This window comes from Thamnophis sirtalis, unplaced genomic scaffold (genome assembly GCF_051295495.1).
Source record: "Thamnophis sirtalis isolate CommonGarterSnake01/CBP01778 unplaced genomic scaffold, rThaSir2_p1.2 scaffold_9, whole genome shotgun sequence".
NCBI classification, from domain to species: Eukaryota; Metazoa; Chordata; class Lepidosauria; order Squamata; family Natricidae; genus Thamnophis; species Thamnophis sirtalis.
The window spans coordinates 60,452,193-60,524,281 of record NW_028261389.1 but is presented as its reverse complement, the minus strand read 5'-3'; the positions used below and the strand labels follow the sequence as shown (position 1 = coordinate 60,524,281).

At 37.4% G+C, this 72,089-nt stretch overlaps 1 protein-coding gene across 2 annotated transcripts; it reads left to right on the top strand.

Annotated features, from left to right (window-relative positions):
• The first annotated feature begins 18,448 nt into the window (after nt 1-18,448).
• On the top strand, nt 18,449-67,132 carry POT1 (protection of telomeres 1). Of its 2 annotated transcripts, none has more exons than XM_087723685.1 (19): nt 18,449-18,704; nt 21,319-21,391; nt 21,913-22,004; nt 27,185-27,289; nt 28,482-28,520; nt 30,658-30,772; nt 36,236-36,366; nt 38,830-39,120; nt 40,230-40,385; nt 44,777-44,934; nt 45,859-45,941; nt 47,749-47,790; nt 48,867-49,023; nt 50,780-50,985; nt 54,197-54,332; nt 56,272-56,366; nt 57,356-57,447; nt 58,446-58,551; nt 66,939-67,132. In XM_087723685.1, the coding sequence occupies exons 1-19, from the start codon at nt 18,582-18,584 to the stop codon at nt 67,046-67,048; spliced, it is 2,310 nt and encodes a 769-aa protein (XP_087579811.1). In that variant the 5' UTR covers nt 18,449-18,581; the 3' UTR covers nt 67,049-67,132. The 2 variants fall into 2 exon arrangements, with proteins under 2 accessions (XP_087579811.1, XP_087579812.1); XM_087723686.1 differs by lacking the exon at nt 18,449-18,704 and adding an exon at nt 18,745-18,832.
• The last annotated feature ends 4,957 nt before the right edge of the window (nt 67,133-72,089 follow it).

Below are 72,089 nucleotides of genomic sequence, written 5' to 3'. Positions count from 1 at the left end.
CAGAGCTGGCTGGAGAATTCTGGGTGTTGAAGTCCACAAGTCTTAAAGTTGCCAAGTTTGGGAACCACTGTTCTAGGCAAATGCTGTGCAGTCAGAAGATGAAGTCATTTTCTTTTTAAAAAATCAACTTTATTACATTTCTATAAGATATAAAATACAAAAAAGCCAAAACAAAAACAGGAGAGGATAAATAAGGGAAACAAGTTAAAAAGTATCAGGAAAAAACAAAGGAGGGAAGGGCTTCAGGCTTTCTTCAGTTTGGGCTCAAAGGCAGAGATGAGTCATAATGCTGACTGCCTTTAGGCTAAACCTTAATTTGTACCTTTGTTGATTATTTATCTGTTAAAATTCTCATTGTCAATTTCCTCAAAGGATATCAACATTTATGGAGCTTCCTTCAGTTTTAGTTAGTCAGGATTTACGGGGTAGTTTGTGACTTTTTTCCTTGGCAAATGTTTTAAAAAGAGATAAATCTGTAAATTTTCAACCCTCTCTGAAATCCCACAAAGCTGCAGGAGAGCAATTATATTTTTCTTTTGCCCTTCATTAACATACCTTTTTTAATATCATAGCCTTGAGTCATGTTCTTGTCCATGGTATTAACCTGCTTGGCATAACAGAGGTTTGTTCCATAAAAGCAATTAAGATAGTTAATTATAATCTCTATCCAAAACCAAAATAAACTTCAGGCACAAGGTAAAAACATATTATGTTCTATTGATCTCAAAAGGAGAGTTAAGGCCATATTTAGTGGTGCCTGAATTTCTTAAATTTGACTGGATTTCTGTGTTCTTCCACATTAGAACTATCATCACCAGGACTCTTTTTTAGGATTTTTTTTGGGGGGAGGGGAGGAGGATAAACCCTGATATTAAAACTGATACTTAGCTAAGATCTTAGTTATGAAAAGAATATAAACATGGTTTATAGTGATTCTATACCAAACAGGAAAACAAACTAAGTATATCCTTTAGGAGGTTGAAATTAGAAGGCACTATTAATGTATTGCCTTTTCCTCCTGGAATGCTCTTACTAAAAAAAATCCCATGTCACTAGTATCTTTCATAATAATTGATGCACCACTAGATTGCATAGGTATTTTAATAATTACATATGTGGCACTATTTTGATCTTCATTATCTTGGAGACAGTAGAGCTACATTTTAATCCAGAATCTGTAAAGAGATAAAGAATTCATTTCTTTTAAACTGTTTTGATTGAATTTCTAGAATATGCATCATCCTGGAATATTTGTGCAATTGGGAATTGTTTGAATAGATTTTTCCTTCCTTCCTTCCTTCCTTCCTTCCTTCCTTCCTTCCTTCCTTCCTTCCTTCCTTCCTTCCTTCCTTCCTTCTTTCTGCTATGACTCCAGTTTCAGAATACAGGCTATTTTATTTTAGTGAAGAGTTTGAACATTGTTGTCACTGTTGAAACAGCTGAAGCTTTAGTATAAAAAGATATACATAAATATCTTCATAAGAAAAAATTACAATATAATGCAGTTATTATACCCAAAGATAGATGTACACAAATTCTGGGCCATTGTTCATTTTAGCATAAGGCTATTGGGAAGACAAGATAAGATTAATTGAATCATTTGCAAGTTGACAATAGGATGACACAGCTAAACTAATTAGGCAAATACCGAACAGCAACTAGGAGATAATTAGCAAGAGTATTAATTTAGCAAAGGAGAGATCTCATTTAAACAAAGACATTGATACTGTTGTAGTATATACTGTAGCTGGACACATTTCTTCAGGTTTTAAATGAATAATTCCTTACATTGCCAATGGACTTGATCCCAGATCTAATGGACATTCTAACACATCCAAAATGCATTTGGCATGTTCATCCAACCAACATTAAGCATCTTCAGATTCCACTGATTCAATTAAAGATGTTGAAACACATGTCCAATTCCTGTTAAATTAAATAGGATTTGACAGTTTTTAACTGGATGATATATACAGGTAGGTTTTTTAGGTAGAACTTTGCATGTGCTATGGATGTATAAACCAAAAGGCTTTCGCAAACTGGCTCTATAGCAATAGCAATAGCAGTAGACTTATATACCGCTTCATAGGCCTTTCAGGCCTCTCTAAGCGGTTTACAGAGAGTCAGCATATTGCCCCCAACAATCTGGGTCCTCATTTTACCCACCTCGGAAGGATGGAAGGCTGAGTCAACCCTGAGCCGGTGAGATTTGAACCGCTGACCTGCTGATCTAGCAGTAGCCTGCAGTGCTGCATTTAACCACTGCGCCACCTTGGCTCATATATTCCATGCATATAATACATTCATCAAAAGTAGGGTGCCTGAAATACACAAAGAAAATTAAGACATAATAAACCAAAATGCAAGTTTGATTATCCACAACCTGTGTCCAAAATTTAATATAATCTTTGCAATTTCATATGTAGAGTGATGTTCAACAGTTACTCCAGTAGTTGTCCTACAAATATTGTCATACCGATTTATAGAGGGGTCATTCTGAAAAAATTGCCACTGATAATATTCACCTGTAATTTTAATCTGATCTCACTAGTTTACTTCCACTACTAGTTACTGTACATTCACACATATTGGCTAAGTTTGCTAAGCTAAAAATTTATTATTTATGGTTCAGTATGTTGTAGGTTCACACCCATTCTTTTAGAATCTTGTTAAACCATCATGTCATAATCAGATCCTACCATGTAATATAGCCAATGTATTATCAACTTGGATTATGCTATATATTTGCGTTGGTTTGCCTAGATGTACGGTATGTAAGACTGCTCAACTTTAAACCAAATCAACTGTAACAATCATTGATTGGTTTTATTAGTGTATCATATTTGAGGTTAACTTCTTAATGTATGCTCTATTTGCAAATAACATTGCTTTCAAAAAGAACAAATGACAATATCTTTAATTGTGAATTAAACACTTTAAAGTGAATTTCCCACAGCCCTGCCTTTGTACCTTCGAGAGGAATATCATATGAGTTAGCTGCAGCAAATAGAATACTAAATCTTGTGGCACCTTAAAGACTAACCAGTTTATAATTGCAAATGCTTTCATGGATCACAATGCACTATACCTGAAGATGTGTGCGCTGATCCACAAAAGCTCACACTGGTAATTTGGTTAAAAGCCCATATATTTTTTTTAGTTGGTCCTTTAAGGAATTAAGCATGAATTATATGTATAAATCATCTGCAATGAATATTTTCCTATCAGGTACATTTAAATCCACTTTCAGCAGCGAAAATACAGGTGAAGGTAGGTTTAAAAAAATATATCAAAGCTACGTATTTTCAAGGACTTTCTATGTCTAATAAAGTTCATTACTAGCTTGCGAATATCAAATATGTCTATTTCTCATTACTACTAAGGAAAAACAGTATAAAATAGTATTTATGTCAGGGTTCCAAATAGCATCCTCAATCCAATAAGAGTCCGATGCTAGGGATTCCTCAAAGTTCCAATTTATTAGAAGAGCCATGTTGGCACATCTGGGAAAACACAAATCTGAAAGCTTCCAGGTTTTCCCCACCCAATTGAAAGTTCAAGACCCTTCCCCAGCACCCACCAGTCCATCACATGGTCCAATCAGTCAGTGTCACATAGACAGATTCCTCCCATTTACATTTGTCCAGGTGCAGGTTCAAGATTACCTTGACTTTCTGAGAAGGAATATTATTTTGACTGCATATCTCCCATGCTCCATACAATCCCTCCCTCCCAGTTTCCCATAGTAGAATATGTTTGAATATGAGGCAGGCTTGAGGTCTTATACAAAGATGGCTTCCAAGCCTGACAATTTATTTACTTAGCAAATAAATATTCTTCATTCCCAACAGCTCTGGTTAGCTTAATGTCAGTGAGTGTTTGAGACAGTGTATAGAGCAAACAGTGTATGCAAACTTAAAAAATGAGCAGCATAAAACGTTTAAAAATTCTAGAAAGGTATGGGTAAAAGTAGAAAGTTTAAACTGGATTTTAGGAACACCATAATTTTTATTGTTGTAAGCCACCTAGGTGAGATAGACAGAAAATAAATTTAACAAATAAACCAATTTTATCATTTCAGCATATTTAATGAACATTCCTCATGGAATACATCTTAAAATGATTAAACATTTTCCTGCAACTATTGCCCTCATTCTTAAATATTAACTTTTGGCTTTCGTAAAATACTCTCAATCAAACAGATCATGTCAATTTTAAGAGAACATGATCTTTATCAAAATGAAATTGAATGTATCACTAATCAGATTGAGGCAAAATAGATATATCTCTAAGACAAACATATGGAAAACAGAACAACTCCTGATGCTAGCAATTCTTTACTGTAATATATAGATTTGCAAATATTATACCTTAGGTGCTTATTTGGCAAGATTTTGATTTTTATTAAACATTAGTAAATACATACTGAGTATATACTATAAAAAACACCAGGCAGAAACAAATATATCTCTCAAATTTGTACATTTCCATTTGGAAGGTATTCTTTTCCTCTTCTTGGAACTTAAGGTTTCTCCTGGAGAAAGTAGGATAAACTCTAAATTTTGTATAATTTAATATACATTTTAATATTATTTTTATAAAAAATAAAAATGATTATTCATATACTTTTTACTTTCTGACACATTTATAAAAAATGTTCAGTTATTCAGTCAAAGCAAAAGCCATTAAAAGTTCTAGATTTTCTTTAATGTTTCATAGTGATGAGAAATCAGCATAATCTTTTAACTGTTGTTGATTCAGGGCTATTATGCTTTCAGGAGGAACATATGGTCTTGAATCCATACCCTGACACTGAGAGGCATGGTTCACTCATTACATTAAATTTCGCTTTCATTAATCTAATTTATTGCATAAGCCACAATTGGCTCTTTAAATGTCTAGTGAAACCATAAAATATAGTGAAGGATATAAGCAGATGCGAAAATACAAAGTATTTCCAAGAAAGCTCTTATTCTCATTCTGCATTTTGGAGCATCTTTAAAGAAGTCTCTCCCCCCCACCCCCAACTCACATTGTAGTCATATGGCTCTAGGAAAAGTCTACATGATGATTTTAATCATGTGACTGCAGAGATGCTGAACATGGCCAGAATTTTATGGTCATAAGAACCACTGGTTCAGCATCATCATAACTTTGAACCATAATGGTCCTTGGCCATTACCTGACGACTACCTGTATGCCAATCTGCAGTTAAAAGAAATCAGAGAAGCTGTTATGTACCAATCAGTAATGGGATTCAAAATTTTTTACTACTGTTCTATGGCCATGGCTTTGTGGACATGGCATGGCTTTGTGGGTGTGGCAGGGGAAGGTTACTGCAAAATCTCCATTCCCTCCCCCCCCCCCCCCCAACCTGCTTTCCAGCTCGGTTCTTCTGTTCAGGGCAACAAAAGATCAGCTGGGAGACTGGGAAGCAGCAGGGGCAGGGCCAGCCTATTTGCCGGTTCTCAAAACTACTCAAAATTTCCACTACTGGTTCTCCAGAACCTGTTAGAACTGACTAAATACCACCTCTGGTACCAATGTAGTAATAATTGTATGTGTGTGCATGCAAGATGGATAGCTAGATAATATTTATATTGGCAAACAATGAGTGCACAGCACAGATCTTGTTAATAATGAAAGAAGCTTAAAATAGTGCAATGAGAGAGCACTATGTTTTTATAAACACACCATATTTTATCCACACCATCTAGATGAACATATTTTATCGATTGAACCTTTCAGAATGTGGCTATTCTGCTTCATATAATTACTGAATAATACAGGGTTTGTTTAAACATACCATCTATTATACAAGATCGCAAACTAAGATGTAGTGGATTGTTATGTGATTGATTGATTTAAATGAATACATGCTACCCAATCCTATCCTTATTTGCTGAGAAATAAATCTTACTAAATTCAATGGCACAGGTTTCAGTGTGGAGACCTACTTCTTTAAATACCATCTCTTTAGGCTCTTTTCCCATTTTCTCCAGGCTTCAGTGACTGCAGTGCTGTTTTACATAATCCATCTGACAAGCCCCAATTTCGATTTAATGTCTAAAATATTTAAGTAGCCAAACCGCGGGACGTTTATTTCAATGTTAATGCTACACAACTTGCTTGTTGCTTGTTTTTCTTACCTTCCTTTTGGTCCATTTTTGCATCAGTTTGAGATTTTTGATAAAGTCTTTGGGAAAGCATAATGAATATTGTGAATATTTGAATGCAAGTTTGCATTTTACTGTATAATTATATCACAAATCTTTTTTTTTGCTAAGATACAAATGATTATGCACTTATTCCCACAATACATGTATCTTTAAGGCTTTGAGAAGAAAACTAGTATTGCAAAATGTTGAAAAAGAACTTTGTTTCACTATATATAGTTAGCTGCGAAATTAAAAAAATTGGTAAATTACAAAATTTTACTATGCCACATCGTTAAGTATTTTTAACATTGAAGTATTTTATATGATTTTTGTCTTCAATAAAAGGAAGCTTTACAATTTTATAATTCTGTGCTTCTATGTCATACCCATTCATCTTAAAAACACAGTTAGTTCTTGATTTTAATAGCAAAACGAGTCTAGCACATCTCCTATTATTGTTCCCAGTAAACTAAACTTGTAATAATTTAAGTGTAAAAAGTCCCATATTCCAGATTATAAAAAAAATCCACAGGATCCTTAATATAATTTCCATCATGCAAAAAATTGCTTCTAGAGGATATCCAATACTTAATTCAAATAATCTAATCCCCCCAAATATAGTAAATACTTTCCTCTATACCACAAATAACATAGTCCTAGAACAATTCTTTCAATTTTGAATAAATAATTCCAATGTAATTATGCACGAGGAATTTGAGCTTAAAAAAATGGAGAAAGTCCATGGTCCTATAAATTTGACCATCTATGTTCTAGATCCACGTTAACACCTTCCAGTGGGTTTATATGGTGGTAAATGGATCTTAGAAAAAGAGGATTATACCCCTCCTGACAAGTCAATGGATCAAGCAGAACTGGGCCATTTTACATTTATATATCTAGTCTCCATCTGAAGGCAAGAGAAAGCAGTCAAATTGTAGTTTCAAAGTATTGTAGAAATAAGAAATAATCTGGACATACTTCAGTTGAGTTTTAAGCTGGGACATAGTACCAAGATGGCATTAGTTATGTTTTCTGGTGGCCTATGTGGAATCTCAGTGGTAGAGGTGCATTCCTTCTGACCCTCTATGATCTTTCACAACCATCTGCCATGATATGTTTGTTTCTGGACCAGCTCAGGTGATTTGACTTCTCTCAGTTCCAGTGGTTTTGGTGGGAGCAAAATGTTTGCTTATTTTTTATAGGTGTACACTGCCGAGAGTCATAAATTGTGAGGGGGAAGCTTTATAAATTTCAAAAACAAACACATTAAAATTATTATTTTCAGCTTGTAGCTCATGTCACCACTGATTATGAAGTCCATTCTGTTATCCAGTCAGGATAGATGACATGACTTGTTACATATTTCTGAACTAATTCTATAACACTTCATACATTTGTTCGAGGCAAACATATGGTCTATTTTCCAACAAGTCCAAACTCTGGTAAGTATTCTACGTCAATTGCTTTATAAAAAAACTTTGAGTCTGAGTGATGCTTATGGATGAGTAATGAGTAGTTAGCTAAAATGAAAAACAGATTTTATTATCCAGGTGTCTATACATAAATGTGTGCACCTGTTTTTTTGATATGTGTCACTCGAGATCATAGAACAAACTGACATTCATATCAAAGCAGAAATTATTTTCCTCTTCTCCAAGGGGAAAAAAAGCTGTTCTAGTTTTCATTTGTGTTTCAAGAATACTTTAAATAGAATGAAAATGTTTGTGTATCAGATAGAGAAAGAGAGAGAAAGAGAAATCAATCAATCAATCATCATCAAATGTCTTTTATACCCATGCACAAGCAAGGGATCTCTTGTTAATTTCCAAATCATCTTTATAGAATTCAAAATATAAAGATCCACGAGAACTAATAAACTTTCTGGAACAAAATTAATATGAGGCATAACTTCTGTTCAACCAGGCCACCCTGGTATTTGACAACTACAGATATTCATTGTCCCTTGGTCTGGAACATTCCCTCTTTGAAGAGCTAATTAGCTGTGGACTCTGAAAGGTTTGATGCCAGATCTAGCCTTTCAATGCTTATTTTTCATTAAGAGCATACGTGTATTCTTAACAATGGATCCCTTTACTATTTAACATTTACTGCCATGTACTCTTTGAGGAAGGAAGACAGTGAATAGGCTGAAGATATTCTGGAATGAAAGTTGTCCCAAAGTTGCTTTTCCAAAAGGTAAATGGAGTTTGCATTTGCCCAATAGGCTTGGATGAGAAGCAAAATGTCTTCAAGGAAAAAATGAAGTCCAGTTGCCTTTTGAAAAAGCACCTTTAGGAAAACCATGACCTGAATGACTGCGAAAATCCATAGATTTTATTGAAGTTGTTCAATAAAATATTTTCACAACTGATTCTAATAGAATCTTTTTTAATATCAAAATCTTTTCACATATCTTTTAAAGAGTATCAAAATAAATGCAATGGCAGCATGCTTGCTTGACCATAGATATTTATATAGATATATCCTATAGATATATTCTACTTTTCAACTTTTCTAAATGTTAATTCTTGTAAGAATATGGATTGTGTTTATATATTAGGTGAACAGTTCACAATTTTCCACCATAGCCTAAATGGATTAATTTCTTTTTTTGAATGTTAAATACAACATTTTGATGTATTTCTATGCAGTAAATGTCACACTTTGCCCTATAAAACTTTGCAGTTAACTTCAACAATGAATCACCTGGTTTTTGTGTCTTCAGTGTTCCCTCTATTTCTAGCATAATTATATAAGATATAAATAAAGGGCATAATCCTATGCTTATCTTCCCAGTTGGCAATCTTGTTTTGTTCAGTGAAGTTAAGTCTGTAATAAATATGCTAAAGCTTGTACCCATCATTGCCATTTTTATAATACAAGATTCAGAATCTCCATGCTGCTGTTACAGAAAATATCATTTATAAAATTGAGATTTTACAGAACATCTGCGGAAATTTTAAAGCTAAAGACGAGCATTTGGAAACAACCTAGAACATCAAAAAAAAGAACATTCTATTTACCAAGCAGTTTACTTAAAAAAAACTTACTTAAACAAAGCCTTTGAAAATTAAAAACTATTTTATTAATTGCTTAAAATTATGTCCTGCCATTTCAAGATAGTATATCTAAGATGTTCCTGAAAATCTTTTAGAAGTTAAAGATGGCATCGTTTGTCATACTTTACCATTCCAATAACAAACTGTGAGATAGGTTGGACTGAGAGATAGTCATATAATAGTGATACACCTCTCAGCCCATATAAGGCTGGTCTGTGAGATATATAGAATAGAATAGAGTAGAGTAGAGTAGAGTAGAGTAGAGTAGAATAGAATAGAATAGAATAGAATAGAATAGAATAGAATAACAGAGTTTGAAGGGACCTTAAGGGTCTTCTAGTCCAATCCCCTGCTTAGGCAGGAAACCCTACACCACTTCAAACAAATGGGTATTCAATATCTTCTTAAAGACTTCCAGTGTTGGGGCATTCACAACTTCTGGAGGCAAGCTGTTCCACTGATTAATTGTTCTGTCAGGAAATTCCTCCATATTTCTAGGTTGCTTTTCTCCTTGATTAGTTTCCACTCATTGCTTCTTGTCTTACCCTCAGATGATTTGGAGAATAGTTTGACTGCTTCTTTTTTGTGGTAGCCCCTGAGATATTGGAACACTGCTATCATGTCTCCCCTAGTCCTTCTTTTCATTAAACTAGACATACCCAGTTCCTGCAACCATTCTTCATGTGTTTTATAACACCATGTAATATTGTAATATTATATCACCACTTAATATCACCATGTAATATTGAATTGGGACCTTCATTTCAATTCAATATTCTAGCCCCTACCCCATATTGATTTGATATTATTTATGATGCCCACCCACAGATTTTCTGTCTTTTAACATACTGTTGAGTTAAGTGGAACTTGTGTGGGAATAAACATAAGTCTTGTAATAATATATATTTTGTACCCGAACACACACACACAAGACAAGAGAAAATGACCGCAATCTTCTAATGAAGACCTTGTTGATAATGTTGAAATCCATAAAGTCCCATCCTTTGGTCAGAGTTTGCAGCTGCAGAGATCTTGTTTCCTCTTGTTTTTTCTGTTAGGAAAAAACACTTGGCATTAAGGATTGTTCTAAGGACTGCAGAAATGAATTGTTTAGAATATTCCATTTATGAAGACATTGTAATACAAGAGCTAAGTCAAAGTGATTGTGTGTGCATATCTACCTATACTTTTATTTTATTGAAGATTTTTATTTTATTGGTGCCAATAAACAATTCTCCTGTCCCACAAGAAAGCAGAAGAAACAGAGATCTGGAAAAGTACTTCATACTTAAAACATAAAGGACTGCAGAGGGATCTTAACTAAACTATTTCTAGATTTACATCACTGCTTTGTTTTGCTAATCTGAGCAACTTTTTTACCTCCTGGGGAAAAAATAGCCCAATTTTGAAATATTTCCAGTCCCAAGATAAATCAGCTAATTGTAATACCATCTGGGGACCCAAATTATTTTTGTATTTATCTATTTATGTTTCAGAACATCATTTTAATATTGTTCAGTCAGCCAGTTGTAAGTTAATCAAGGGATCAAAACCTCTCTAAGATTTTCTTATTGCCAAAGAATCAGAATTTCTTTCTTTCTCTATTCTATCCTAAGCATAGTTTCCATAATCCTTATTTGTTTTTTGTTTAAAAAAAATCTTTAAGTATCTTTGTCTTTTTATATCAAATATATTTTTCTGTTTACTTGGACATTCAAGGGAAAAAATGACATGATACAGTTCTACAAAGAAATTATTGAATCTGATGTTAGCACCTCTATAATGTCTGGTTTGGCACTGCAACCAAACAAGACAGGCACAGACTTCAACAGGTAGTTAGAACTGCAGAAAAAACAATTACTACCAACCTGCCTTCCATTGAGGACCTGTACACTGCACGAAGCAGAAAGTGTGCTGTGAAAATATCTACAGACCCCTCACATCCTAGACATAAACTCTTTCAACTACTTACCTCAATGTAGTGTTGACTATAGGGTATTGCATGCCAAAAGCAATAGCAATAGCAGTTAGACTTATGTACCGCTTCGTAGGGCTTTCAGCCCTCTCTAAGCGTTTTACAGAGTCAGCACATTGCCCCCAACAACAATCCGGGTCCTCATTTTACCCACCTTGGAAGGATGGAAGGAGTCAACCCTGAGCCAGTGAGATTTGAACAGCCGAACTGCAGAACTGCAGTCAGCTGAAGTAGCCTGCAGTGCTGCATTTAACCACTGCGTCACCTCGGCTCTCAAAAGGATAGTTTTTCCACCATGCCATCACTCTGCTAAACAATTAATTCCGAGAACACAGTCAAACTACCTAGTATAGGGATCAGAAACCTGCAGCTCTGGAGCCGCATGTGGCTCTTTCATCCCTCTGCTGCGGCTCCCTGTCACCAGTCGCCTCCACAATTGATAGGGCTTTCAGTTAGGACAGGCAGAGGAAAAAGGACGCCACGCTAGGAGGAGACTCTATGGTGGAGAAACCAGACTTGCGCCCGGCCCCAGAATTGAATGGGGGGCTTCTGGTTAGGACCTTTGGGGCTCTTTGAGTGTTTAAGGTTGACAACCCTTGACCTAGTAGGATGTATTACTATTATCTTTCTCATCTTTCCAATTATCTATTTCCTTATCCTCTTATGACTATTACTTTGTTGCTTGTATCTTACAATTTATATTAATTATTTTATTTAGTATCCTATTATGATTTATATTGATTGCTTATTTAGTATATTACTAACTGTTGTATCTTATAATTTCTGATGAATGTATTTAATGATGATTATGATCACAATTTGTCACTTGTTGCTTGTATGTACACCGTGAGCTGACGCACCAGAGACAAATTCCTTTTGTGTCCAATTACACATGGCCAATAACGAATTTCATTCTATTCTATTCTTTATACTGCACATCTATACAATACACTGTACCATATTAAATCTGGGTACTCATTTTCTTTTCACTTCTGATAGTGCTATTTTTATCCAGTTTTTTTAATTGTATCTTCTTAATTATTTTAAATCCCATTATACTTATTGTTTTTCTATTTTGTACATATAGAAATGTCAGCACTCTACTACTCGATATTTCATGTATATGCCTTATGGTGCAATGTATTGATTTGATTTTGAGCTCTGTTTTAAGACAAACCTAAGGTTCACTGACTCACTAAGACAATGTCTGATTCTCAGGTTCCTCAGAGCACACAAATCCCATAGCCATATCAAGATAGTGGGTGTTATTGTTATTATTGTTGTTGTTTTATGACTTTTTGTGAATTTGTGTCAATCTTGGACCCAAACTCCTGGACCACAGTAGTCCCTCTAGGTTTTTTCCCCCTTCTTTTTCAGAGATACTTTGCCCTCCCCTTCTTCTTAGGGCGGAAAGCATGTGATTGGCCCAAATTCATCCAATTGGCTTTGTGCCTAAGGCAAGACTAGAACTCACAGACTCCTCATTTCTAGCCTGGTGCCTTAATCACTACTGGATCATCTCTCTTTCCCTGCTTCTTTTTCAAGTAAAAACAAAAACTGAACCTTGTATGACACTGCTTTTTGTCTGAAATGAGATTAGAAAATGTTTGTTGAAAGCCTGACAATCCCATTGCTTATAGGAAGATACACTGGCAAGAATAAGTGACCCCAATCTTTTACCATTTTGATGAACTTCTTGGATTGGATCCAATTTACCCTGTTTCCCCCAAAATAAGACCTCCCTGGATAATAAGCCCAATCAGGCTTTTGTGCGCATACAATAAAATAAGCCCTCCCCTGAAAATAAGACCTTCCTGCTTGCTGCCTCCTGCACCTCAAAAATAATAAGACCTCCCTGAAAATAGGGCCAAGCTCTTATTTAGGAAGTCAAAAGAAAATAAGACCCTGTCTTATTTTTGGGGAAACATGGTACTTTTCCCACTTGTTTTAGTGGGTGTAATGTAAGCATGAGTATGCTTTCACTAAACACACAGCCCATAAATGGCTTCCTTAAAAGCTGAAAGAAACTTTGCTGGGTGCAGGCTTCCCTTAACTCTTATTACCATAAATAGATTTGCTGCAATTAATAAAATATTAAGATAAAATGGTGGCCCAAAGTCAAGTGCTACTCTGAAATCAAGGGACAATTTTAAATAATAAATTCACTGAGAATCTTCTTAATGCTGAATAAATTATAATAAAGGTTGGTAACATTAAAACCTAATTCTAAAAATACTAATTATTTCTGTTACTTTTAATGGGATGTTTTCCTTCATCCTTTTATTACTCATGACATTTTTCTTTCTTTACATACATTGCCATCTACTGTTCATCATAATAGTCACAGATGAAAGCGAATTCTATTGCAAGAATTTTTGCTAGCTAGCCTTATGGCCTCTGTTTTAAATAACAACACAAACTTTTAATTAGTAGCATAAACATTGTTCTTTTGATGTAATTTGATGAGAAGGTAATTTGATAATTGCAGGATTATTTGCAAATATTCTCATTTGAAAGAAAGCTATCTTGAACGTTATATAAATTATTTGGATATATAGCCAGCTCTTTAAATGCTATTCACTTCAGGATTAACTTCTGGATCATTTCATAAAAGACTGAACCTCTAAATATATGAAATCCAGCTGGAGCAGGTAGAGTTAAGAAATAATAAAAATGTTAAAGCTACTTTAGTAGCCAGAAATAAGAAAATTAATTAAGATGTTTCTTCAGGAACTGGAAAAATCCCTGCTGGTGTTGCAGAGATATAGATTAAGGGAAGCAATAAAGTGACTGTAGGAAGACAGCTTGAAGTTTGTACAGAAAGCAGAACTGGGGTCCTCGGGAAAGGAGTAGGCTTATGCCAAAGAATAGAGACACAAAAAATGAAATTCAGACGGTCCAAGGTATGGAGCTACAAATGCAACACATGTACAACATGGACAAGAAAGGGAGGTTTATACTTCCAATGCAACTAGAAAAAAATTGGGAGAGGATAAAAGGCTCTACCTGTGATGACCCAGGGCTGAGCACAAAAGCAACACAGCTGGAGCAAAGGCTTAACTCCCCTTTATTGCTCCAACTTTCCCCTAAAGGTCCCACCATTCGCTGCAAGTCTAGGAGCAAAGCTCTAAACATGCACGTCCAATAGTTCCTGGCTACTATTAGTCCAGAAGTGCAGCACAGTTCTGAGAACAGCCACAGTTCAGGGAGTAGCAATAGCAATTAGACTTATATACTACTTCATAGTGTTTTTATACAGCCCTCTCTAAATGATTTACAGAATCAGCATCTTGGCCCCAACAACCTGGGTCCTCATTTTATCCACCTCAGAAGTATGAAAGGCTGAGTCAACCTTGAGCTGGTGAGATTTGAACTGCTGAACTGCGGCAGCAGTCAGCTGAAGTAGCCTGCAGTACTGCACTCTAACCATTGCACCACCTCGGAACTTGGTCCCAGGGAGTCTTTGTCACAGGAAGAGTTCACTGGGACTCAGTGGTGGGATTCAAATAATTTAACAACCGGTTCTCTGACCTAATGACCAGCTAGGTAGGCGGGGCTCAGTGTCATGTGATCATGTGACCATGGCCAACTCAACATCACTCAGGTCGATGGGCGCTTCGCCTTAGCTGTTACAATGTAATAGGGGTTAATGGGAGAGGCAGTTTCTATAAGCAGGGCAATAAGGATTAGGCTAGAAACAACATCAGAAGGTTTCCTTCCTGCCTTCTTTACAGGATTAGCCTGGTAAAGTGGAAAAAAACAAAATGAGATTTCTTCCAACAACCGGTTCTCTGAACTGTTTAGAAAGTTAACTACCGGTTCTCCCGGATAGGTGCGAACTGGCTGAATCCCACCACTGCTGGGACTGCAGCACAACCTGGAGCAGAACTGTGTCGCTGCAAACTCACATATAGCCAGGCCAGTCAAGCAAGGCAAGCAGGACAAAGCACAACAAAGTATTCAGAAGTTGGTAACAGCACATGAGGCTGGAAAAATGAAATGTTTGTTCCCCACAAGCACCCCTCCCAATGGCATATCTTTAAATATCATTCCCCAGCTAAGCCTTGTGAAGAGGGGTGGGTCGTCCTATGCTGACTCCACCTCCTCTCCATTCTCCATGATCGCCATAGTTCCGTCGCTCCTCTGCTCTGCTGCCTGCTTTTTCCTCCCTCCCGCCAACTTGGTCATCCTATACACTCTCTTCTTCACTGGTACCCTTCCCATGCCTGAGGGACCTGGAACTTCCTCGTCCTGCTCCTCCAGTCGCTCCTCTGTGGCCAGAGAGGTTGCGCCATCATCCTCTGTCACCCTAGCTCCATCTCATCCTCTTCCTTGGACCCAGGCTCCAACGGGACCATGACACTACCCTAGAAAGAGGCAGCCTAACTATATAAAAGGAATAAGAGATAAATGTTTAAATGGAAATGTTAAAAAAGACTTTTAAAGGTAAGTCCTTGACTTCCAACTCTAACCGAGATCACAATTTTCATTAAAATTGTGTCAGTCATAAAGTGGGTCATCACTTGTCTGTGCTCCATTTTACAGCCTTTTTGTGACAGTTGTTAACTGAATACAATGGTCATAAATCAAACATAGTGGTCATTAAGCCATGGTTGTTAAGCAAACCTATTGCTTGTTAAGGGGTCAGACCCATTGTTTTCAGAAACCAGAAGTAAATACCTGTTTCGATGGGGTGGGGGGAGTAAATTACAGTCATATGACTGTAGGAAATTGCAGATTGCTGTAAATGCAAGTCAATTGCCCAAAATATGGTCATGTGACCAGGGGTGGTGCCTAGATATTTTACTTTTGAATCCTAGTTTTAAGTCCTTTTTCCGAGGTCCATCATAACTTCAAACAGCTGCTAAGCAACTGGTTGTAAATGAAGAATTACTAGTATTATTATTTTTTAAATCAGATCATCCAGAAGGGAGAGATAAATCATCCCTTAAAGCAGTGTTTCTCAACCTTGACGACTTTAAGTCCTGTGGACTTCAACTCCCAGAATCCCCCAGCCAGCTGGCTGGGGAATTCTGGGAGTTAAAGTCCACAGGACTTAAAGTCGCCAAGGTTGAGAAACACGGTTCCACCACAAAACCGCGGTCGACTAAAGCGCGCTCGATGAAACCACGTACCTGACGTCATCACAGTGCGATGAAAAAAGCACGCTGTGAGCGGTAAAGCTAAAATTAACGCGTAAACCTAAACCTAACCCCCCGAAACCTAACCCTAAACATAACCCTTAACCTAACCCTAAACCTAACCCTAACCCTACCCCTAACCCTTAACCTAACCCTAACCCTAAACCTAACCCTTACCTTAACGTGAATCGGCTTGCTTTAAAAGCGCCTTTTTAAGCGCCCTTTTTTCTCCGTGGTCGTATTTGTCGCGCTGCTGATGACGTCAGGTACGCGCTTTAATCGGGCGCGCTTTAGTGGACCGCGGTTTTGTCGTGCCACGGAGAAACATTGCCTTAAAGCCTCTGCTAATTTGAGACTTGGGAGTCTGCCTTTCTAAAGTAAATTATCAAAAAGCTAGAAGGAATCCTACTTGGATAATAGGTGAGATAGCTAGCTCTTTAACCTTAAAATAGTTTCTGTGTCAAAACACATCTGAGATCTAATTTCAAATCCTCATTCATCTCATACATTGTGCATTTTTTTTTTTACCAGAATTGCCAGGGGTTTTAATTAATAGTTCTAACAACATTTCTAACACATGTACATTGAAAAATGCTATACAGTAGAACCTCTGGTCACGATTGCTTCTGACTACGACCAAATCGGGTTCCGACCAAAACATTCACAAAATGTTTGAATCTGGTCACAAACACACCACTTAGGTGGTGATCAAATACGGCCATGGCCGATTTCCCCTTCTGGCCCATTTTCTTTGTAAGTGCCAAATTTCCTGTTGTGGGAATAATGGGGAGATTAGGTTCGGGTCACGACCATATCGGGTTGTGACCAAAGTTATGGAACGAAATATGGTTGTGTCCAGAGATTCTACTTTATAGGTAGCCTTTGACTTACAACCATTTGTTTAGTGGTTACTAAACGGCACTGGAAATAGCGACTTACATAAGTTTTTCACACTTATGACCATTGCAGCATCCCTGTGGTCACTTGATCAATATTCAGATGCTTAGCAGCTGGCATGTCTTTATGATAGTTGCAGTGTCTCAGAATCATGTAACCACCTTTATGTGACCTTCTGATAAGCAAAGTCAATGGGGAAGCCAGAGTCACTTAACTTCTGAACAGTAAAATAGTCCAAATTAATCCCAGATGTTGAGTGACATTAGAATTGTCCAACAAAAAAACATGTCCAGGAGCACCTTAAGAAGATAATGAAGATAATCTGTGTTTCTTCTCAAGGTTATTACAAACTGCTCTATGAATCCACAATAGCCTTCATTTTCTTAAAAATGATATATGAAACCAGAGAGAAATCAGCTAAGAGCTCTCAAATGAAATGGTATTAGCATACAGAGGTTATAAAGTCCTGGCACTCATTTTCGACCCACTTATCACAGCTATATTTCTGCTACCATCGGACTGTGATAGAACAGTAAGGAATTAAGGCTAAGGTATAGAATGAACTTTGAAGTGTTTCCGAAAAAGCTAAATATGCACTTTTGAAATCAACCTTGATGTAGAAATTCCAATGGGAAAGCAAGGGTTAGTGGCCGGAAATAATTCTTAACTAGTTTATGTGGAATGTGCAAACGTTGCATCTGCAATTGAATGGAATGGAATGGAATACAATGGAATAGGTTTTATTGGCCATGTGTGATTGGACACACAAGGAATTAATAATTGTAATAATAACTAGGCTGTGATCCTCTAGACATTTCTTTTGATGGAGAATATAAACCAGTGTTCCTCTCCGTTTTGCATTGGTCCAACCAGAGTTGGAATATTGTACCCATTTAGGAATGATATGGATAACTTTAACCATGTCACCAAGAGCAACCAAAGAAGATGATATGGAAGAAGAAAGATATGAGAAATGTGCAAGTTTGAAGAAAACAGTGGTGAGATACAATAATGACGGTGCTGAGAGGTTATAAATTTCTAATAAGTTTATGCACTGACCAGCAGAGCGAAGAGAGACTATGCTGCTAAACATTCTTCATTCGCTCTTCCAATAGCGAAAAGGACAAATTAGATCGCTCGCAGAACTTCATTTCGCCAAGAGCGCATGCGCCTCATTCCTGTTCTGTAATTTCCGGGTTGCAAATGATAGAGTGAGAAGGGCTAGAACAGCTTGGAAGGAGAAAGGCAGAGGACTTCGTTGCAGGTTCGCGCGTTGGTCCGGGGAAAGACCGTTAGCCCTCCCCCTCCTTTATGCGTCTTTCCCATTAAATGTGGGTCCGGATCAAGCGCCATGCCTCTGGAAGTATTGAGTGGGCCCCTTAGGGTGGCAAAGAACTCTCTGCCCAACCACCTGCAGAAAGTCGGTCTCGCGCATTTGCAGCTGGGGCGCGACTATGCGAACCAATACATTCAGGTAAAGGCAGTTCGTGCATTTCAGAGGCATTTCAGATGCCAGCCTTGAAACACGGGTGGAGTTACGGGCTGCAGAAAAGTTGCTCTGCTTCTAGTTTTCCGACATAAAACGTGCTCAATGAGGATGAGGTATATTTAATGTTTATTTTTTTAAAAAGTGGGTTTATTTAATCCATTGGGACGGATTCCCAAATAAATGGATGCAATTTATCTTCCTAAAACAGCCCACTTGCTAGGGAAGATTGTCCTTTGGAGCGTTGCTCCAAATGCCAGGCAGATAGATGTATCTTTGGAATTGCAAAGTTCTGAATTCGATGATGATGATATCTTTAATATTACAAAACAATATCTACCTATCCCAGAATCTTGGGCAGGACTCAATGGATAGACAAAAATCCAGTCTGAACATCTGGCTAACTTTACATACAGCTATAATATATTACATTATATGCCACCAGACTCCCAGCATCTCTGGGTGGTTATATCCCTTCCTGTCTTGTAACTAGATGTGACCTCTCTTGTAATAAGCATTAGGTTCAGTCAAAGTTAAATCTCATGTATGTTTTAGTCCTACAAACATAAAGATTTCTTTCCACAGTGTCTGTCTTGCATTGCTTCAGTTTAAAATTAGTTGCTTTAAAATAGGTATCTCTTTTTCTGATATTTCCAATTCTTGAGGGTGGGGAGCAGACCCCAAACCCAGACTATTTTACACAAGCAATTTGGTAATTCTAAATTGGATGTTTGACACACAAACATGGATTTACAAACTGGTCTCTTATCCTTATATAGGATTTGTTCAAATTAACCTCAGTTTAAGAACCACAGGTCTAATATATAGATATTTAGAGAATAAACAGATTTTTAAGTGAACCTTTTCCATATGGGAATCCATATGATCCATTCATGTTTTAATTTTAAGTTTTATTTTTGGTTTTTATTTCTTTTTCTGAAGACAGACAAGTGCCTTCTGAATCTTAGGCAATTTCACTCTATGTGGGTATATAATATACAGCTTCGTTTTACTGATACAGAATTACAGCGGGAGAAATCTTTAGAATATAAAGCTAACAGGACTGGAATAAAAAGCTATCTGGCGAATTATTAGGATTTTTTACTTTCTTTTAAATAGTTTATGAAACCATTTTTTAAATTAGTAAACCATATCACAACATTTTTTTCCCTTTTTATTCAGTATAAAATGAATTCTATGTCTATCAGTAATTTTCTGTTGTGCCATTTATTCCAATATAAAGAGTAGGTATGTTATTTTATATCACCTATGCTTTGGAATATACCCAATATGATTCAAGGTACAACAATATATTGGGCCTGTTGTTGACATTGTTATATACAGATTCCAGGCTTTCTTGGGAATCTTTGCTTTTCCTTGATGTTGAACAAGTATTTCAGTTGCCGTTTACATACTACTTATGTTTATTTTGAGGAAAACCTCTGCAGAAAAATCATGCAATCAGACTTCATTGGTATTCATATATACAGCGTGCATGACATTAAGCGAAAGATGATGTGTTTTTCATTGCTGATAATGAACTCAGAACTACAAAGTAAAATGGAGCATTAGGAAGAGCCACAGGAGTTTTGTAAGAAAAATGTTTTAACTCAATTTTGTCAGCTTTCAAAATAGCCAGCAAAAGAGTTCTATGTCTGCTCAGAAATAAGTTCCACTAAATTCATTGATACTAAAGCAGCCATAACGTGAGATTTGGACATTAAGTGTGAAACCTACTGGGTCAGGCTGGACAGCCTCTTAGAACCCCTTTACTTCTATATTAAAAGTCACATAGACAAGAGTTGGAACTTGCAATAGACAGGGACAGTTAGAAGTTACTTAAAGGAAGTGTCCCCATTCACTAACCACAGGATGTTCTTGCCAATGTCCCTACTTGTGTTAAGAGTCCAAACCACAAAGTTCAATTAAAGTTCGTTAATAACACGTAAGCCATACCTGAAACAAAAGGAGAAGTAAGACCTTCATCTCCTTATAAGGTTTTCTCCTCAAGGTAACCACTAAGAAATGTGTTAAGTATTTCCGTGTTGCAATGCTTTTGAGAATGTATAAGAATACGTGCTTCGATAATTAAGGTTGTTCAGAACTTGCAATGCTAAGCCATGGGCTAGCTTTCTGAACCTGGCTGCCAAATAAACTTTTCCTGTATCCTGAGATGTCTAACGCCTGTCATTTTATGCAACAATACCTATTACAAAATTAGTGACGTTAGGATTGTAGCCTGAATCGCCATCATTATCCCAATCGTAATACTTATTGTCAATGATCCACTGTGTAAACATTGGCTTGAAGGGAAATGAAAATTATTTTATCTAACTATATTGCGTTCCTCTGAGAGTTGCTTGTGGCAGAAAAGTGATGATATTGCCTTGCCAGGTTGCATTTGCCTTATATTTATATTTTAGGAACATTCTCTTAATTCCTCTGCCTCTGTAAAATACCCTGAATCTCTTTAGTATTCTAGAAATATTTCAAAAGGATGTGGGAGATAATATTGTTTAAAGGTATAGTTTTAAGTTCTGAATATGGTTGATATTTATAAAATTTCAAAATGTATTAATTAGGGTATTTTTCTCTGTTTTAGGGATCATTTGTTACATCCCATCAATTGATTAATCTTGGAAATGGGACACCTTTCTTCAAGATAGTACTTCAAGGTATTTCAGCACAATTACTATATTCTCATGATTCTTAGTTAGGTTTATCAAACAAGGTGTGTATTCAACAAGGATGGTGTGGGTGAGATATACAGAATACAACAGCAGTGAATGATCACAGAACATGTATATAGTTCCTGGGGGAATGGGTGCAAGTTCTATTGTGCAGTGTAAATAATGTAAATATTGTTTGAGAACAAAAGCTTTCCAAACTATGACTCTTGCTTTTTAGTATTTGTTTACCATGCCTACCTGTAAAGTGAAAAAAGATGAGCATAATTTGGCTGGTAGAATGACTTGGGGGACAGTAAATTCTTTACACATCCTTCCCTATTAAAAATGTTCTGAGAACTACTGCATATAAAGAAGTGTTTTCTTCTTAACGGTCCAGGGTTTCCTTCATACTCTGATGAGAAATAATCTGATATGCTTAATCATAATATTGGCAAATGTGGGAGCAGTAGCTGTTGTTGTATTTAGACAAATGCAAATAGTGAGACTGTGATATTTTAACTTTTCAGAATCAGAAAACTCATCTTCCAGGAATAGCAGCATCTATATTTTAATATTTGGGAAACTGGCAGAAGATTGTGCCAAAGTTGTCCAACAAGGGGTAAGAAATTTTATTTTTCTTGTTAGTAATATTAATATATATTGTATATCTATGTTACCCAATTGATACCTATGATGTTGCAATACCAATATGTATCTTTATTTTAATCAATGTTCATTGTCATTTTCCACAGATTTTTGGCTGGTTTTCTTCTTTTTGCCTCATCTTTTTTAAAAAAAATTTGCATGGTAATATGACGAATGTTAACATTTTTTTTTCTTACTCTTTCAGTTGTCTTCTAATTGTCTTACAACCATTCACACTTACGATTTTTTCAGTCATGTTTTTTAAACAGACCATTGTAATCCAATACCATTTCTGTTTGTTCTAAGTGAGCAGCTGGATGTGTTAAAAAGTGAATATGTTAGATCTATCCAGCTCACAGAATTTCGTATGTAATAAAACATGGGCTATTCTATACCAAAACCAGGAAAGTTTCTTCTGTTATTTCTAAGACAAAATTTAAGGCTATATGTCAACCTGAGCAACACAATCATCATCTCAATATCCTGAAATCCAACCATAGGTAGCTTTTGTAGAACTGACAGTTGGCAGAATAACTTCTGCTGTTCAGGCGCACATTTATGAAAGTTACAGGATCAATAAGGCCCTTATCAATTTCCTCATCTACTACCTAAGCCGATTAATCTGTTTGTACGAAATTAGAAGTATACTGTACTGTACTGTACTGTACTGTACTGTACTATACTATACTATACTATACTATACTATTGAAAAAAAACAGAATGTACCCTCTTTCCCTGAAAATAAAACATCCCTGGATAATAAGCCCAATTGGGCTTTTAAGTGCATGCACTAAAATAAGCCCTCCCCCAAAAATAAGCCGTACCCAAAAACATTGCAACACAGCAACAGCCATGAGGTGAACACGAGACTCGTTATTTCCTGCACCTCAAAAATAATAAGACCTCCCCAAAAATAAGGCCAAGCACTTATTGTGGAGGTCAAAAGAAAATAAGACCCTGTCTTATTTTCGGGGAAACACGGTATTAAATTCTGTGTAACCTACTATTAAGAATAAGAACATAAAATGATTTTGAATTGAGTTTTGACTCCTGGTAATTCTTTGGACACAGCCATCTGGTACTAGCAACTTGTAGGTATAGTATAAATATTTTTAATAAATACATTTATATAAAAATTATATGTTTGCAGTATGGAATTGGCGAGAAAATCTATTTTGCCAACTCTAATTCAGTCTTTCTATAAGTGTCCCGGAATGGATGAAAAAGATTAAAACTAACAAAAACAAAGTTGATGTCAATAAAGCAGGTTAAGAAACAACAGAGGGAAATACTCATTTGGAAAAAATAAACTTGCAGTTTGTGAAGGAATATAGATACAGAACAAAGTGACAAAGTATAGAACGGAATGGAGTGCTAATACTAAGAAAATATGAATAGAAAGTCACTAATGGTTTAAGCAACAGCTATCATTAAGGGCTCCAATAGGTGATTTTTAAAAGTTGCAGATTCATGTGAATAGAATGAATTGCAGACTCTTCAAGGAACCTTGAAAAAAAGCCAATTAAAGCATATAGCAAGAGCACTAAATTTTTCTAAAGAAAAAATTTGGGCAGCCAAGTCCACTGATAAAATAAAGAGATTGTGTGATCCAAGTAATGTGCCTATTTTAAAATTGTAGCAGCTTCTCTGCACTCATAGCATTGGCAATTCAACAGAGATAATGTATGGATTTATGGTCAAATAGAACATGCTTATCAAGGATCTTTTTTCTAATTGTTAAAGCCCTCATATCTTTTTTCAGGCCTACTTTAGCTTTGGAAACTGCAAAACAATTCTCTAAAAAGATGTGTTCCCTCATCTTCCAAAGCACTTCTTTCCAATGATCAACATATCCCTCTTATTCATTTGCTTAGTTTTATTTTTTAATGTGTTGCAGTACTCTTGAAGACTGTAACTTACCCATAATAAATATAAGAACAGATTTTGAAGAGTTAAACTTTAAAAACTTGCATTGATTTACCCATCTTGGGTAAATAAGGTTAAGAAACTGAAAGTTCTGTGGAACAGCTTTGCTTTTTTATTTTCCTAAATTCCATCAGGAAATTTACATCTGGACCTCTGGGGCAGGCTTTGTTAGTAAGCACTATTAACTCTGCCTTATCTATATTTAATTTCATCTCCATTTACAGTGGATTCCAGTTGTGGATTCAGAATTTCCTGTAGTGCATCTATAATAAAAGGAAAAAAGAGAAAAGTGAATTGGACGGCAAATTGATAAAAATCTCTACAAATTTTTATGCATTCTATATTTGTAAAGAGAGCCAGCTTGGCTAAGGCAGCAGGCTGCTGTTGTTAGTTGCGAAGTCGTGTCTGACCTATCGCGACCCCATGGACGACGTTCTTCCAGGCCTTCATGTCCTCTACCATCCTCTGGAGTCCATTTAAACTCATGCCTACTGCTTCGGTGACTCCATCTACTGGTGACTGGCCGGTTTGATTGCCTTGCAGTCCAAGAGACTCACAGGAGTCTTCTCCAGCACCACAGTTCAAAGGCCTCAGTTCTTTGGCGCTCAGCCTTTCTTATGGTCCAAGGCAGCAAGCTAGAAAGCAGGAAAGAGTCAGTTTTAGTCCTGCCTTAAGCACAAAACCAACTGGATGACCTTGCGCCAGTTAATCTCCCCAAGTACTAGGAAGAACTACCTTTGAAACACCTAAAGGCCTCATATCTTTTTTCCAGCCTACTTTAGCTTTGGAAACTGCAAAACAATTCTCTAAAAAGATGTGTTCCCTCATCAAAGTATAGCCAGCCAAACAAACAGGTTTAAAGATAGTTTCTATCCTTGGGCTGAGAGACTTTTAAATACAACCACAATCACTCCATGCACATGCTAGTTTTTTCTTTCTTTCTTTTTTGTTTCTGTTATAAGTTTGCACCAGTGAGGTTAAACCAATTTCGTTGTATTTAAGTACAATGACAATAAAGATTATACTTATACTTATATACTTATACTTCCAAAGCACTTCTTTCTTGTCAAAAAAGCCTCTGAGACCACTACAGAAGTTGCCAGGAACCAAGTCTGGCTGAAAGGTTCAAACACATACACACACATATTCATACACACTTTTTATTTTTGTAAAACGCAAATGCCAGTTCTTTTTCCTGACTTGGGCCCATCTTGAGAAAATAAAATGTAATTAAATAATATTCAAATCAGTGGCACTTCTGCGTGAGTCCATCACTTTCAGTGGTATGTGCATATACAATTTGGTGAAAAAAAATATTCACCTATCCCTCTGGATTTTCTAAGCATTTGTAAATCTTTTCCATTGAAAGCTACGAGAGCTTTACACTCTCTCTCAATAATATAAGTCAATCTGAATGAACGAATAACAGGAAAATGCAGTTCATTGGTTTCATAAACAAAGTCATCTGCAGGCAATATGACATTGTGAAAATGTAATTGACCCTTTAAATTCAGCATCTGGTTGCATCAACTTTGGTTTCAAGAGTTACAAAACACTTCTTTTCTCATCAGATTCAGTGGCAGAGGTACACAAAAAAGCTGAAGGGGAGTAAATACTTTTTCAGAGAAATGTTTCATCAAGTCCATCAGACCTACAACCTCCGTTAATGTCAAACATCAAAAATGATTTATACTGTACTTACACTGGAATAAGCTATGTCACTACCCTGGAGATATTTGAAAATATTTTCTATTTTTCTGCCTCTGTGTTTGTATACATAAGAGTTTTAAAGAAATTTCTGGGTTACTTATTCTGACAAGCTAATATAGTCTGGCTTAGAATGGCTTCATTTCATCGTCATTTGAAAGTATTATTGTGTTATTTCTCCAATGAAGTTTTCAGGTTATTGACATTTAAAACACTGTTTAGAAAGCATGTAATGGAAAGCTTCATTACAAAAGTCACTCTTCATAAAATGACATTTTTGACTTGATAACTATTTGGCTTTCGGTTAATACCATGCTGAAAAATATGTGTGTATATTTGTATTTATATTCATATTCTGATTTATAAAATATATTGGTGAAGAGGTCTTATTAAGAATTGACTTTTTCAAGAAACATTTTTTTATTTGCACTTTTTCAGACATTCTATTAGTTTTATCTCTATTATTCTTAAAACTGACTTTTTCAAGAAACTTAATGTTTTTATAATTATCTTACTTAAGTGACCCATCGCTTTCATACTTGCACATTTCTACATCTGATTTTTTTAAAACTTGGTCTTGTTTTGCCTTATTTCCTCATTAATTTAAGTGGTTACTTTGCTAACCATAGCAGTCAGAAACAAATATGTGAAATAAACATTTAAACATATTTCCTAGCATGAGAAAAATTACATGTATTTCTTGGTTAAAGTGGGTTTTATTTTAAATTTGCCATATACAACATGCTTATAGTTATATAAACATCGTTCAGATTGATATTTGCACTTCAAATCTCTGTTGTTGGGTTTTTCTGTTACCCAATTCTACCAGATTGCTACTATATCAAGGTGGTTTAACCAATGATCATTTGCAAACCTATATTCTACGCAATCCATTCTCCTTCTTTTGTATTGTATTTTTGTTGTTGTTATTACATTTATTTAAAATCTTTGTTTTTTAACATGCATTTTCTCTTTGTTAAGGATTGTAATATATGGAGACACTATTCATCTTAAATGGGCAGTTAGGTTCTGCTTCATTTTATTCATTTTAGCATTTTTCAAAATTATAGCAATAGCACTAGCATTTAGACATATACTACTTCATAGCACTTTACAGCACTCTCCAAGGCAAGGCTGTTAAATGTGCTGCCCACACCCGGTTTACCGAAGAGGGAAAAAGTCCCGATAGTCACGTGACATCGCCATGATGATGTGAGTTTGACACCCCTGCTCTAAGCAGTTTACAGGGCCAGCATATTGCTGGCTCCCACCAATCTTGAGTTCTCATTTTACCGACTTTGGAAGGATGGGAGGTTGAGTCAAGCTTGAGCCAGCCAGGATCGAACTCCTGGCAGTGAGCACAGTTTGCCTGCAATATACATTCTAATCACTGCGCCACTACAGCTCTTATTATCAGCCTCTTCTTATAATTTTTAAAAGGTAGAGGTGATGTAAATGGTATAACAATAGTGACAGATATAGTAACATGCTAATTGGCTATATATTTTTTGTTTTCAATAGGATATCATCATGGTGGCTGGATTCAGCTTGACAAAGTCCACTAATGATCCCAATAGACATGGATGTCAGGTGGAAGTGTCTGAAGAAGCCGGCTCAACGATCTATGTACTTTGAGCAAGGATTTTTTTTCTCATTCTGTCCATTTATACTTAATCTGTAGTTGACTTAGGCAGTGATTTTAAAAGATGACTATGGTTATTAAAATTAATGAAAATTGAGAACTTTTACAATGACACATAAACTTGTTCCTTTCGTATATTAGAAACTGCCAGATTTAAACCAGTTATGGCTAAAGTTACATCTCTGTTTTATATTTTTCCTTTCTAGGAAATAGGATCACTAGTAGTCATTATCAATAGATAACACAAAGAATGAAGAAAGAATAATTTTAATTTATACATGATGTTTTATATTGTTTAATTTATACATGCTTGTTTTAGATTGTTTTTATGATGGCTGATGGGAGTTTTTGAAGCAGAATGCAAATAAATAAATATATAATTAAGCAAAAAGTTAAAAATACTAAAACCAAAATAAATTTTATAGTTGCTTTAAAAGGAATGTATTACAATATACACATAGTTGTGTATCTATGATATAGATATAGATATTTTAGTTAAAATATCAATGCTATATTTTTGGATCTTTAAATCTAAATATTTAAGTTATACAAATCTGAATTTCTCATTGTCCCTCATTGATAATTGTTATAGCAATAGCACTTAGACTTATATCCCACTTTACAGTGCTTTACAGCACTCTAAGCGGTTTACAGAGTCAGCATATTGCCCCCAACAATTTTGGTCCTCATTTTCCTTACCTCTGAAGAATGGAAGACTGAGTCAACCTTGAGCCTGGTGAGATTTGAACTGCCAAATTGCAGGCAGCTGGCAGTCAGTAGAAGTAGCCTGGAGTACTGCACTCTAACCATTGCACAACTATGGCTCATAAGAGCTCACCTGGTTATAGGAGAAATAAAATCCCTAGGTAGGATTAGTGAAGATGTTCCTAATTGGTATAATATTCTTAGTGCTATGTTTTCAAAATAATAAATTGACAGTGAATCTATTTGCAAACTAGTACCTTATTTTAGAGAATGAACAATGATGAACAAGAAAATGACATCTTATTCATGAGATCATTTTCATTTTACCTTTTTTCATAGCACCTGAAATAAATATCTATTTCTGATATAATACTTAATTTAGTGTTTAATTTTGATAAATATTTAATAAAAACCTTGTTAAAATATTGGCATGAAGTTTTTTATAGTGCTAAGAATTTTTTTACCCCACAGGTTTGTTCTGGATCATCTGGGGCAGAAACAGCATCCGTGGTAAGTTTGAATCAATTAAATTTTGTGGGCTGAATATCTAAAAATAAGTTTTCTCTATTTTGCATTAGATGACAAGGCCAGGCCAATCTTATCAAGATGGATAACCAGCAATACACATTACTTTTTACCATATGTTAAAAGTACTGACATTAAAATATAATTAAAAAGTATTGACGTTAAAAGTGGAGAATAACATACATGTTCTCAAATTGTTCGGGTCACTCCCTGGTTTACCTGGGTGCAAAGTTGATAAGTATGGGAGTAAATACAATGGTCCAGAAATTGTTAGAGATATGTACAAATAATTGGTACAAGATGACAACTACACTTCCATGTTCTGACCCACCTCCTTCTCCGTTCAGGAACAAAAGCCAAAAGCCACGTAACTAAAAAGGTTTCTTTTAATCAGTCCCAGCTCTTGTTGGCTTCAAGCCCAAATAAACAAAGATAATAGCTCTGGCAAAAGTCCTGTAACTCACAAAACACTGCAACCAGGATTCTATATATCCATCCACTTATCCAAGTTAGCTTCTCTCGATATATGAACACGAACGAGAAACATTGACTTCTGCAACCAGGGCATGGCACCAGCAGTCTCTTTTATCAGCAGGAGGGGATTCTAATGAGCAACAGCTGCTCGTTATCATCTCCTGTAAGTACTCAGTTGTTCTTTACGCTGAGTAGACCTGCGCCTGCATGCATCCTGATACAACTCCCAAATGCTTTAATGAACATTCCCTTTGATCCAATGCTCTGCCGCCACCTGGTGGCCAACCAGACTCTCGCTCTGCTCGGAGTCGACACCCTGTCCAGGGTCCTCCACCTCCTCCAAGGCTGACTCATACGACCCCTCGCTGTCGGAGTCTGGCGGCTGCAACGGCTCCTGCCGGGCCACGATGCTTCTGTAACCAATTTATTTCTTGTGGACATTGCAGCAACACAGAACTTTGCCACTGCATACGTGGTAGCCAGGTTTGTGTCCTGGAGGAGAAAGCCTACATAAAAATTGTCTGCCCTCCCTGGCAATCTCTCTAGTAAGGGGAAAATATGTGCAGACTTACAAACTCTGTATAGCTCACAGTGTAATAGAACATGTGAGATATCTTCCACTTCTCCTTTACCACATATACATACCCATTCTGCTATTGGTGTTCTCTTATACCTGCCCTGGAGGAGTGCTGAGGGAAATCTGGCTCTGAAGAAAGCTATTCTTTGTTTTGGGAAGATCAGGTCATTTAGATATCTTACCGATTCCCACATACCCTGTTTAATTCTGTCCCTACTGTGGAGAGGAAACCTATTTAGTTCTTCTTGGAACTCCATGTCCTTCGTTCTATTGATTATTACTTGCTTTGCTTGATCAAAGCCTAGAGACATTAAGAATACTGATGAGAGCCCATAAGAGCCCAGCTTGTGATATATTGCCTGTTTCCAGGGGGAGGGAAAGTTGTCAATCAACACTAGTAGGAACAGTCCCTCTGGAAAAAAATTCATTTTAAGCCAATGAATGATCATCATCTTCCAGGCTCTTACCTGGATTTGAAGCATGCCTATCTCAATTCTTAACTGGGCATTTGGAGTTCCTTTGGGTGCAGCTAGGATGGCTCGCAGGAATTTGGTTTGTATGGTTTCTAGCAAGTCTTTATTTGCAAGGATTCTTGTTTGTGCCACATATAGAATTTGTGCCAATGTTTTGGCCTCAAAAGTTTTAAGGTACTAACTGCCCTCCGCCTGTGTAAAAGAGATGATATCGTGTCCCTCCCCCTCTGTTGGGAGAAGGCTGTTCAGTTTTGACATAGATGACTTCTTTGAACCCTCTTTCAATAAATCCTTCCATTCTCCATCATCCAGTCAGAGTTGAAGAAGCTTCTTGGATGAGAAGTAAAACATTTTCCTTTGGGACATCTGCTTCTGTATTTAAAAAAAAAATGAGGCATTATGTAAATTTGCATGATGAAATTCACTACTTGAAAAAGTTAACTGACTCTAGTTTATATGGGAAAAATCTATCTTTTTTTCCATAATAGTTTCTACTATTTTACATCTTAACAAAAAAAAAATAGTTCAGTCACAGAATTTTTGACCAGTTTGCCATAGATCATTTTCTAATTGGATCATTTTTATTTTATCTTGCCAGAAAGTTGCTCCCATATACACATACACTCCTCTGAATCAGCTTAAAAATGAAAGTGTGGTCAACCTGTATGGGGCTGTGAAATTCTTCAAGCCTCCATATTTAAGCAAAGGAACTGGTATGTATGATTGAATGTACACCTTACCATTATAATATGTTAGAGCAAGTGCCTTTTTTTAAAGCAAATGTGTGTCCAAGTAGATTGTGGACTAGTGGCCAATTTCAGATAAACTGCCATAGCTGATCAAGTAAACATTCAGTCATATCAGTCCATTCTGGAGAAAGTTGTGGAAAAGGCGCTCAAATGATAGCATCAAGAGGATCAAATGAATTATCTGGATCCATATAAATCTGGTTTTAGGCCAGGGTTCAGTGCAGAGGCAGTATTGGTCACATGCTCATGATGTTTGGCAGAGCATGGTATATCCATCCTAGTGCCCCTTGTTCTCTCAATGACTTTCAATACTGTTGACCATAATATCCTTCTGGACCAGCTGTGGGAAAAGGACTAGGGGGCACTGTGCAGCAGTGGTTCCTCAGGAGTCAATTCCAGTTGATGATGACAGATGGAAAGAGATTGATTCATGGCTCCTTGTGTGTTGGTGCTTCTGGGCTTGATGATCTTCACTCTGGTAGATTTGCCATTACTTTGGGGTGCAGTATTATTTGGATGCCGATATAGTCAGCTCTACATCGTCATACCAAGCTCTGTAGGTGAAGTTATCGTTGTATTGACCAGTGTCTGGAGGTTTTTCAGGTCTGGATAGGGTAGAACAAACTGCTCAATGTTAACAAGCCTGTGTGCTTGTTTGGACTCCCAGTACCTACAACTGATTTAATATGCAGTAATGGGCAGCTCTCAATGTGCCCATGTGTTAACACTGCTACACAAGCTGCATTGAATGCCAGTGGCTTCCAAATGCAATTCAGGTGGTTGACTATTGCCTATAAGCCCTGTATGGCAGAGGGGATTGCATACCTGAAATAATGCTTGTTTCCAATTGTTTATTGTTTTCAATACATTCTGGCGGAAAGGGTATGCTCTAGGTCCCCTCCATTAGATATTGCCATCTTGTGGGACTAAAAAGTGTGCCTTCTCTGTTGGCGGCCCCTTACTTTGGGCCAGTGCCCCCCCCCCTTGAGATCAGGACAAGAGTCTTTCTCCCATGACTCTAGAAAGCTTTGAAAATCTGGTTTTAGTCCAAGGCCTGGGGTTGGTGTTATTTGTTGAATGACTCCTGTTTTGCTTGATTATTAGAGCATTTTAGTTTGGCTGCCTATGATTTAATATCTTTAGCTGCTTTTACATCTTTTTTAGTTTTGTGCCCTGCTCAGTGTTCAATAATTTTGGTGGTTATTAAATTTAAATAAATAAATGAAATAAATTGTGATCTTGCAGAATGGGCAGGAATCTTGTAGAATTAAATTTAAAGAAGGGGGAAGTAGGCATGTTCATAGCAGACAGTGGTCCAGAATAAAAACTGAATGTGTCCAAACCTCTTTCACCATATTTTTCTTAAGTTCCATTAATTTATTTTTCTTAAGAGGATTTCTCTAATTTTATCTGATCTTAAAATTACTGAATTTATTTTTTATCTTACATCAAAATTACCAGTTTGCAGCTTTTCTTTCTTTCTTTCTTTCTTTCTTTCTTTCTTTCTTTCTTTCTTTCGTTCTTTCGTTCTTCTCTCTCTCTCTCTCCTTCTTTCTTTCTTTCTTTTTGGAACTTTGAAGTTTATCACTCAAGGTTTCTAACAGACGAATGGTTTCTGAATTAAGGGGACACAGGCTATGGAGCAGGAAGAAAAGTTCAGTAGCTGAGTCTCTGCTGCTGAGTTTGATTACTCTCATTTGTCAATGCAGTGGAAACTGCAGAAGAAAAGAGAAAAAGGCAAGAAAGAAGAAATAAGGACTCAGGAAAACAAAGAACTTAAGAGTTATTCCTTCCTCCAAAAAACGAACTCTTTGAATTAGGCGAGCAAGTTGGCCGCAGGCTCTTTACCCATTATGGAACTTAGTTTAATAAGAAATGCAAACATTTTGCTAATGTGAGACTGTTTCCTGTGCATTAATTTTGAAATGCAATTTTGACTTGCATTTTTTCTTTGTAATTGTAACACTTATTAAGTGACCACATTGGTGTGAGTGCCTTTGGAATGAGGAAAGAAAATATGCAATATTGAAGTAGGCAATTTTTTAAATTGCTAAAATATGTGTAATTTCATTTGAATTTGTTTCTCCATAAACAGAATCTGAAATTTGCAGTCCTTGTGCAATTATATTTTTTCCAAGAATAATTACTTTAAAACAGGGATCTGCAACCTTGATAACTTTTAAGACTTGTGGGCTTAACTAGCTGAGGAATTGTGGAAGTTGAAATCCACAAGCGCTAAAGTTGCCAAGGTTGGAAACCCCTGCTTTAAAACATCCCAAACTAAAGTACACTACCAGAAAAAGTTGGAAAGTCATGCATAATTTTCAGAAGAGTGTGATGTTGTTGTGAGACTCCACAGATACTGTGAGAGGGATCTTGGAGTCCTAATGGAAAACCATTATATGAGCCAGCAGTGTGCAGCAGCTACCAGAAACACCAGCACAGTTCTAGGTTGCATAAACAGGGGGAAAGAATCAAGATGACAGGAAGTGTTAATACCACTTTATAATGTCTTGTTAAGGCCACACTTGGAATCCTGCATTCAGTTTTGGTCACCATGATGTAAAAAAAAAATGTTGAGAATCTAGAAAGAGTGCAGAGAAGAGCAACAAAGATGATTAGGGGACTGGAGGTTAAAATATACAAAGAACGGTTGCAGGAACTGGGTATGTCTAGTTTAATGAAAAGGAGGAGTAGGGGAGACATGATAGCAGTGTTCCAATATCTCAGGGGCTGCCACAAATAAGAGGGAGTCAAGCTATTCTCCAAAGCACCCAAGGGTAGAACAAGAAGCAATGGGTGCAAACTGATCAAGGAGAGAAGCAACTTAGAACTGAGGAGACATTTCCTGACAGAACAATTAATCAGTGGAACAGCTTGCCTCCAGAAGTTGTGAATGCCCCAACACTGGATGTTTTTAAAAAGATGTTGGAGACCCATTTGTCTGAAGTGGTGTAGGTTTCCTGCCTATGCAGGGGGTTGGAGTAGAAGAGCTCCAAGGTCCCTTCCAACTCTTCTATTCTCCTAACAAGAAAGATGAAGAATACACTGTGAAATTGGTGATTCTTTCTCATTTAAATCTCTCCCTTTTTTTCAGATTAGTCACAGTTCAGCCTTTGTGTTTTGGAAAGGTTATTATTGGTTCTTTTCCAAACAATTTACAAAGCCATTTTGGCCTACAAACTTTATTCAAATATGCCAATAAAGTGTAATTTCGATAATTAAAGTACCACTGCAAATGTAACCATAATCATACTTAGCTTTGAAAAAGCAAATGAAATGAACAGAAGTGTATTGGAAATTTAGATAATTTGGAGAGGCGGATAATTTCTTCTTACTGTATAATTCATAGACTTTCTCTATTCCTGTAAAATCACCTACAAAAAAACATTTTTGCTTGCTTGTGTGTAATGTGGGTAATAGAACCATGAGAAATCTTAGTTTATAAAATTAGTACAACAAAGTCATTGTAAATAATTGGTTGATTCCAAATTTAATGACATTTATTTATTTTCATTGAAATAATTAAAATTTAATTAACAATGACATTTGCCATTATAATAAAATTGACTCCTTGCTTTAAAAGGGATTCAACTGCTTAAATGAAGAAATTTGTAATGACAAAATATGAATCCTCAAAACAAAGAGTCTATGTAGTAATTGCTTTTAAGCATAAATCCTTTGAAGTATAGAAAATAATCCTAGTACATATCTCAATTAAATAATTTGGTTTTTTTCCAGTAATTTAATTTAGATTTTCATAAATTACTCAATTCGCAGGGGAAAAAATCCTTATTTTTAATTTTTTTAATTTTATGAAATGATTCCCACATACCATGGTATTGTAAAATGTTACCCCATTTTATAATAGCAATTATAGTACGTAGTTATTAGAATTTAGTTTCATTTATGAAGCTCTTGTTGTTAGTTGCAAAGTCGTGTCCGACCCATCGCGACCCCATGGACAACGTCCCTCCAGGCTTTCCTGTCCTCTACCATCCTCTGGAGGCCATTTAAGCTCACGCCGACAGCTTCCGTGACTCCATCCAGCCACCTCCTCATTCTTGGAAAAAAGGATTCTGCAAATTTCAACTTCTGTTTATAGCAATAGCAATAGCAGTTAGACTTATATACCGCTTCATAGGGCTTTCAGCCCTCTCTAAGCGGTTTACAGAGTCAGCATATTGCCCCCAACAACAATCTGGGTCCTCATTTTACCCACCTCGGAAGGATGGAAGGCTGAGTCAACCCTGAGCCGGTGAGATTTGAACTGCAGAACTGCAGTCAGCTGAAGTAGCCTGCAGTGCTGCATTTAACCACTGCGCCACCTTGGCTCCTGCAGAAACAAATTCAAATGAAAATGAACACACATTAGCAATTTAAAAAATTAGCTAGTTCAACATTGCATATTTTCTTTATTCAATTCAAAGGCACTCACACCAATGTGATCACTTAAGTGTTACAATTAAAAGGGAAAAAACGCAAGTCAGCATCCCTTCAAAATTAATGCATAGGAAACAGTCTTACACTAGCAAAACATTTGCATCTTCAGGAGACAATAGCTGGAACAGAGTTCTTCCTGACTATGAAAAGTGACACAAGTTTCATACAATTAGAAAAGTCTTAGACATCTTCCATTAATTTCTACGTGAGTTGATTAGTGAGTTTTTCCAAAATTAGCACCCCAACAAAACAGTTTTCCATTCAAAAACTTTCGTGAGAAGATACTTGTTTCTAAATGTATGAAAACAGATGGATATGTTTTTCTTCTGCTGAGACCAAAAGCAAGAACTTTTTATTGTATATTTTAAAACTTTGGAAAAATTAGCATACAAAGCTTTATTTTCTTGTTTTATTTGTTTATTTTTGTAAAAAAACCTGTCAGGGAATTACTTTCAAATAAAGTAGATGCGTAGAAAAACTCTAGTTAAAACACTTTATGTATAAGAACCTGTTTTTTAAAAAAAACACTTTAAATCATTCATGGAACAGACAAATATTCTGGTAACAGTTATGAAATAGGTTGGATTTTATTGATCCCCTCATCAATTCATATTGATTTTAAATAAGCAGATAGATCTAATTGATTTCTCCTTAAAGGAGAGGGATGCAGTTTGTTTGCTATGGTGGCAACAACACAACTGACAACATTTTTGTATGAAAAATAAGCTATTGATACAGTCAGTCAATTAGTAGCAGACTAACCAGATTTTGCTATTTATGATACAAACTCTTCAAATATTGCTTTCATTCATTTGTATTGGCACTGTGAAAGATCGACAAGGAATTAATACTAAAGTCATATGGAATCTTACAGTTTAGTACTTATATTCCTACGTACTATATGTCAATTGTGTCAGGGATATGGAAACCAAAGATTTCTTTGCATGCTAAACATTCTTTTTCGTTTTTTTTCAACATGTCCAGATTATTGTTCAATGGTGACCATTGTAGATCAGTCCAACGTAACGTTGGTGTGTTCATTTTTTAAGGCATTCAAAGATGCCCTTCCACAAATCTACAGGCTTGGAGATATTGTTCGATTTCACAGAATAAAGGTAATTTTAAAGCACTTGCAGCCATGTTGTAAGAAAGCTGCACTATAGACTGTTCAAAGGAAACAGAGCAGATACTTCTTGGCATTAATCTTTGACAGAGAAAATTATATCTTTCATGGAAAATGCATGTTGGTTGCTCTTACCCAGTAAACTGAACTAGAAGGCTTCATGTGGCCTTTGAATGGTGGGAGATGCAGTGGAGTCAAACAAAATACTGAATTTAATTTTAATTGAATTAAATTTAGATTACATTAATTATAGATAGTAGAATAATTATTTAGGAATGTTGCTTTCTACTGCATTAACATCAAGCGAATTTTTTAGACAATTCCTGGACTTTAATGGACGCAGAAAGTCTTGAGTTTTCTGCCATAGTAATATTATTCTTGTAGATAAGCAGAACTAAAGCTTTCTTACAATACTTTGTGCATTTTGTCTTTGCCTTATGATAAGGGTGGGTTTTTGTATCTGCTCTGTCATCCTATGGATCTTCAACTCTGATATATGACAGCAAGTTTTTTTCTTCTGTTAGATACTTTACTTCTGTGCTTTAATGTTTAAAGAAATGCAAGCATTCACAAATATTACTTAGAAATACTCTTTTGCTCAATCTTCTTGGTCATTACTCTTCCTTATTTATTTTTGTTTACCATTCTTTAGTCCTTGAACTTGTAAATCTCCTCTTTCACTTTTCAACATATTTCAATCTTGGTGGAGCAGAGGATAATTTGGGTATAATTTTTCAACTTGGCCAAGTGAACTGGATGCAAAGTTTTACAGCTGAAAATTGTGGGTGTTTACTTTATTCAATGGTTTCGAATTAGGGAATATTAACAATATTAAGCAATGTTAATATTTGGTATGCAGCGTACCACAAAAAGCATGTTGGTTTGATTGCATGAATGTTATTCTGGTGGATTTTTTTAAATTTTCAAATTTGGTAGCATTAGAGAATGAAATGTTCACTAGAGAACGAAATGTAAGCAAACTTACATTAGGCATTAATTTGGATCCTGTTAAAATTTGTGAATTTTTTAAAGGATTATGTATCGTTTACTTCATATTGCACATTAGTTTAGGTCAGTGAAAGCGAATCTTTTATCCACCGAGTGCCCAAACTCTGTGCGTGTGCATGCCCAAACTGAAAGGTGCAAGCAAACGCTCGCATGCGTGAACATGGACACATGCATGCACGGAAATGTGTACATGCGCAGCAGAGACCCAAAGACCAGCTGGCTGGTGGCAGGAGGGACATCCCAACACCGGCAGCACAGCAAGAGATAAGATCTTTTTCTTTTGTGAGCTTCTGTTTTGTCGTTTGCAAGGAAATAGAAGTTCACGAAACAAGTGGAAGATACGAGTCTTTTTTTAAATTCCCCAATCAGTTATGGAAAGAATCCATTCCTCGAACAATCTTAACTGATCTTCTCCAAACCAGATGTGTCCTTCTGGCCCAGTTGACTTGTAGCCCATTGCATCTGCTGACCAAAATACTGAACAAAATCGCAGTAGGCTCAATAAAGAGATTAGGAAAATAAATATACAGAGGTAGGAACGATGAGACAAATATATTCTCCCATTGGAAGAAAATAACATTTGAAATTATGTACATTTTCCTTATAGCATATATTGGTGACCAGCTAAGTAAAGAAAATAGCCATTTCAGGTATCATTGTACTGATTACAGAAGCTGATTTATTGCACCAGAGACTAGTATTATTTTTATCTTAGGAAGATTTATTACCTGGAGTACCTAATTTTGAAACTGCTATGCTTTTCAGATGTTGATCATTCTTTTAGCAACCAACTGCAAATAAAAATGCTATAATCAGATGTTTATTATAGCAGAACAGCTGTTTTCATGAAGCATCAACAGTGCTGGCTTACATTGTTTCTAGTTCAAACACACTGAAATTCAACATTTTTGCAATCTAATGTCTTCCTTCAGAAACAGGGAGGCAATCTGTAGTCCTGTGTTAGTATCTTTACTGCCACGTTAATAGTCACTTTATGCGTTTAATTCTAGAAGGCATCACACTATGTTTTCTGCAAATAAAATGGCCATATGTCAGGGGTGTCAAACTTGCGGTGTCACGTGACATATTGTGACTTTCCCCCACCCTCGCTAAAATGGGTGGGCGTGGCCAGCACATGACACATCCGGCCCCATTGGCTGTGAATTTGATATCCCTGCCATATGTGCTCAGTTTATATATGTTGGATTTCAGATAATGACCCCAAACATATAGAAGAATGGAGGACTTTTTCGGTTCCATCAGTTGAAATTTTTTAAAAAATCAAATATTCTGAAACCATAGTTAACCAATTATTAACTGTAATTTGACACTTTCTAAGCATCTTGATTTTTTTTTATTTCATAATTTTAGTATTGCAAGCTGATATGAAACCTTGACATTTTAGGAGGAACTTTAGATAACTTCATTTTTATTCTTATTCTTGTAGATCAAAGAATTTAATCACAGGATGCAAGGGACTTCAGGCCCTGGATTTAGTTCACTTACATTTGATGGTAACATTGGAGCTCCAGTGATTCCCCGAACATCTAGTAAAACATTTTCATTTACGGATGAAGATAGAAAAACTGTAGAAGACTTGCGAATTTGGGTGGCAAGTAATCTTCTCAGTCTGCCTCCCATGAAAAAATTATCTGAAATTTATCCACCAATGTTTTTTGAATTCACTGGCAAATTAATAGGAAAAGCTAAAGTGGATGGATCTTCTTATCTTCTCAAGGTCTGTTGTTATGATTATTCCCATCCTTGCACTCATTATATTTTCATTCAACTGTAATTTCGCACTAGTCATAGGTAGGCTATAATTGAAAGTATGTCTCTCATTAAAATAGTTTTAAATCTTTTGCTAGAAATGCTGCATTTTTAAATTTCCTGAAACTTTCGGAGACCAAAGGTTTCATTCAAGCAAGTTAATAACTTATGGTTTTCACTTATCGTGTTTTAACTCAATTTATGGTGGCATCTTTCCAAGCTGACTTCATTGTTTTATGGGCCTGATTGTCATTCAAATAATTAATAGTACTTTGGGAAGAAAATAGTTTTTCTATCTACTTGTAAACATCCTTGCTTGAAGCCATATTTTTCCTATACTGTTAATCTATGAATATTTTAGTATTTCCCAACTATGGATTTTGATTTCCATTTTCCCTATAAAGCAGGACAACTAGGATTGTTTATTAAACATAAACATATTCAAGTAGAAATATATTTCCTAGGATTGAACTGCTTTGCTTCTTTCAAACCTGTATGCTTTGCAACTTGCCAATGAACTGGGGCGGCGGGGGGAGGGAATGAAATGCAAAGAGCACGAGAGCATGGAAACCATTAAAGTCACCACTTGCAGGTGTTGGAGGAAGAGATGGACTGTTCCCATAACAAAAGAACATTTCATAATTGGACAATGTGATCACCCAGGGGTGGGGCGAAGGAGAAGCTATTGTTTAACTAGGCAAGCATTTCTGCAGGAAAACCAAAGCTGGTTTTGTTTCTTCAGTACCAATATGGTGTATCCAATACACTTTTGAGAATTGAAATCTCCCTAGACTGTTTCTTAATTTAGGGTTCGCTAATTGGACAGTTAACATTCTGTTCTTTTAAATTATTCTTCAGGAAGATTGCAAAATAATGTTCTTTATAGAGAAATAACTGTCTCAGAAAAATTTTAAAAAATGTATTTGAAGAAGCAGCTTTGGGAAATTATAGTCTTAACAACAACACCTTTAAGGCTCACGTTTTCCATCCTTTATTGTAATTTTTAATCTTTACTCTGGAATATTCTTGGTGCAATTTGCTCTGATTCCAAAAAGAGTGTTCTTTGTTTCACTGCAGGTATGGGATGGCACAAAATGCCCTTTCCCATCTTGGAATGTGTTTGTTAACGAAGAAGACTTAGAGGGAGATGAATGCGTTCTCCGTCGATTAAAATACGTAACTGTGGATGTTGTAGCTTATGATAATCATGTGCATCTGGCAAAACTATTAAAGGTAAAGGAACTCCTTGACAATTATGGCTTTATTTTTATTTTATATTTCTAGTTCTGTTTTAGTTTTTTTTTTTACTAAAAGTGAGTGTACAAGTTCATTTATTTAAATTAAATGAATTTAATGAATATAAATTATGTAATTGCCATGATTAGTTCCAACAAACCAAATCTCCCAGGGTAGAGCAAGTAAAGAAAATTCAATTAATTTATTATGAAAGAGTTTCTTAAAGGGCTATGATATATCTTTTGGAATGCAACTATGAACATTTGGAAAAGAGGTGAAGTCTTCAGTTTCTTTCCTATTACTCAGATAAACTTTTTTTTAAAAATGTAGCTTTTCTTATAAATTACGCTGTTTCATTTTGTCATTATTATTTTTTAAAAGCACTTTTTCAAGGAAAAAATAAACATGGACTTCTATGAATTTGTTCATAAATATTAATTTCTAAATGTTTCATTTTGCGATTCGTAAACTTTTGGGAATCCTGCAATGTAGAAAGAAAACATTTTAATCTTTATTCCTTATTAGAGTGCAATTTTTCTAGGAAGACTATTTATAACAGGAATTATTACTGCAATTAACTCTTAAATAAGGATATATATAGTAGTATTGCATGTTCAAGATTGCCATATAATTCCATTCTACTGTTAAGGCTGAGGTTGGTACAGGTAATCATTCGCTTCCTACCTATTGTTTAGCAATTAATCAAAATTATGATGGACCAACCTTTAGACTACTTACAGTTCTGATTCACAGTTTCAACGGTGCTCCTCCCTACAGTCACATGGGCAAACTTTAAATGCTCAACAGCATAGATGCATTTACAGCTGTTTGCAGCATCCCAGGGTCATGTGACACTGTTTTACAACAGTTTTGCCAAAAACAGACACTTAACCCATGTCAGGGTTCCAAGTAATAATCCCAATGAAATAAGACACCGAGGCTTGAAGTTCCTCAAAGTTCCATTTTATTAGAGATGTTTCTAAATGATAATGGCACATCTTCCAGGTTTTTCCCACCCAAAAGAAAGTCTAAGCACCTACCCGGTGCTCCTCTCCTACACTCACATGTCCATCTTATGGTCCAATCAAAGCACCGTCGCAATTGGAGATGCCTCCCAGTCACAGCCCTCCAGTTGCAGGGCAGAATGTTCTTGACTCTCAGAGAAAGGAATGTTATTATAACTATATATCTCCATACAATTCCCCCCTCCCAGTTTCCCACAGACTAAATGTGGCAGGCCTGAAGATTCAATGCCCATGGTGGCTTCCAGGCCGGACAACCCACATAGTTACAAAGCTTTTCCAACTTACCATTGTTGGTATATGGCTCTAACGTAGCTGGAGAAAGTTGCCTTTTCTTTTTAGCCATTCGCATTCTCACTTGCACTGCTGAACATGAATCACACTGCAATGCAGTCATGTACCAATTAATGCCAACCATGTCTCCGATTCCAACTTGCCATATGGAAAATGAGCTCCAGTTGTTTGGGAATTTACATTTGTAGGTTTGCTGCTTGGTTTTAAGCCATTTTCACTAAATAACCCTTAAGTTAAATTGGGATTTCTTTTCTTCAGTGCCACTTTTTAAGGGAAAGAGATAATTGACTTGCCCTTGTTCACTGGAGATAAATCAAAGTTAGGGCTCCTTATTTTCCATTCTGCCTTAATTTGCTTCGGATTCTTACTAATTAAAATGCAACAAAACAGCTTGTTTTACCTATGGGAGATAGACTTCATCTTTTTTGCTGCTACATTTTATGACAAAATAAAAACCTAATCCTGGTACATTGATCCAGTTGTGCAAATGTATGGAAACTGGTTGTGTGCTCACTGTGTCAAATTCTGTGGTTCAAGAGTGAGCATTTGGAAATCTATGCCAAGCCAAGAAAGTATTCTGACCCAGCTCCCCAAACACGACAAACCCTCTGAACTCAAACGATTCCTTTATTAGGAGCGCCAGCAGCCCCGGCAAAAAGTTTTTCTCCCAGGCTGACCGGAAGATAAATAGTTGTCTGCCACATCTACTCATCTCCGCCCCACTGCCTTTTATCCCCAGAGTGAGGGTGGGTCTTCGCTAGCAATGGTGACTTTTCCATCCCAAGGATCGGCCCACAAATTTCCACTGCTCTCCTCTCCTCTGCCTTCTGCGCATCCACTCGACAGGCACTGGACCCAGCTGTTCCTTCTCTTCCTCATCGGCCACTTCCAGACCTGGGGGCTGTTGCCTCTCCATCGGAGGGCTGATGGCGGCCCAGGCTTCGCCTCTGTCTCTCTCCCAGCTCCATTCCTTCTTCCCACTTGGAGCTCTCAGTTTGCCTTGATGCTAACCCTGACTCCCATGCCACTGCTTCCTCTGATTCGGCTGCTGGAGGGGCGGGTAGCTGACAGGCCACAACAGATAGATACAAGTGGCTCTTGACTTATGACCATAATTGCGACCAGCTTTATCACTGCTAACCGAGTTGATTGTGAAGTGAGTCACACACAATTTGATTACCTTTTTTTTGCTGTGTTGCTAAGTGAATCATGTCATCGTTAAGCAAATCCACTTCCTTGGTTGACTTTCCTTGTTGGAAGCTGGCTGGGAAGTTCATAAATGGTGATCCCACGATATCAGGACTCTGCAACTGTCATAAATATGTGCTAGTTGCCCTGTGCCCAAATTTTCACAGCTCTGCTGCAACAAGTTGGAGGCTCACTATTTTCAGTGCTGTTGTAACTTTGAATGGTCACTAAACAAAATGGTTCTAAGTGAAGGACTACCTGTAATAGGACTGCTTTACTGGCAAGACAGGAGACTCTAACAAACTGAACAGGGAGGTGAGGACTAGTAAACATACTGACTATGGAGGGGAGGTAATTGGAAAAGCAGCATTGGAGAAGCAAGATCATTGATGCTAAAGAAATGCATGTTCCAAGAACATTCTGAGCTCATTCGTCTTCCTACAAGGATTATCCAATGCAGGAGTTTTTTCTATTCGTGGCTTTTTGGTTGTACTTAAGCGGTTATGAATTTTTAAATATGGAAGTATTTCAATAACTAGTTGGTGCAGGCTTGTGCTTAGAATTTCCTGTTCACAAGCTAGAAAGGTAAATGTATGCAATGCTGCCACCCCCTGGAAAATATTGATAGTGCACTAGAACGTTTTAACCAGTAAGTGTTGTTAAAGATTGGTGCATTTGTTTTGCATTATCTCACTGCTGGGAGGCGATGGGTGCTGATTTTCCAAATAATACTTGTGTGCAAAAATTCATGCCCCATAAGTACATAATACCTGACACACCTCTGTATGATACAAAGTTAAACATTTTTCCAAAATCTGCAATCCATATTTGTTCCTTACGTTGACTTGCTTATAAATTTAACAAAAAGTATAAATATGGCCAATGCAAAACTTTAGATACCCTTTTGGTCAACACTTCGATACCTTTTTTGCAGAAACAATAGTTTCCAACCATTCCTTATAGCCAGCTAATTCTGTTTTTTGAGATTTTTTAAAAAACTTTTTACTACATAATTCTTTTAGCTCAGAAATATTCTTAGGTTTCCTTACATGCACTGTGCATCTGAGATCTTCCCACATAGTTTCAGTATTATTCAAGTTGTGGGAAGGTACAGTATGTTTTGGATTGTTTCTTTGCTGAAATATCCAATTTTCTTTCACCTTCAGTTTCTTCATTGACAGAGACATTCCTGGTAACCATCCATCAACGTACGCCATCTTATGTAAAAAGGAATCCACTTAGAACTAAAGAATTCTGATTTTGCTTTGTTTATTTTCAGAATTGTGTCAGACTCTACTATTCTAAAAGGGACACGGAGGCTCAGTGGCTAAGACACTGAGCTTGTTGATCAGAATGGTCAACAGTTCGGCAGTTCGAATCCCTAGCACCACGTAACGGAGTGAGCTCCCGTTACTTGTCCCAGCTTCTGCCAACCTAGCAGTTCAAAAGCATGTAAAAATGCAAGTAGAAAAATAGGAACCACCTTTGGTGGGAAGGTAACAGCATTCCGTGTGCCTTCGGTATTTAGTCATGCCAGCCACATGACCACAGAGACGTCTTTGGACAGCGCTGGCTCTTCAGCTTTGAAATGGAGATGAGCACCATCCTCTAGAGTTGGGAACGACTAGCACATATGTGTGAGGGGAACCTTTACCTTTACCACTATTTTACATGCCCAGTAACTCAGTATATCTTTAATGTTCTAGTGTAATTTTAGGCAGCTAGGAAAGCTTACAATTATATCAGATCTACATTCAGTAAACATTATTTTACCATTTAGGATTCAGTTAAAAATTACTATTGAATTACAAGAAAGTATATATTGCCATAATTATATGTTTTGTAGATAACAGTAATCCAATTCTTTTTTCTGTGTATTTTAAGATTGGACAGTTCATTTCAATGTACAACGTGCATGCAAAGATGCACAGTTCTGAAAACGGGTGTGATGTCGTACAGTTTCTTCTTCATGGAGGCACCGGGCATGGTCGTGGGATTGCTGTCCTTCCCGAAAACCACCCAGATATCATAGACCTAAAGTTGTGAGTAAAGAACATTTAAAATTTGGAAAGGAAACATGCCAATTTGTTCAGCCTGTCATTTCCAATTATTGGAGAAGCCTTGATCAGTTCAAGAATCACATTGTTTCATTTTAATTCTATCCCCAAAGTCTTAAAATTCTCCAGTGGACATCCCACAATTCTTTGAAATTAGAATTCTAAATGTTACACCGTTTATTAACTCTGGTGTGAATCTTCTGTGGTGGAATGGCTGTATTTCCAGGAGGGAGGGAGTGTGTTCCAAAGGACAAGAGACAGCATAGTTTAGATAGTTGGTGTGATAGAAAGAAGGTGAAGATGGTTCTTCCCTAACAGTTCTGTGTGTGTATGTGATGAACACACACACACGAACACACACACACACACACACAGAGTATAGACACACACTTGTATAGATTTGTAATGTATTCATCTGGAACAGGGGTGGGGAACAACGATTCTTTTATGACCAGTATTGTGGCTGGCTGGCACAGGAATTCTGGGAGTTGAAGTCCATGAGTCATAAAAGAGCCATTGTTCCCCACCCTGCTATGGAATAAAAGGATATCAACAGTTACATAAAAGTACCATGCTTGTTGCAGTAGTACAATAGAGTATATATCAACATTTAGTTAGCAGGGAATGCATCCAGCTCGTCATTTGTCAGATGTCAAATAACACATTACGACAATATTGGCTTTCATACACCATCACATTTTCAAAAAACCTTGTAATTTTACATTTTAGATCTGAGCATAACATTCTGGACATAATGGCATATAAATTTAGAGATGTGAAAAATATGGCACAATCAACATCTGCTAATATCAAACTCTTGTCATTAGGCAGTGGGATTGACTAAAAACTAATTTCCCTTTTTAATATTTTGATAAACTTTATTTACTTGTATTTTTTTTTCATTATTAGATATCTGGACACTATTGAATTGGCATTAACTGACACTTCAGAAAGAGCTTCCCCGGAACCTGAAAATCCATATACTCATATATGTAAGTTTTAAAAAATAAAATAGATCACATTCATATACCGTATTTTTCAGACTATAAAATGCTGCGGATTATAAGACGCACCTAGTTTTTGGGGAGGAAAACAAGAAAAATATCTGCCTCTGCCTCCCAGTAATTTGTCTTCTTTCAGCAAACAGCCTGGTCAGTTCAGCACAGTTTGATTTAGTACAAGCAGCTGATTGCCGGTTGGATTGGTCTCTGAAATACCACTGATCAACTGTTGCAGGCTGCGAGGATCGCCGCTGCCCATTGTTGCCGCTGCCCCCCCATCTCCATTGCCGCCTCTGCATGACCCCATGCATCCCATTGTCAGCCTCCGTGTGCCCATTTTTGACTTCCACATGTCCTGTTTTCGGCCCATTCCAGGCGGCAGAGATAGGCAGTGGTGGCAATCCCTGCTGCCTGGAACAGGCCAGAAATGGGATGCACAGAGGCCAAAAACAGGGCACGCAAAGGCCAAAAATGAGGCATGCGAAGGTGGCGATTGGCGACAATGGCAATCGGCAAAGGTGATCACTGCAGCCTGCAATAGCTCATCAGTGGTATTCCGGTATACCATGCTCCTGCTAAATCAGGCTGTGCTGAAGCTGACCAGGCTGTTTGCTGCAAGGAGACAAATTGCCGGGAGGCAGAGAACAAAGGGTGGGGGCTGGCAGGTGGATGGGGCTTCAGCAACATTTGTTCTATAAGACACAAAGATAATTCCACCCACTTTTGGGTGGGAGAAGTGTGTCTTATAGGCCGAAAAATATGGTATTTATAGGAGAGGAAAGAGAAACCTGTTGCTTCAAAGTTTTGCTGAGCAGCAGTCTTAGCCAGCATGTTCAATAGTGTAGAAGATACTGGGAAATAAAATTCAACAACCTCTGGAAAAGTACATATTCCTATTTTTATAATGTGGTTAAGCCCACTACTGTTCCTTTTCTTAATGCAAAACAAGATACAAGAAAAGCTAGAGCATTTTAGTAAAAACTGTACTGTACTGTAAATTTATTCACAGCAGAATCATTTCATTTTGTAATGAATAGGTACATCAATATGAAGTAATAAATTCTGAGTTTCTATTTAGTACTTCTGTCTTGAAAATAAAATAAAATTCCAACAATGTATGCAAAAATCTACATTGGTAGAATTTTAAATTTAGAACACTTATTTCACCCTGCATTGCAGATAGTCTCGACTTATAACAGTTCATGGAGAGAGCTTTTGAAGTTACAGTGGCACTCAAAAAAGTGACCATTTTTCACATTTATGACCATTGCAGCATCCCTACAGTTACGTGATTTACATTTGGATGTTTGACAACTGTTTCACATTTATGATGGTTGCAGTATCCCGGGGTCATGTGATCCCCTTTTGCAACTTTCTAAGAAGCAAATTCATTTGGGAAGACAGATTCCCTTAATAATCATGTTACTAACTTAACAACTGCAATGATTCACTTAACAAATGTGGCAAGAAAGTCGTATAATAGGGCAAAAACTCACTAAACAAATGTCTCACTTAACAACATAAACTTTGGACTCCATTATAATTATAAATTGAGGACTATCTGTATATCCTCTGAAAATTGGAATAGATAATCCGCATGCGCAAGATTGCTAATCAAATCTGAAAATGAACCCCCAGTATCCATAATTATATGTGTTATTAATTAAAATTGAACTCCACTATCTTACAGCACTACTTTTCCATCTCTGTATGTTATATTTCTTTTTCTTCCTGTTTATGTAAAACACTGATAGAAAAAAAGAAAATGAATTTCCCCTTTCCTTTTTCTTTTTTAAAGTAGGATCCTGTGTAGAAAGATGTCAGCAATTGTCTGTTACAGGTAAGAATTTCCATTAGGTATTCTGTCTATTTTGGGCAATGGGACTTCCTGCCTAAAAAGAATAGTTGGCTTGGGGATATTTTAGAATAAAAAGGGATGCGGTGGCTCAGTGGCTAAGATGCTGAGCTTTTCGGTCAGACAGGTCAGCAGGCGGACGGTTCGAATCCCTTTTGCCGCGTAACAAAATGAGCTCCTGTTACTTGTCCCAACTTCTGCCAACGTAGCAGTTCAAAAAACATGTAAAACTGCAAGTAGAAAAATAGGAACCATATTTGGTGGGAAGGTAACAGCGTTCCATGTGCCTTTGGCACTTAGTCATGCCGGCCACATGACCACTTAGACGTCTTCGGGCAGCACTGGCTTTTTGGCTTTGAAACGGAGATGAGCACTGCCCCCTAGAGTCAGGAATGACTAGCATATATATGTGAGGGAACCCTTTACCTATTTTAGAATAGCATGGGATGTATCAGCTAGAACTACACAAATCACTGTGGGTGAGTTTAATAAATACTAAATTTATTTTATTGTATATATTATAAAACAAACAAACTGTAATAGGGCAGGAAGCGGCGGGGGGGGAGGCTGAGAGGAGCAGAAGTATTTTTTTGCTTGGCTAGGAAAATGTTGTGTCCCGGCCTGTAAAATAGTGAAACAAAACCTGATTACCAGCCAGTTTTCCAAATTCTTAGATGCACTGATAGTCATATTAAAAATAATCACATGTATATTTTAAGAAATATATATATAAATATTTGTTTAAATGTGGGGTATATCCATATACTAAAAGGTGAGTGTAGAAATTAAATAGGAGAATTTATGAACATACACAAATGTTTAATACGCTGAAAATAAGTTTGTCCACCCTCAGTGCAACATGTTGTTATTTTACATAAGTAGTTGAACAGGACACATGCTGTTAAGTGGTCTATATACGTAGTTTAAACTTAAAACATTTGAAATACCAATTAATATAAATAAATGACAAATTGGGTAAAGCAGCTTAATGAAATTATTGAGGATGTTCGTGCATGCCATTTGTTTGTCCAAATGCTTTTTATCTGTTTATTGTTTTGTAGTATTAACAGATCACCAGCACTTTGATACAACTACACTGAATACTATCCAAATGAGCACCATTCCTCAAAACTATCGCATCAGAGCTCGGCTGCTTAAATTTGAACCTGAGAAGCTCTATCAGTCTGTAAAACTTCATTGCCCTCAGTGCCATGCATTGTAAGTGTCCACGTGACAAGGGATCTTGGTACCGATACCTTGTGAGTTGCTGGAGCTGTTGCATTTATTGCTTACAGGATAGAATTACATAATACATTTAATCCCCTGCAATTTAAAATGTACAATAATTTCATCATTTATTTTGATATTCAATATTTGATTGTTAATATTGCTATTTTATTTTTTAAAGATTCTAAACTGCCACAATCAAAACTTTGCCGTAAAAACACAAACACTAGAAGCTAAAATTTGAATGAATCATATCCAGTGAAGTCAAATACAATGCAGAATGAAAACACCATACAAGCTAGGCAGTCACAAGTGACTCATTCAGAGCCGAAAACGATATGAATGTTTGCAAGCAAGTGTTCTGATATATGCCAATCAAACTCAACATGCAGTTTTCTTGGTGGTGTTAGAGAAGATATTTACCATTGCCTTTTCCCTAGGTGCTTTTTCACTTTCTCATCCACCTTACAACCCTGACATTTCTAGTCTCCCTTCCAAGCAATAACTTGGCCAATTTCATCTCATTTTTTGAGATTAGCTAGGCGTTGCCAACATCTAGCTGCATTTGGCTGACTTAGTCTAGCCTCAAAAGCTAAGATTGGGCCTAGTTAATACCTGAATTTGATAATACCTAAGAATACCAAGGTTAAGGCTAGATTGAGAAGTAAGAAAAGAAATCCAGATTTTTCAATTTTTTGTAAAAAGTCTCTATACACTACCCAAACTCCAAAAAAAACCCACACCTTCTACCCAAGAAAACTATGTGAATGTAACAATGGAAGTCATGAAGGGTTGAATTCCACTTGAGGGAGATGATATCTTTTAATATATGCCAATATATCTTTAGAATTCTTTTGTTTAAAAATTTACATATGCATGTATGTAAATAGTGTAGTATTTGAAAATTCAGCAATCTGGCAGGTTTTTAAAAATATTATTTTTTAAAAAAAAAATTGCTCCCAAATAAAATGGCAACAGCAAAACATTCAGAAAATCCACTAGTGAAAATGGACAGCCAGGGATCCAGCTGTGCAATGGTCCTATCAGATATCAGGGAGTGCTTTATGGGTAGAAATAGTGTGAGGTTTCTTTTTGCCCAGTATGAAGTTACCTGTCTATTTCTGTTAATATAAAAGTGAGTCTTATTTTCTTTTGGGTCCCAAAATAAGCACTAGGGCTTATTTTCAGGGAAACACGATTTCCGGGTGATCAGCCCGGCTGGCTGCCCCAGCCCCCAGCATGGGCACAAGAGCTGACAACCGTTTGGGGACCGACGGTATCAGGCAGCAGCTGCAACCTGCCGGTGCCTTGGTCAACACACTCTGGGGCTGCATAGGCTATGCTGGCTACAGGCAAGCTGAAACACATGAAGATAAGCCTCCTGCAGCTGCCCACCACTCTGGCCCACTGACGCTTGGCATTTGCAGCACGTCCAGATTGCCTGTCTCACCCCCGCCTCTGCTTTCACCTACTGTTTGCACAGATACTTAACTGTGCTGTGCGGACTGCGGCTCTGCCAGACACACTCAACCTGTGCATGCTCACTGCTCCCTATGCTAGCCACACCCACCAAACCCACACTAGGGCTTATTTTTGGGGTAGATCTTATTTTAGACACATTAAAAACAGGTTAGGTTTATTTTCTGGATAGGTCTTATTTTCAGGAAAAATGGTATTCATATTGTATCTATAGAAAAGTTACTTTAAGCACATTTCTGGTGTTCAATTGAGGCTGTAATTGTTTCAGGCAAGAAATCCCAGATGAGTCTGAACTTGATTCAATTTTACGAGAAGCTTCAGTGACGTGTTTAGATTCAAACTTGCAAAGCACTTCATTCTGCAGTTCTACTGTGTGGCGGGCTGAAAATCAGGAACCACGGAGGGTAGCTGTTCATTTTGTGGCACACAATGAACTATTTCATGATCCAGAGGACACTTTAGCTTTTCTAGAAGGTTAGTTAATTAACTGTGTACGTTTCATTGCTCATTATAATAATCTCTTATCCTAAAAACATTTGCATATCATCTGTTAACCCTCAAATACTTCTAATAAGCCAACAAAATTGAAGAGAATAGTTGTTCTATACGTTAGCAGTACATACACACATTTTTAGTTCTTACTACATAAGCACGCAAGGTCCCACCTTATTTTTTTCCTGTATTAAACTCAAAGACTCATACAGATTCTTTAAAATATGGAAAAGGAATATGCTAGTTCTATAAGCTTATATGCTTAAGTCTCTATTGCCTCTCTTTCTCTCATTTTTAAGAAAGTCTCATCTTCAACTGTGTCTGTAACTAATGATATACAGTGAAACCTTGAAATAATTTATTCCTATTTAACACGTATCTTCAGATTCAATGGACCACATTCTATGCAGACATGCCTTCAAAATAACAAGAAGTCCCTTGTATTGTTGAGGCAAATTAAATTCCATCAATTTTCTTATAGCCATGATAATGTATATTATTTTCATAACCTAATTATGCAAATAATATTTTGTATGTTTTTGCATAATGATATTCTACAAATTATACGTATAAATAGTTGTGATTATGTATTTTTCTATTTAACAGATTTGGAAATAATGGACAACCCTCTCCTCCCCAATGGTCCATTAAAGTTAGAATTCAGTGTATTTGAGATATTATCCTATACAGGTAGTCTTGTTTAGTGACTACAGTTGGGATCAACAACTTGTTTATTTACTAAATAAAATTGCAACTGTGCTTATGATCTTACTTCGTTTCTTTTTGCTTTACATACCTGCAAAAGTCATAAATGAAAGGACTGGTCCCAGTTACTTTTTCATCACCATCATAACTGTGAACAGTTGCTCAATGAAGACTTTAAAATAGGATAAAAATAAGGAGTAGAAGATGCAGAAAAGAAAGAAAAAAGGGGAGAAAAGAGAAATAGAAAAGTGAGAATATGGGAATGAATAAAAGAAATACTATAGAAGTGACTTCCCACTTCACAGCAAATATAAACAATTTTAGTAATTTATCACAATGATGTCATCTTCCCATATCACATCTGTCATCTCTAATCCATAAAGCATGGTCATTTCAATCCTGGTGTCAACAAAAGTCCATTAAAGATTTCTAGAGATAGCATATCTTTTTCATTTTTTTATGAGAATCTAGCTTTATATTCATAACTATCTTAATATTTAATCTATTTAAATAACATCATAGAACATTTCTCACCTTTTCTTATGAGATATTTCAAAACTTTAACAAGTCTCTTTAGCAAATCCAATATAGGAAAATTATCCAGGTAACTCGTTTGGTTTATTGTTGGTATATTCTTTTTAATTATTAAGGCATCAGGCTTTTTTATTTTGGGATGTCCACCATGACATCTTTTTACATGACATTCTTACAGCCTGTCACTTTTAGACCCAGTTTCAACTCAGTCTCAATCTTGCCAGGTAGAACATATTCCTCTTTCCTTATATCTTACAAACAGTTTCTCATAGAAGCAGATGTTCTGTTGACTATTAAGATTAACTTTTGTGACCTTTTTTTTTAAAAAAAATATTCTTTAAAATTAGAATATTTTGCATTCTGTAATTGTGTCTTCTGTAATTCTGCCTCTCCTGCTGAGAGTCACCTTGTAGGGGAGATGGACACCATAAACATTTAATTAATTAATAAATTTAGTAAAATTCTAAATTGAGTTAATGTGGGGATTGGGGAGTCTTTTTTTGGTAATTTTTAGTTCGGTCTAGTTTCCTTTGGCATCCAATTTTTAAAATCGTATCTTACTATTTTTTTTCAGATGTAGTTATTTGTGACCTGAATCATTAGGATAGAAAAATTAATCATAAGAAGAAGACGAATTAGATGGAACAAGGAAAATAAGGATATGAAGGAGAACTTGCAATAATAACAAAAACATTCTGAAATTTTGTGTGTGTGTAAATGTATATACACTATAAACTATAATATACATAATATATATTATATAATTATATATAGTATAATATCAGTTATGTTTATTTTATTTGTGGGTATGTGTGTATGTATATAATTGGAATATGCAATCGATCAGTCTTCCAGCTGATTAAAATGTGAGATGCAATGCCTTTCTTACTGCAAGCATACTTTTAACTTAAGCATCCTCTGGATGTCAGTATTCTCACAAAGATAAAATTGTATTCATACTTAAAAGCAAAGGCCTTGTAATATATTTAATTTTATAGGAACATATAAACCTTACTTCTGGAAGGAATTTAGGCACAGTCTACAAGATCATACCATCTCTGAGATACAGATGTGTTGGCCTGGTTTGACTTTTTATTGTTTTTAATCCTATTTGGCATTGCTTTCTCTGTAGTCTGCTCAATCTCCAGGATATAAACTGGAGGAAATAAACAAAATACAAATCAAGATAATAATCATTAAACGGAATGGCAACTATCCAAATAGATTGGTTATGCATAGCCATTAAGTCTGCCAATAGAAGGAAATTTCCTGCTAAAATGTGTCATTCAACTTTTCTGACAGCTTTTTAAATACCATATTTAACATTACAGAAGTGACTAATGTTTGTGGAAAAATCAAGTATGTTGTAATATAAACAAATTTGACATTATATATTGGAAGCTAGATTGGAATATGCCCATTTGGATTCTGCTGGGATTTTTAATGCATCCAGTGGAACAATATCCAGCAATATTAATTAACTCCCCAACTTGTCAGTAAGATGGTATAAAATAGCCATCACCAGCCAGTTTCTCACAGTGGTCCATATTTCATGAAACACTCTCTAGGCAATCATTTGGAATTTGGAGATTTAGAGTCAATTGCATGTAGCACGGGTTTTTTTTCAATTCAATATATGGAAGTCTGAATTACTCCATAATGTAGGATTATAGGTGATGGTTGAGGTTAGGAAGACTTTGTGTGGTGTGCTGAGATTTTTTTTAATGTAATTTTTTTAAAAAAATAATCTGAGTTGAATTTTAAATAGTCCACCTTTATTTCAACATTTAACAATCAGCTATGAAATGTTTGTATACCTCATCTACTACTAATTAGATGACATCTACATTTGTTTCCACAAACTACCAATGCATTAATGCCCAGGGATTAATGTGGTAATTCAGTGAATATAATACTATTTAAACAAAAATGATTGCCTTTAATTTTTTTATAGGAGGGACTCGAAATGAAATCTTGACGTTCACTAGCAAATTTAAAGGAATTATACCAGTGACAGCCATAGAAGACTCTCTTGCGCTTTTGGATCTTTCAGTTCCATATTTTTGGGAAGGAAACATGCAGTATTATGGGTAAATGCAAACTTAAGCATAAAGCAATATATGTATACATATTCAGCTTTGTTCACTTAATCAAATTTTGATGGTTAAACCTCTGATCTGCACATATGAAATGTTTGAGAAGCTATATTATAAATAAATTGAACAAATAATGAACTATAACAAATAGCTCAGGCTACATGGTTCAGTTTAATTTATCCTATAGTTGAACAAAATGATCATAGAAAATTATCTATGCGGTCAATAATAGATAGGGACTGGTTGACATATAATCAAATGAGCAAATTGAAAAAATATAACTGAAACTTTATGGATTACGGTGTTTCATCTATTACAGTATTATCCATTTGATGTTAGCTATGGAAAAGATTATATAATAATTTAGGGGGCTGGTGGGTGGGTGTGGCCAGCTTGATGTCACTTGTGTTGGGGTGCCTGTTGTGGCCCATGCACTCTGCCAGCAAAAATGGGCTCCTGAGTTCTGTTTTTGGCTTTGACAGCCTCCTGCAACCCTCTGCCAGTGAAAGCAGAGCTCAGGAGGGCTACCCATGGGTCAGTCCTTTGCTATTTCCAGGGCAGCCCCGCAGGCCAGATCTAAGCACCCCGCAGGCCGAATCCAACCCTCAGGCCTTGAGTTTGCACCCCTGATCTGAGGCATTCATGATCTCCCAGTTTCTAGCCTGGTATCTTAACCACCAAAGTGCAGTACCCAGGATTCCCAAGCTGAATGTACACAAAAAAGGGCTTCTTCTCCTCCACCCCCCCCCCCGTTTGTGTGTGTGTCACTGTTTAAAATTGTCAATAGTTTACAATTAGAAATTGTAATTACAAGTAATAGGTGTAAACAATGAATAAACTTCATTAACAGCATTCATAAAAATTCAAAATAAAATCAGCAAGACAAACATTAAAGCAATAACAGAAAGTAAAAAGTAATAATTAAAAAGTTTAAAAATCACAGAAGAATTGATACATTAAAAGTCTGGAAGAATGAAAAGTATCTGGCTGGTGCCAAAGACACAATAAGAATGGTGCCTCCCCAAAATGTTGGAAATGCGAATCAGTACACGAAACATATTACCATTTATGGTGGACCTGTGAGGAGACTAAATTTTTTTGGAAAAGGATCAAAAATTGGCTGGAGGCAATAACGGGTTAAAATAGAATGGAAATCTGAAGTTTTTTTTAATTAGGAATAATGTCTGCGAAATACAAAAAAGAAATCCAGTATTTAATACTGCCCATAAATTGAAAAACAAATTAATTTCAAGCGAAGATGAAATAATAAGAAAGGTTATGGATTGTGCTGAAATGGGCAAACTAACTAAAGAAATCCAGGGAAAAGAAGAATCAGAATTCTACCAGATATGGGATAAATGGTATGGATGGATGGAGGAAAGAAACAAAACTCAATGAAGGAATATCACAAAACTCAAAAAATAATAGTTATGAGTAAAATAAGAGGGTTAAGAATGGTGAAATCCAAATGAAATACAATAGAAGGGGAAATAATATAAGGTGAGCGGTATCGATTGATAATTGCTATTAGAAAGAACAGGAAGCTCCTGTTCGTATTGTATTGTGTCTAAGTTTTGTGTGGGTGTATTTTACATGTTTGTTAATTAAAAAAAAAAGAAAGAATGGTGCCAGATATACCTAAGAGCCAGTTTGGTGTAATGGTTAAGGCATTAAAACTAGAAATTGAAATCAGTAAATAGATTTTTAGGAACACCCTGATGTTCAATTCTCTGCATGTCCTTTAGATTGTACGGCCAAATAATTTATTTTTGTGGGCAATGATTAATAAAAACCATTACTTTCCGGTGCTTTATTAAAAGAAAAACCTGCGTTTAAAGCAGTGGGAAATTTCCTATCAATAAGCATGATGTTGAGACCAGCTGAATCTATGAGTTATGGTGATTTCTAATTGATATTTTGTTCCAAATGCTAGGTGCAAACACTGTTCCAAACCTAAGGCTATGGAAAGTCTGGCTGGTCTTGCTTCACAGGACAATCCATCTTGGGAACATACTTCTATAGCACAAGGTTATGTGATATTCTTCTGCTATTCAATAATATTGGACTTTCATTCATCAGTTTATGTGTAACTTAAGGTAGCAAAATTATTTCAGCAGGGAAAGAAATGCCTACAACTGTCTTGCTTATAAAGGTGAATTTTATGATAGATGCCACAAGATGGTTATATTGTGCAGCATATTTACAGTAGAATATCCACAGGTGAAAAAAGGGAGACAATACATTTAGCTAAATTTTAAAAATAGGCTATAAATAAAGCACTTTGTGGAAATACAACATGCATGATTTTATATTCTTTTGTTTATTCTGGTATTATTTAAATAAGGCATAGTAACCCAAAAGAAATAGAAAGTAGATATAACCCAAAGCAGAGTTAGTAATTTGCAAATAATTACATCATTCCATCAAAACCACTGAATAGTTTTATGAAAGTTTACAGGCTAAATTTTTATACCACATATTTTTTTTTGGCATTACATTCCAATGAGCAATATACTTTCTAGACTTTAAATATTTATCAACATATGCCACACCTTCTACTCTGGAAAGTTTTTTTTTTCTTTTTTTTTTCTTTTCTTTTATTTATATAAGACATAAAATTCAATTTCAATCAAATAGTGTCTGGGTACAATTATTTTTAGGAATTCATAATCAAAATGTTTACAATAGGTATTTATCACAACAATATTAATTCTATAATAATGATAATATTTTACCCAAGGGGTTACAAATGAATGAATCAGTTCTGTTTCAGTGGCATATGGAAATACTCAGCTCAAGTATGCTAGGTTGCATTCTAGACACTTAGTATATGTCTGTCCATAAGAGCCAAGATCTCCTTCAGTTTTTCTATATGAGATTTCAACCAATAGCCCTCGACCTCATTAGACTTTTTAAAAAATAATTAAATTTATATTTATTTACTAAATGCTGCTGTTATTAAGCTCTTCTTCCCTTGAGTCATTTTTAAATAACATTTTTGGTCTGCTTCTGCGTAGAGTTGGGAATTGTACCTCTCGAGTACGTCTTCGTGATGAAGTTTACATTGGATGATGGAACAGGAACATTGGATGTATATCTCCTGGACACTGTAAGAGAATAGACTATGGGTCTCTTGATTTAATTAGACTAAATCTAAACTTATATTTGATCAAAGCTATTTTTGTAACAAAGTGAAGATGGCAAGGACTATGTAGTAATTAAAAACACATCTCAATTCCATGTACAGTTGATTGAAAAATAAGCATATCCAAGTCCCTTTGTAAATAGAGAAAGGAGGATACCTGCACTGAGCTTGTGTCAACCTGTTTACTTATTTTCCAATCAGTCCTGGAAAATCCTTCTGTTTTTTCCCCCCTATTTTAAATGTATCCTTAATTCACTGGGACACTTTTGTAAATAAATAATTTATTTAATAAAAATAGAACAGAATAGAATACTTTATTGACCAAGTGTGATTAGACACACAATGAATTTGTCTCTGGTGCAAAAGCTCCCAGTATACATATAAATAACAAGATAATATAATCAGTGTACATACAAACAGAATTTATACACAAACATCAAGGTAATATAATCATAAGATACCAACAGGAGAAGGTAGTGGGAAAGATTAGTATGATAATACTAATACAGCCATACTGTATTACCCATATAGCCATGGGTAAATATTCTTAGAAATAAGACAATACTATAGTAATTAGGTGTTCAGTGATGGCACAAGGGAAAAAACTATCTTTGTATTTAGTTGTTTTGGGATGCAATTCTTTCTAACAGTGTCCTGATGAGAGAAGTTGAAATGGTTTGTGTGGATATTTTCTTAGCCCCTCTGACCTGTGCAGTGTACAGGTACTCAATGGAAGGCAGGCTGGTTGCAATTGTTTTTCCTGCAGTCCTAACTATCTGTTGAAGTCTCTGTCTGTCTGTTTTATTGTTGTACCAAACAGGAGAAAACAAAATAAAAAGCTTTTATTAAAACATAAAATTAATTTGTATTTTATGACTTTCAGTTCTTATTCCAAAATGAAATCTTTGAAAGAAAAAAAGACTGTTTAATAATGTCAACATTATTTTTATTCTTTCTTCCAGAAAAAATTCTTCCGCATTCCAGCTTCTAAAGTCTTATTCAATAATATATTGCAAGAGAATATGGAGATCATTATGCGTAGGCTTTGCCCTGCAGGCAGAACCCTAGGTAAGGAATTTATATTGATGAAACTATGCAGATATTCTTTCATTATGCACCTTTTATTATTCACATATCGTGTTATATTTGTCTGTTACATCTGTCTTCATACTGCAATTTGTCCTAACCCTAAGGACGGGAAAATAAATAAATTAACATATTTTCTAACTGCATAATAAATCCCTTTGGTTACGTTCTGTAAAGACAGCCATTTATATATTAGATTCTTCCAATGTTAAACATTTCATTAAGGATAATATACCTGTAGGCTCATACCTAATCATTAGCTTATTACAGTTAGTTGCCATGAGAATATAATTGAGATCTTTCTGATTAACAACATCGTAAAAGGGCTCTGGTTACTGATGTAGGCTTTTTGTCAGAATGGACTTCTAGATATCTACTAGAACTGCAAAAAAGGAATGAAAGCTGTAGGTTGAGAGACAAAAGAAGGAAGGTATTGAACTATCTCCCATTTCATCTTTCTATCCCTTTTAATATGGCAGAGTTGACACATTCAGTTAAGCCAGTGGTCGGCAAAATCATTAGTCAACGGAGCCAAATATCAACAGTACAACGATTGAAATTTCTTTTGAGAGCCAAAAGAAGGTGTGGCCTGTTTTGTGGGAGTGGCTTGGCGGTCATGTAACCAGGTGGGCATGGCCAACTTGAAAATGTAGTGAAGTTCACTTAACAACGCTCTTGCTTAGCAACCAAAATTTTGAGCTCAACAGTGGTCATAAGTTCTCTTTCTTTTTCTTTCTTTCTTTTATCTCTCTCCCACTTTCTTTTTCTTTCTTTCTCTTTCTCTTTTTCTTTCTGTCTCTCTGTCTCTCTGTGTGGCTCTTTGTCTCTCTCTCCCTCCCTCCCTCCCTCTCTGTCTCTCTATGTTATTTTCTCTCTGTGTCTGTCAGTTCAGTTCAGTTCAGTTGAGTTTATTTATAGGCCGCCCTTTTCCCTGAGGGGACTCAGGGCGGCTAACAACTTGTATGGAAGGGGAAGACATACAATAACAAAAAACACAATGTATAATTAAAACCAAGCAACATTCATACAACATTCGGGTGGGGGCGGACTATGGTCTTACCCCCAGGCCTGACGGGATAGCCAGATCTTGAGGGCTGTGCGGAAGGTCTGAAGGGTGGTGAGGGTACGAATCTCCACGGGGAGATCGTTCCAGAGGGTCGGAGCTGCTACTGAAAAGGCTCTCCTCCGCGTAGTTGCCAGCCGGCACTGGCTGGCAGATGGCACTCGGAGGAGGCCTAATCTATGCGATCTTATGGGTCGAGAGGAGGTAATTGGCAGGAGGCGGTCTCCCAAGTACACAGATCCACTACCATGAAGGGCTTTGTAGGTAGTAAGAAGCACCTTGAAGCGCACACGGAGATCAACAGGTAGCCAGTGCAGCTCGCGGAGGATAGGTGTTATGTGGGCGAACCGAGGTGCACCCACGATCACTCGCGCGGCCGCATTCTGGACTAGCTGAAGCCGCCGGATGCTCTTCAAGGGCAGCCCCATGTAGAGCACATTGCAGTATTCCAGCCTAGAAGTCACGAGGGCGCGAGTGACTGTTGTGAGAGCCTCCCGGTTCAGGTAGGGTCGCAACTGGCGCACCAGGCGAACCTGGGCAAATGCCCCCCTGGTCACAGCCGACAGGTGGTGATCAAAGGTCAGCTGTGGATCCAGGAGGACTCCCAAGTTGCGGACCCTATCTGAGGGGTGTAAAATTTGACCCCCCAGCCTGAGTGGTGGAACACTAGCCAAATTTTTGGGAGGGAAACACAACAGCCACTCGGTCTTTTCTGGGTTGAGTACAAGCTTGTTAGCCCTCATCCAGTCCCTAACAGCTTCAAGTCCCTGGCTCATCACGTCCACCGCTTCATTGAGTTGGCACGGGGCGGACAGATACAGCTGCGTATCGTCCGCATATTGATGGTATCTTATCCCGTGCCTCCGAATGATCTCGCCCAGCGGTTTCATGTAGATGTTAAATAGTACGGGGGACAGGACCGACCCCTGCGGCACCCCATATGTTAGGGGCCTCGTGGTCGATCTCTGTCCCCCGACCAACACCGACTGCGACCTGTCCAAGAGGTAGGAGGAGAACCACTGCAAAACAGTGCCTCCCACCCCCACCTCCCGCAGTCGTCGCAGAAGGATACCATGGTCAATGGTATCGAAAGCCGCCGAGAGGTCAAGGAGAACCAAGATGGAGGGATGGCCTCCATCCCTGGCTCTCCAGAGATCATCGGTCAATGCGACCAAAGCGGTTTCTGTGCTGTAACCAGGTCTGAAGCCGGACTGGAAGGGGTCCAGGTAGTCGGCTTCCTCCAAGGACCGCTGGAGCTGGTAGGCCACCACCTTCTCAACAACCTTCCCAATAAAGGGGAGGTTGGAGACTGGACGATAGTTGTTAAGTACAGCTGGATCCAAAGATGGTTTCTTCAGGAGGGGTCTCACCACCGCCGTTTTAAGTGCGGCGGGGAAGTGCCCCTCCCGAAGCGAGGCGGTAATAACCGCTTGGATCCAGCCCCGTGTCACCTCCCTGCTGTTAGCAACCAGCCAGGAGGGACACGGGTCCAGTACACAGGTGGAGGCACTCACAGCCCTCATGGCCTTGTCCACGTCCCCGGGGGTAACATCCTGAAACTCAACCCAGCGATGGTCTACCAAATCGTCCTCTCGTGTCACGGCTGGCTCTGCAAAGGTGGAGTCCAAATCCGACCGAAACCGAGCAACTTTGTCCGCCAAGAACTGGGCATAGTCTTCAGCCCTACCCTGCAAGGGGTCCCCCGTATCCCTCTTATTTAAGAGGGAACGGGTTATCCTAAACAGGGCGGCTGGACGGGACTCGGCGGACGCAACCAAGGTGGCAATATAAGATCTCTTTGCTGCCCTAAGTGCCCTGATGTAATCCTTGGTGCAGGTTGTTAAGAGTGCTCGGTTCGATTCGGATTTATCGGACCTCCACTGGTGCTCTAGGCGTCTCCTCCGGCCTGTCTATCTGTCTCTCTCTGCATCTCTCTATCTCTCTCCTCCCTCCCCCCATCTCTGCCACTCTGTGTGTATGTGTCTGTCTGTCTCTCACTCATTCTCTCTGTGTGTCTCTCTCTGTCTTTCTCCCTCTGTCTCTCTCCCCTCCCTTCCTCTCTCTCTGTCACTCTGTGTGTGTGTGTGTGTGTGTGTCTCATTCACTCACTTAATCACTCACTGTGTGTGTCTCTGTCTGTCTGTCCCTCCCTCCCCCTCTCTGTCTCTGTCTCTCTCTGTGTGTCTGTCAGTCTCTCTCTGATTCCCTCCCTCCCTCTCTGTCTCTCTCTCTCTCTGTGCCTCTGTCTGTCTGTCTCTGTCTGTGTGTCTCTCTCACTCACACACACACACACTGTGGTCACCTTGTTGAGTGTTCCAATCATATTTGAAACACTCAACAACTGGCCTGCATTTATGGTTTTTTGCAGCATTCTGCAGTCATAGGACCAAAATATATGGTTAAAAGTACCTGGCAGCGGCGTTTTTCCCTGGGGGTCCCCGCAGAACATCCCAAGACCAATGCCACCACATCTCCCCTCTTTGAGGACAGGTCCTCTTCAGAAGGACAAGGCCTCTGTGGTCCCCCTCGCATTTCTCGTCTTCCAGCTGCGGCCCCACTCCATGGAAAACATAGGCGCGCGCGCGCCCCGTGCAATTACAACCTGGAGCAGGACCAAAGCCCCTCTCCCAACTGGCCCTTCTTCCCTCGAAGGGCTTCGGAGGGAAGCTTCTGCAGAAGCCTGGGCGAGTGAGAACAAGTTCCCGCCATTACGAAGTCTCCAAGACTGTAATTGTACAGGCTGTGCACTCGCCTATGTTTTCCACGGCGTGGAGCAGCGGCGAGGCTTTGTGCGGCCGGCGAAGACGAACGCGAGGGGACCCCGCCCCTGCAGATGGCCTCCGGAGTCATCACCGGCCATGCAAAGTCTCGCCACTGCTCCATATGGTATTTTGTGGAGGAACCACACTCAAGGGGCCAAAGAGCCGCATGTGGCTCGTGAGCTGCGGTTTGCCGACCACTGAGTTAAGCAATGCTATTTATCGGGATCTTGGAAGCGTGCCTTCTCTGCTACATTGCTGTCTGTAAGGAGGTTCCCCCTAAGATCCAAATAGCTCCCAGTCTGCTGGGGGCCTGAAGATCTATTTCCTTGCCTAGACTGTTGCCAAGGATGACTAAACCTTCCTTTTAAGTTAGGTTGTTTTCTTTTGTTTCTACCTGGTTTATTATTCTGCTATGTCTACCTTTTTTAGTTTCTGCTCATGTTTAAATCATTTGTAAATTAATGTCAAGCAGCATATACATTTAATCATCATCATCACAAAATATAAAGACTTCCAGATAGACGTAGGATAAAAGAAATCAAAGATAATACCAATAGTAATAGGAGTCTTGGTGCAATCCCAAAACATATGGAGCACCACTTGAATGCCACTTAGCATTAAGAAAATCACCATCAATCAATTGCAAAAAGCAGCTTTATTTGGAACAGTTTCCATCCTAAGACATTCAATATTATTAAACAACAATACCTGCCTATCCCAGGTTATTGGGAAGGACTCAATAGCTGGACAAAAGGGCCAAATCCATATTGAATTTCTGGTTGATTATGTTACCATTAATCAAAATATCTTGATTATTACTAGTTGCAGGAGAAGAAATAGCCGAAAAATAGTGGAGTTCTAATGTGGCGTTTGCAATAGAGATATAAAGGAATAGAGAAAATGTGGTGAAAATGTGGTTTATGAAATAAGAAAGCAAGGGAAAATTAGAATAAAACTATCCAGTACCAGATACCTTGGAATCATATTCTTAGATATTATTTCTGAGCAAGGAAAATAATAGCAGTAATGACTAGAATTCTCTACTCTAGAATTATCTAGAACCGTGATGGCGAACCTAGGGCACTTGTGCCCTAGTTCAGCTCTACCACACATGCGTGCGTGCGTGCATCCCATTGGCCAGCTGGTCATCAGGTCTCTGCCGCACATGTGGGGGGGGCATGCGGGGGCCATGCGTGCATGCACAGGACGGGACGCTTGCGGGGGAGCCACATGCGTATGCAGGGTGTGGGTGGGGCACATGCGGGGGTAGGGGGAGCACACTCATACAAGGGGACCTTGTGCACATTGCATTTTGGGGTTCGGGTGGATTTGCACATGCGCACTTTGGGCACTCGGTCCAGAAAAGGTTAGCCATCACTGCTCTAGCGTAACAGAAGCACAAAGGGATCCATAAAAAGAACAGATTTTTGCCTCTCTCTGACAGGAAGAACAAGGAGCCAGTGAAATCACTTTTCTATGGTAGGGAGGTAATGCTCCTAACTTCTGAACAATGACAACATAAACTCTTAATATGAAAGCAGTCCTTCAGTTATTCCAGCAAAAATTGCTAGCCAAGATGTTGAATTGTATCCAAAAAGTAATTGGAACCTATAACTAACTAACTAACTAACTAACTAAGCGCACCGTGGTTCGCCCACATAACACCTATCCTCCACGAGCTGCGCTGGCTACCTGTTGATCTCCGAGTGCGCTTCAAGGTGCTACTTACCACCCATAAAGCCCTCCATGGTAGTGGATCTGAGTACTTGAGAGACCGCCTCCTGCCAATTACCTCCCCTCGACCTATTAGATCGCACAGATTAGGCCTCCTCCGAGTTCCATCCGCCAGTCAGTGTCGACTGGCAACTACGTGGAGGAGAGCCTTTTCAGTAGTAGCTCGGACCCTTTGGAACGATCTCCCCGTGGAGATTCGCACCCTCACCACCGTCCAGACCTTCCGTACAGCCCTCAAGACCTGGCTATCCCGTCAGGCCTGGGGATGAAGATTCTAATCCGTCCCCACCCGAATGATGAATGAATGTTGTGTTTTACTTTTACTTATGTATTGTCTCATGTCTCGTCTTGTATTCCCCTCCCTATAAATTGTGAGCCGCCCTGAGTCCCCTCAGGGAAAAGGGCGGCCTATAAATAATAAACAAATACTCAAAAAAATACTCAAAATAACTAACTAACATACATACATACATACATACATACATACATACATACATACATACATACATAATGTTAGTTGAAAAGTGTCATTCTTGATATTCTAGCAATGTTTTGACTTGAATAAGACAAGCTATTACAGCATGTCACAAAACTGCTGCTATCAAGTATAACAAAGGAAAGCCTATTAACATATTTTGGAATCATTTTTATGTACTAACATGAAAGCCAGCATAGAGAGCTGCCAAATTCCGGTTTCTATAGGTAGAAAGATGCAATATAAATGTGATTACTTCCAAGCTAATTTTCAAAAACCTAAGTAGGATGTGGACAATGTTGCCAATTTTTTTCACAAACCAAGGTCAGAAACCAGTTGGTATGAACCTAAACAATTAGATTCATCCATGATGGTCTCGAAATAAATCACAATTCACTCAGTGACCTTTGTTGGAGAATTGCAGATCAAAAATACCTCAGTGATTTGCCTTGAGATGTATTGAAGCATTGACGTTTACTGAAAAGTTCTGCCTGAAATATTTTGTAATTTAGTAAACTTTGTTTGACAGGAAATCGAGACTTAATTTTTCTCTTTTTCATTGAAACATTTGCAAAAGCTATGCTTTTATGTTGGTTATTTCGTTTTGAATGTATCCAGTTCAGAGGAGGGGTTATATTCTTCCATTCAATCAAATCCGATCCTTGGGGACTGCTTATACAAGTCCCTGCAGGGTTTTTCTTTTTTTTTCCAGAAGTGGGAAAACCTTCCTAGGGCCGAGAGACAGTGATTGGCCCATGGTCTGTTCTTGGAAAAGATAATAGAATCCTTTTTTTTCCACCATCACCACTACACACACACACACACACCCAAAAAATATTATTAGGGCAATTTGGGGATTTTTTTTCTTTGAAGTCCGTGTTCACAGTTACTTGAGATCTATCCTTTAAATTTGTCATTTCATAACTTAAAATATACAATCCCAGATCATTTACAATCCCAGTTCACTATATGCCGTATTTTTCAGACTATGAGATGCACTCTTTCTCCCACAAGAAAAAGTGAGTGGAAATGTCTGTGCATCTTATAGAGCGAATATTGTGGCGGGGGGAGGGGGTTGTTGCAGCGCAGATCAGGTGGGGATCACTGCCCCCTATTGCTGTCACCACCCATTTGCCGCCAATCGTTTTAAATGGGCAGCTCATCTCAGTTGACCGATGGTGGACACAACGGAGCAGAGCCCTGACAAGCCATGTGCTGGGACTGCAATAACGTGCTGAAGCTGACCAGACTGTTTGCTGCAAGGAAGCTAGCCAGATGAATGCTGGGAGGTAGAGGCAGATATATTTTTTTTCTTGTTTTCCTCCTCTAAAGCTAATGTGTGCCTTATAGTCAGAAAAATACAGTATACCAAATCATTGACTTATAGTCTGAGAAGGACCGGTAGACATGACAGTGAAATGTGGATTCCATAAAACTAATTAGTGAAAAGAGCTGCTATACTTGAAAACTAGATGAAGACATGGCAGATTAAGCCTAATTGGATAGAAGAGGCCTTTGGGACAGCAAAACATATGCTTTGATTTTCAGTAAAGTTGATGAATCTTGAAGAGTGAATATATAGAAACTTTGCAAGAGAAGATCTATGTTGCATTGGAGAAAAGGAGTATTCTCAATAGTGGAGTCCTATTCTTTTTTATGTGACACTTCCATTATGTTCGATATAAGAACTACATTGCATTGTGAGATGTTAACCATGTCAGACAAAATCACACATAAAATGATTTGCTGTCCCTTCAAACAAAGTCACAGATGGTGTAAGTTGTCTTTTATAATCTTTATAAATGCTTTTCTTCCCATAAGCCTCACAAAAAGATTTATAAACCTAAATGCAATCTGTGCATTCGCCAGCAGGATTAGTCTTGTTTGCTGCAAAAGTAGTTTATATTCCGCACTATATATATTGTGTTTGTGAATTAAAGATGTGTGATGTTTTTGAGGAAGAAGATAGACCATTAAGGGCAAAAGCTAGCTTCTGCATAATGTTTTGTTGTATCGACAAGTTATTTCTGTAAGAGCAAGGACTGCAGTTGAATTCATGGCATGCAACAGGAATTCTAAGAAATAGATTTTCCTCTTCATAAGGACAAATATCTGATACAATCACAACTGTCATTTGAGATATATGAATTTTATGATGAGATTTTTTTAGCTAATTATTTTCTACATTGATTTCACAAGGTGACACTCCAGTGAAGTACTTTGACCATTCAGTTAATGTTTCCAGCCTTGTAAAATCTATTTTGAAATAGGCCATATTGATTAAGTACAATATACCAAAAAAATCCCTCTCATTTCATTTGCCTTTCATTTATAGATGACTTTCCATGGCTTGAATGCTTCATCAAATCTTACTATGTCCGAGATGGAACAGAACACAGACGTTGCTATCAAATTTTTGATACTACAGTTGCGGAAGGTATCTGAGATCTAACTGCTGAGAAGATCCAAAGGTTATAATTTTTAAACCTTTATTTGAATAAATAAGCAGAAGAGTTTTTTTTTAATGTATGTTTCTATCATGTTCATAAATAAATAACTTACCTGAGAGTATAATATTTAAATGGGATGTGTTCTATTTTTCTCTACAGAAAACCCATCCCTCTTCTTTGAAATTTCTTTGCATTTTTTCAGGATAATTTAATGAACATTAAGTTACTATACTACTATTGCATCCAAATTCTTAATCTCTATAACCACCCCAAATCCTGAATGTTTCACAATCCTTTAAACTATTTTTTTCTTGTGTGAGGTGTAAGCACAACTGCTCTATAGGTAGTTCTATGATACTAATTGGGACTGGAAGCTCCATTATTAAGCAACATGGTCACAAGTTGAAACACTGTGTGACCACACCGCTTAGCAATGGTAGTTTTGGCAGTCTCTGTTGCCATTGTTAAGTGAGGACATCATAGGTTGTTAGCAATAGCACTTAGACTTATATACCACTTCATAGAGGTTTACAGCCCTCTCTAAGTGATTTACAGAGTCAGCGTATTGTCTCTAACAGTCTGGGGCCTCATTTTACCAATCTCAGAAGGATGGAAGGCTGAGTTAACCTTGAGCCCATCAGGTTCGAATTGCTGATAGTGGGCAAAATTAGTCTGCAATACTTGATTCTAACTACTGTACCACCATGACTGATTAAGTGAAAACCTCATACGACTTGCAACTTTCTGCCAGGTTTTGATTTGACTTGCTTCTCGAAAGCCAGTAGGGAAGGTCACCAATCACAGTCTGACTGTGACTGTGATTGGTGACATGACTACTGTGACTGTCATTCAGTGCCACGGGAAGTTTGAATGGTCATTAACCCAGGACCACCTATATTTGATTCATAAGCTATTCTGAGTCCAGTTTAACTGCTGTCATATCAGAGGACTTCGATGTAAGAAGGGTAAGAACTAGGAAGTACAAATTTAAGTTCATTAAAGCAAAATATGCTTAAAAGAGATACAGCTACAGCTTTTGTATGCAAAGGATCTCCACCAGTACTACATGGTTTCCATATAATTACTGTAATTATTTCAATGCAGTAAGTCCATTTACAATTTAGTTTGGGTGTTTAAAATACAGTCAGCTTTATATTTTATTATTCCAAAACAATGAAGCAATTTTTTTTATGCAGAAAGAAGAAAAAACCAGGAGCTAAAGCTGTAATGCCCACTCACTAGAATGCTCCTGATTGTGCATATAAAACACATGCATTAAAGTAATAGTATTTGAATCAAAGATGTGATATAGGCATACATTAGGGGATGATTAAATTACGGGGAAAAATTTAATACTAAATCCTTTCATTAAGTGATGCACGTGGTTGCGTTTTAATGCATTTCCTAAGAGAGTGCATTTAATCTAAGCGGCTAAATTTGGTCTTGGGTTACATTCCTGCTAATCCACTTTCCTCTTTTGTATAATCTGGTTTAGTTACTAGTTTAAGATATTAAGTTTTTTCAGGCCTATTCTGAAAATTGAAACAAACTACTGTTGGTTATGTTTTTCATGTCTTCCAGTGGTGGTGGTGTGTGTGTGTGTTTGTGTATTGAATTCATATCAAAATATGTATAATTGTGCTTGCTGTAGAACATGTAATGTACATGCATAGATGTAAATCCTTTTTCACCCCTATAATGTGTGGGTAGTGTGTGTCTTCCACCAAAGACCTGGGAATGTGAGGGTTCCACATAGAGCTGTTCCTAGCACAGCACTCTTTTGGACAGACATCTCTGACATTGTTCCTGGGATCTGTTGGGGTCATTCTCCCAGATTAGGAGTCACATTCTATCTAGTTCCACTTTCAGGTTCTAGTATTTATCCAGCTTCTCATACTCTTTCTTCCTGATTACTTGGCATAACTATATCTATCAGCATTGCTGTATTCTGATTGTTTACTACCATGATGTCTGTTTGTTTGGCCAATGTCTGCTTGTGCAGCTGGATCTGGAAGACCCATGAGATTTTAGACCTATTATTCTCCATGATAGATTCTTCCATCTGGACTTGGGAGAGTTTAGGTCATGTGCTGTGCAGATGCTCCTGTACACAATGCCAACTATTTGGTTGTGCTGTTTAGTATATGTTGTTCCTGCCTGCATCTTGTCCCTTGCCAGTATATGATAGACTGTCTAAGGTCTCTGCATAGTCTACACCTTGGATCATCTCTAGAATAGTAGAGCCTTTCTTCTATGAATCTAGCTCTTAGTGCCTAGTCTTATGATGCTATGATCAGTGCTTCACTGTTCTCTTTTAATTCAGCCCTTTCCAGCCGTTTGTAGGATTTCCCAATGTCAGGCACCTCAGCTATCTGTTGATAGTATATCCCATGCTGGTCTTGTCTTGCCATTATCTGCTTGATTTTCATTCCTTGTGTCCTGCTGCCTCTCATATTCTTTCAGAAGCTCATCTTTGTGTGCCATCTTACTGATGTATTGTTAGATGCACTGGGTTTCATGATGACTTTGACCCTTACCAATCACCAGAAATTCTCTTTCTGGCTGGTGTACAGTTTTTGGGTGTTGGACTTGGGGTGGATATCTCCATACATTGTGAGGAGCTTCAAGATCTTTACATTGACATTGTCCACATCCTCCTTTGGCCAGCTCACTATATTGGCAGGATATCTGATAACTGGCAAGGCATACATGTTGATAGTGTGGTTCTAGTTCTTCCCACTGAACTGGTTCTTCAGGGCATTTGGATGTTGCTGCCTTCCTTGCCTCCTCATCATGGTTCACATGTGACTGGAATATCAAGATACTTGTAGCTGGACTGTATGCCTGCTATGTGGCATGCCAGGAGTTCCATTCTATTAGTCAACCACTTCAAGAACTATATAGTCTCTATAATTATAGTGGATTTCCTTCTGGTAATTTACTTTATTCCAATTTACAGATGCTTTTCACTATAAACCCAGGGGATGTGTTTTGTCATTTATGAGGGCAAAATGTCATCAGAATCTCTTCAATGAAGAGCGAATATAACTATTTTCTAAAACTGATTGGATTATCATCTTGCAAGGAGCAGGTGCCTATGACAATAATTTGGAAGCCTAGTGTTACTAGCTACATGTTTTTAAAGTTTCTGAAATTTTTGAAATATTAAAATACTCAGCGAATTTAATATTCACATCAGGTCTTGGTTACTCTACAAGCGCTGTCACAGCCAAACATTTCTGCTTGTTTCAGTGGGATTTAATATTTGCCTACAATTGAATTAATTGACAGATACAGATTGCCTTCCATTAGCTATTAACTACTAATGCTCCTAAATAAAGTTATGTTCATCATTTTTATAAGTTGAAGAAAATGCTGTGGAGAATGTTTTACAGGAAGTCCAGGAAGCAGTTAGAATTTCAATGCAGAGGCTTCCTGATGTATGATAAGGTGTGTAGGTTTAGGTTTATTAGATGTATATGCCGCCCTTCTCCCAAGGACTCAGGGCGGCGTACAACATTAAAAGAAACACATAATACAAAAGTTTTAAAAAAATTAAATAGAACATCCCAAACAAACCCAATTAGACTTTACAATAACATTTTTTAAAAAAAATTAAAATTAACAATGATCAATAATTTATTATATTCTTTTCAGGCCAGGCTGGCTTGCTGAAAAAACCAGCTTTTTAGGGTGCGCCAGAAGGACCGGAGGTCGGGGATTATACGAAGCTCCGGGGGCAGCTCATTCCAGAGGGAAGGCGCTCCCACAGAGAAGGCTCTCCCCCTGGGGGTCGCTAGCCGAAACTGTCTGGCCGCCGGCACCCTGAGGAGGCCAACTCTGTGGGATCGCACTGGACGGTGGGAGGCTACTGGTGGCAGTAGGTGGTCTCGCAGGTACCCTGGGCCTAAGCCATGGAGCACTTTAAAGTTATAATTAGTTCCTTGAATCGCACCCGGAAGACAACTGGCAACCAGTGCAGGCCGCCTAAAAGGGGTGTAACATGGGAGCACTTAGGTGCCCCCATGATAACCCGTGCATTCTGGACCAGTTGAAGCCTCCGAGTGCTCTTCAAGGGCAGCCCCATGTAGAGAGCTTTACAGTAGTCCAGGCAAGAAAGGATGAGGGCATGAGTGATTCTGCACAGAGCATCCCGATCCAGGAAGGGGCGCAACTGACGTACCAGGTGAACCTAGTAAAAGGCCCCCCTGGTCACGGCTGTCAGGTGTTCTTCTAAACTAAGCCGCGTATCCAGGAGGACGCCCAGATTGCAGGCTCTCTCTGAGGGGGCTAAAATTTCTCCCCCTATCATCAAAGATGGAACAAGATGCACAGCAAGATGTAGCAAGGTAAGCATAGGACTTACAATGCAGAAGTTAGAGATGTTGCAATAAGTAGGACTGTACATTCAATCAACTTTTAAAAATCTATTATTTTTATTTCCATATATTTGTAATTAAATTTTTACCACTTATTCGTAATTTCTTGGCAAAACAAGTGGCTGCTCAGGACAGGGTTTAAAATGGTCGACAGCTTTTATTTTAGGCCACTGATTAGTCATTAGGAGATTTTGGGCTACGCAGTAAGTTGGATTCAAAGGCCAAGAACTGTAGAACACCTGCTGAACTTTCCCAGAGCATCTGTTTTCCACCAATAGATCTAAGTATATCAATACATTTTACTATTGTTTTTCCTAATTTCATTAAAATGATTCTGCTCATGCTCATAAATAATATTTGAATATAAATTTGCAAGTAATCAGAGATTTAGTACACACATGAACACAGTCATACATTAAGGATGAAACATATTACAATGCAAGTCTTTTGAAAGATGCCGAATATTAAAACAATTAAAACTTGAAATATCAATATACCATTCAACCAAATGTGTTATTTCCATCGGGAGAAGTTTGCTTATAAAGTTCTAACAATTTACATTAACAATTTACAAGGTTTTTTTAAAATGTAATGAAGATTTAACAATACACTGACCCAACATTAAATATGAAAAGGAAAGAAAGCACAAACATAATT

Bases quoted from the DNA above. Each gene is read 5' to 3' on its own strand.
- POT1 (XM_087723685.1), top strand. From the start codon at position 18,582: ATGCCTCTGGAAGTATTGAGTGGGCCCCTTAGGGTGGCAAAGAACTCT. The intron at 18,705-21,318 runs GTAAAGGCAGTT...TCTCTGTTTTAG, and splicing joins ATGCGAACCAATACATTCAG to GGATCATTTGTTACATCCCA. The intron at 36,367-38,829 runs GTAATTTTAAAG...TTATTCTTGTAG, and splicing joins TTCGATTTCACAGAATAAAG to ATCAAAGAATTTAATCACAG.